The sequence below is a fragment of the Paramisgurnus dabryanus genome, chromosome 16 (genome assembly GCF_030506205.2).
Source record: "Paramisgurnus dabryanus chromosome 16, PD_genome_1.1, whole genome shotgun sequence".
NCBI classification, from domain to species: Eukaryota; Metazoa; Chordata; class Actinopteri; order Cypriniformes; family Cobitidae; genus Paramisgurnus; species Paramisgurnus dabryanus.
In genome coordinates, this window is record NC_133352.1 from 11,817,869 (window position 1) to 11,888,845 (window position 70,977).

General features: G+C 40.5%; 25 non-coding genes across 25 annotated transcripts; 24 read left to right on the forward strand and 1 right to left on the reverse strand.

Annotated features, from left to right (window-relative positions):
- The first annotated feature begins 28,146 nt into the window (after positions 1–28,146).
- Positions 28,147–28,220, forward strand: trnat-cgu (transfer RNA threonine (anticodon CGU)). The gene has a single exon. It is a non-coding gene; the product is annotated as a tRNA-Thr (tRNA).
- A 441-nt stretch (positions 28,221–28,661) lies between these two features.
- Positions 28,662–28,735, forward strand: trnat-agu (transfer RNA threonine (anticodon AGU)). Its single transcript has one exon. It is a non-coding gene; the product is annotated as a tRNA-Thr (tRNA).
- A 458-nt stretch (positions 28,736–29,193) lies between these two features.
- Positions 29,194–29,267, forward strand: trnat-cgu (transfer RNA threonine (anticodon CGU)). The gene has a single exon. It is a non-coding gene; the product is annotated as a tRNA-Thr (tRNA).
- Positions 29,268–29,732: 465 nt separating this feature from the next.
- trnat-agu (transfer RNA threonine (anticodon AGU)) lies at positions 29,733–29,806 on the forward strand. The gene has a single exon. It is a non-coding gene; the product is annotated as a tRNA-Thr (tRNA).
- A 439-nt stretch (positions 29,807–30,245) lies between these two features.
- Positions 30,246–30,319, forward strand: trnat-agu (transfer RNA threonine (anticodon AGU)). Its single transcript has one exon. It is a non-coding gene; the product is annotated as a tRNA-Thr (tRNA).
- Positions 30,320–30,774: 455 nt separating this feature from the next.
- On the forward strand, positions 30,775–30,848 carry trnat-cgu (transfer RNA threonine (anticodon CGU)). Its single transcript has one exon. It is a non-coding gene; the product is annotated as a tRNA-Thr (tRNA).
- A 1,236-nt stretch (positions 30,849–32,084) lies between these two features.
- On the forward strand, positions 32,085–32,158 carry trnat-cgu (transfer RNA threonine (anticodon CGU)). Its single transcript has one exon. It is a non-coding gene; the product is annotated as a tRNA-Thr (tRNA).
- A 441-nt stretch (positions 32,159–32,599) lies between these two features.
- On the forward strand, positions 32,600–32,673 carry trnat-agu (transfer RNA threonine (anticodon AGU)). The gene has a single exon. It is a non-coding gene; the product is annotated as a tRNA-Thr (tRNA).
- A 451-nt stretch (positions 32,674–33,124) lies between these two features.
- On the forward strand, positions 33,125–33,198 carry trnat-cgu (transfer RNA threonine (anticodon CGU)). Its single transcript has one exon. It is a non-coding gene; the product is annotated as a tRNA-Thr (tRNA).
- A 476-nt stretch (positions 33,199–33,674) lies between these two features.
- Positions 33,675–33,748, forward strand: trnat-agu (transfer RNA threonine (anticodon AGU)). Its single transcript has one exon. It is a non-coding gene; the product is annotated as a tRNA-Thr (tRNA).
- Positions 33,749–34,188: 440 nt separating this feature from the next.
- On the forward strand, positions 34,189–34,262 carry trnat-agu (transfer RNA threonine (anticodon AGU)). Its single transcript has one exon. It is a non-coding gene; the product is annotated as a tRNA-Thr (tRNA).
- A 455-nt stretch (positions 34,263–34,717) lies between these two features.
- trnat-cgu (transfer RNA threonine (anticodon CGU)) lies at positions 34,718–34,791 on the forward strand. The gene has a single exon. It is a non-coding gene; the product is annotated as a tRNA-Thr (tRNA).
- Positions 34,792–35,777: 986 nt separating this feature from the next.
- Positions 35,778–35,851, forward strand: trnat-cgu (transfer RNA threonine (anticodon CGU)). Its single transcript has one exon. It is a non-coding gene; the product is annotated as a tRNA-Thr (tRNA).
- Positions 35,852–36,292: 441 nt separating this feature from the next.
- On the forward strand, positions 36,293–36,366 carry trnat-agu (transfer RNA threonine (anticodon AGU)). Its single transcript has one exon. It is a non-coding gene; the product is annotated as a tRNA-Thr (tRNA).
- A 451-nt stretch (positions 36,367–36,817) lies between these two features.
- trnat-cgu (transfer RNA threonine (anticodon CGU)) lies at positions 36,818–36,891 on the forward strand. Its single transcript has one exon. It is a non-coding gene; the product is annotated as a tRNA-Thr (tRNA).
- Positions 36,892–37,177: 286 nt separating this feature from the next.
- Positions 37,178–37,251, forward strand: trnas-aga (transfer RNA serine (anticodon AGA)). Its single transcript has one exon. It is a non-coding gene; the product is annotated as a tRNA-Ser (tRNA).
- Positions 37,252–37,693: 442 nt separating this feature from the next.
- Positions 37,694–37,767, forward strand: trnap-agg (transfer RNA proline (anticodon AGG)). Its single transcript has one exon. It is a non-coding gene; the product is annotated as a tRNA-Pro (tRNA).
- A 456-nt stretch (positions 37,768–38,223) lies between these two features.
- trnat-agu (transfer RNA threonine (anticodon AGU)) lies at positions 38,224–38,297 on the forward strand. Its single transcript has one exon. It is a non-coding gene; the product is annotated as a tRNA-Thr (tRNA).
- Positions 38,298–38,741: 444 nt separating this feature from the next.
- On the forward strand, positions 38,742–38,815 carry trnat-agu (transfer RNA threonine (anticodon AGU)). The gene has a single exon. It is a non-coding gene; the product is annotated as a tRNA-Thr (tRNA).
- Positions 38,816–39,259: 444 nt separating this feature from the next.
- trnat-cgu (transfer RNA threonine (anticodon CGU)) lies at positions 39,260–39,333 on the forward strand. Its single transcript has one exon. It is a non-coding gene; the product is annotated as a tRNA-Thr (tRNA).
- Positions 39,334–39,619: 286 nt separating this feature from the next.
- Positions 39,620–39,693, forward strand: trnas-aga (transfer RNA serine (anticodon AGA)). The gene has a single exon. It is a non-coding gene; the product is annotated as a tRNA-Ser (tRNA).
- A 442-nt stretch (positions 39,694–40,135) lies between these two features.
- trnap-agg (transfer RNA proline (anticodon AGG)) lies at positions 40,136–40,209 on the forward strand. The gene has a single exon. It is a non-coding gene; the product is annotated as a tRNA-Pro (tRNA).
- Positions 40,210–40,665: 456 nt separating this feature from the next.
- On the forward strand, positions 40,666–40,739 carry trnat-agu (transfer RNA threonine (anticodon AGU)). The gene has a single exon. It is a non-coding gene; the product is annotated as a tRNA-Thr (tRNA).
- A 985-nt stretch (positions 40,740–41,724) lies between these two features.
- Positions 41,725–41,798, forward strand: trnat-agu (transfer RNA threonine (anticodon AGU)). Its single transcript has one exon. It is a non-coding gene; the product is annotated as a tRNA-Thr (tRNA).
- A 2,946-nt stretch (positions 41,799–44,744) lies between these two features.
- trnat-agu (transfer RNA threonine (anticodon AGU)) lies at positions 44,745–44,818 on the reverse strand. The gene has a single exon. It is a non-coding gene; the product is annotated as a tRNA-Thr (tRNA).
- Positions 44,819–70,977: the final 26,159 nt, after the last annotated feature.

Consider the following 70,977-nt stretch of genomic DNA (forward strand, 5'->3'; position numbering starts at 1 on the left):
CATGAATCTTAAACAGGGGGCTTCAAGATGACTGCATTAAAAAAAGGTTAAATCAACTTAAAATCAAGTTATTTAGTTTGTTTTTATAAAAAAAAATACATTATTCTAGTTATGCTAATCTCTAGAATATTTTATTGGTCCTTTAAATACTGTTGTGGGAAATGGGTGGGTTACTCAAACCTCTGTCACCAATAGGAGCACCATAGCTTAGCAAGTCTGTAGCACGTTTAACATTGCATCAGCTTATTTATCTCAGTAGTTCACAAACTGGTATGCAACATTACTTTAGAAATTTACAATAGTAATATTTTACATTTGACATTTTCATGTTTTATTTGAAGTTTTCCATTGGCTTACGTGCCATTTTTCCCGGACATAAGACATACAATCATAGTTTCATTCTTACCTTAAAATGTAACGTTTGCTTTTCTGAAATAAAACCTCTAATAATAAACCTCAATGACGTATGTGGTTGACCAATATGACGCACCCCAAATCCTGGCCAGGACGCGTCCGGGAAGCTATGACCACCCTAGCTTACAAATTCGCAAAGCACTTTACATTACCCAGCTGTAAATATCTAATTTCACCAGGCAAATGAAATATTAGATCAAGATATCTCATTGATCTGATATCTTGTGAAAGAAGCTTGTGGTTGTTTGCACTTTAGGTTTGTTTACACATCTAGAATATTGCCTGAGTTTGGTGAATTTAGACAGGGTCACATGGCTTTTTTTGCACTACTGCATTTGAAAAACATGTCTGGAGATGTTTTATTTGAAAGCAATGCATTAAAAGAAGGCAATGGCATGATGAAAAGTTTTATTGTGACTTCCATAAAAGTAATAGGATGAATAAATATCAGTATTAGGAACATACATTTGCACAGTTGAAGAAAGTACATTTTGGTTAGCAACCGTTTTCATTGTTTCAAAGACTGAAACAATATTAGAAATTCATTAGAATGAGAAACCAGTTGCACCACTTCCAATTTTCCCAGTAATCCCTTGTGTGACAGAAAACAAGAGAGTATGAAAACGGTCGTGAGCCCTGAGTTGAGTAAATACTCGGCGGTACTCGTGCATTAGAATTAGGGAGGATGAATTTGGCACTCACATGGGTGCAGGTGGAATTCTGGTGGTAGAAACAGGCTGCTGGCAGAAAACTGCAGGCGAGGGATCCAATTCGGCTCAGCTTTTACTCTCTGTGACTGAGAAGAGCTTTTCCTCAGCTTACTCATTGAACAGAGACTTTGGCTTCATGAGTTTTAAGTTCATTCAGCCTTAAGTTGCTCCAGGTCACGTGTCTTTGTTTACCGCTGTACACGGCGCTGAATCTTGCACGGCTTGAGGGCATGTGCACAAATCGGTTCAACAAATGAAAATGCCTTTATCAACTGCGAGGCCCTCGCTCGCAGTCTAGCTCAAATTGTTCTTTAAATCGATGGTATTTTTTATGAGACGTTCCAAATAGCACCACTTTATTGCAAATGCAGAGGAACAATGTCCTGAAGCACAATAACACTGCAATATGGAATCAAATGTTTGACAGATTCATATGTGTCCTATATAGAAAAGGTTAATAGTAAATGTCAGTGGAAACTACCACCTGACGTTTACTGTCGAGGGTTTTTCAGTTGAATATGTTCAAAGAATAGTTCACACAGAAATGAAAGTGTTTCTTTTTTCAAAAAATGACAAATATAAGTCATTATTCACTGTACATTTTGCCCAACCAATGACACTGATGTCCAATCTGAACAAAAGGTGCTTCATGTTTCAAAGCATAACACCTTTTTAATTTTCCTATATGCAAACCTATCACTTGTGGCCCTGTCTGTGAAAACACAACTTAAAGGTTAATGCATTGATACAATATGTAACATTGTTCTACATATAAGGTATGTGGCTTTATTAAGTGCCCAATGATCCAGAGATGGTTTTACATGTCCATTTACAACCCTAGGATTTGTCCCCAGAATGAAATGGTCTATTGTTACCTTATGTGAAAGGGTCACGAATAATAATGTATGCTTTGTAACAACATTGTAATTAAAGGTATAATGGAAGATTTTCCCGAATTTTAGAAAAGAACCTCCCTCTCCACTTTTTGAAAAAACAAAAACACTGTACCTGCTTCCAAGAGGGAATTATTAGGCCTATTAAACGTGTGCACGAGAAAGCATGCACGAGCCTAGTTATTCTCTGTTTTACAAATTGCTGTCGGCATGGCTCATACAATGCTACTTTCCAAAAGAAGATTTGCACTTTTTCCACTATGTCAGACTCGCCACCAGTAAGTGAAAATGTATTGACGACAAGCAACTCTATAGCTAACTTTAGCATGCTACAGTCTAATAAACAAGCTTACATCAACTTTTACTTGCAATGATTTTAAATGGATTTCTCCTAATAGCATGCCAAACTTGTCGAGTAGAATCTTTGCGACAGAAGTCAAAGGTATACTAGGGACGTCCGTGCATGCGCGCCGTCCGCATGATGTCATTTTCGTCATCACGAGGGTCCGCGGTCATCCGCGTGCTGCCCAAAATTTGAGACCACACGGTCAGTGTGCATACTGCGTACAAAAGCGCATGAAAATATTTAGACAGGACACCTCACTACAAACAATTATACACAGGGTGCGATTTGTGAAAAAAAACAGAGGGGGGGATGTTTTCATAAGCGTCGATCTCGGCGACGGTGGGTACCCACCATATTTCGTCATGAGCAGTGTTGGGAACGTTACTTTAAAAAAGTAATTAGTTATAGTTACTAATTACTTCTCACAAATAGTAACTGAGTTAGTAACTGCGTTACATTATTATAAAAGAAATTAATTACCAGGAAAAGTAATTACTGGGTTACTTAAAAAAAAAAAAATATTTCAAATAACTTGAATGCCCCTTACAAAATTAAATATGTTAAATGACTAAAATGGATACTAAAGAGAAATCACTAATTTTGTGGCAGCATGTGACGATGTGAGGTGCTTTATTAGATCAGAATTACTTGCCACAGACGTGGAGAGACTTTTTCTTCATGGGCATAAGTTGCACATTACACAAACATTCTTGCCTTTCACCTCAACAATGGAAAAGTAGTGCTTTATACTTCGTGTTTGCGACCGCTACCTTTGAGCTTGTTGTACTTGCCATCGCCCTGTCGCCGGTGTTTTCGGAGTGATTGATGCGCGATGACCGGGCTGCAAGTCAGTGCTTTGAGATGGGGCACAGTCAGCAGCAGCACCGCTGCTCGTTGAGAAGAGAAAACGACGTTTATTTTAATGTCAGTCTACAAAAGTCTCCAACCACGCCAGAAAAGATAGCTAGATTTGTCCTATAAAGTCGCTAAAGTGATAGAAAGTTGCTAAATAGCGACAAAGTGACCAAGTTGCTCAGACTTTTTAACACTGCTGCTCGCTCCTCGGACTTGGACTGCGCGTGTGGGCGGGCCTTTTTGTGAACTCTGCCTCTGGTTGGCTACCAATGGAAATCAAGCCAATCATCATCCGTTATGTTTCTCACAACACACACAAGAGAAAAACAGTGTTTGCCTGAGAGAGTGAGCATACGCGGCTGAAAATCACTACAGTAAGATCAATTTTAGTAACGCGCAGCATTTTAATGTCGATAACGGCGTTATAACGGGGGAAACAGTAATTTATTTGATTACTCGTTACTGAAAAAAATAACGCAGTTACTAACGCCAATTACTTATAACGCCGTTATTCCCATCACTGGTCATGAGTCATTTTGTACCCACCACTAGCTTTAACTTTTTTGACTGTTTTCAGTGGTTATGAAGAGCAATATGAGAGAGAAATTTGGTAATCATCGTCCGACCTAACAAAAATCCATTATAATATTATTATATATTTTTATATATTTCTAATTTAAATATTTCTAATATTCAGAAATGCGCTCTCCGCTTATGAGCTCTGATCGGAACAAACCCGAACCTCACTGTCTGCTGAACTTGCGCAGAAACATCAAAATATAACCAGCTTTTTAAAATGGTTTTAAAACTAAACATTTAGACTATTTTAGCACAAATTATGAGCTTATTGACATATTCTTGACATAATGCATCTCTGTCCACAGCACATTTCAAACCATTTTAATTAATAAAAATAAATCATGAGAAAATGAACTCATCACTGCATTTGCAGGAATTGTAAAATCTTTTTTCTTATTAACTCATGAAGCAGCCTAACGCAATATTTTTACTCTAATAGCTTATCTTTCCCCACACATATGAACTGTGATCATGCAGCACAACGAAAAAACACGCAAGAATTAAATCTTGAATGGCAAAACTATATGGCACAACGTAGTGTCAACTTAAACATAAATATGAACAATGTATTGATTGCAAAGTTAAACCATTACAGTAGAAACAGCTTTACTGCTGCTTGTAAAGTAATGACATTAACTTTACACCGCGATGCTGAGCTACAGTGAAATGATAGAAAAGACAGATGCATTATGTGTTAGTCAATTAGCCTCATTTGCGCAAACTGGACCCGCTCGCGCCTCGCTAAACGCCTCATCTGCGTGTTACTTCAGCCATTCTCAGTGGTGTGACTGGGACACTAACTCTGCTTGCCATCATAAACAGATAATCAGATTGTTATGTTTATTCCCGCTTTATTAATATGCGGCTGAATATGCTGCCTTCCATGGTTTCGACACAAAGCTCCATAACCATCTCGCATGTGTTGATAGGCTATTACTCGTGAGGTGCAATCGGGTCTGTAACCAATCAGATAGCGCCGTGGGCGGGACATTGAGCAAGTCTGCAGAGTGGTGAATACAGAGAGGCTGCGCGGCAGCTGTATCAGAGCCAGCAAAAGTAGCGCATTTTAAAAGTAAATTGACTTTAATCAAACCACGGATCCGTGATAAGTTTTGTGATCCGTCTCGCCACTAGTGTAGTAGCACTGATCACTTTGAGGGGGGATAAATTTATCCCCACCGGGGATAAAAATAATTAAGCAGAGGCAGGGATACATTGACCAGATCGGGGGAAATCCCACGCATTCCCCCCGGCAAATCGCACCCTGATTATACAAAGGAAATAGACAGCATTTTCACAAACACTATCGTTCTTCTTCTTTAATTTTTACTTCTTCCAAGAACCGAAAGCTGTGGAGAATGTTCGTTAGCATAATGTTTGATTCCTGTTCTTTGTTGTCTTGTTGTTTGTTCTAAACTGTGTTTGCAATGGTGGATCCGTTACTTTTCTTCATCTATCCAAATGTTTTAATATACTGTAAATGTTGCCGAATCAGTGCAGCCCTGACGGCCTGGAATAAGAAATCATTTGTATTGTGTATAGTGCTGGGGAGTATACTTGGAAAGCTGCGCGGACATGGAAAAAAGGTATACCCCGGCCTTAAGGCATCAGTGGAAAGCCCAACCTGTGCTTTAAGTGCACCCCAGCATGTGAAATATTCTCCCAAAAACACTCTGGTCTTGTTTCTTTCTTCAGAGGCCTTTCTCTTCTTGTCATACAATTCACAGACACTTTTTCTCAGACATTTTAAAAAAACACTGTGAGAACGGCAAGCTTAAATGAATGGCTGAAACCGTAGCTCACCACAAATATACACCTGAAAAGTGCACATCCGCAGAAAGCGAAAACCTCCAAGGGATGAGTATGTACGATGGCCTTAGGTAAACATATTACCAGAATGATTGACAACTAGGAGGACCAATAGTCTTGTTGATCCAACCGGAAAAAGAAAATCATCCATTATACCTTTAATGTAATGTGTACTTTAATGTTGGGGGCGTACATCTCGACTGTAACGTCAGAGTCGGTGTTATGTTGAGATTTATGTTGAGTTTTCCAGCGGTCTTTTGCATGCACAATGTTTACATAAGAAGGAGGAAACAATAGTGTTTGACACTCAGGATATGTCATTACCATATACAGAACTCTTATTATTCATCTATGCCTAGATAAATACAGTTTTACATTCTACGGCAAAGTAATTTTTTGTGATGTACTATGTTCTACATTAAATCAGCTTGCATAATGTAAAGAACGGTTTGTGAAACCTTGATATCTCTGAGTAAGGACATGCCAAAATACGAAAACAATGTCAAATCTTTAATGCTCCTAAGTGGGTTATGAGACTTAACCTGGACTCACAGACAGGTTCACTTATAATATTTTCAGAATACTGGATTCAAACCACACACAGGTTGAGAATGAAATGAAGGGTGAGTAAATATAAGATCATCTTCATTTTTGTGATGAATTACTTCTTTTATAAACAGAAAGCCAACGGAAACATCATGTTAATGCATCAAACTGTCACACCTGTCATGCCCGGCAGTGATAAGAAAATCGAAAACAGTTCGTTGTACATCATCCAGTCCTCATGTTTAAAACATGGCTTGCTAAAGTATCAGCAATCAGTGTTCTCTTTAATTGCCTCCTATTTATTATCAGCCAACAGAGTTATCTGAAGTATTTAACATTCAGAAGCGTTCTGCTTTGGAGACGCGTGTCGTAAAACACGCGAGGCAATTTCCTTCCTGCCCGCGACAAACTGGATACATCCAGCTCTACGGAGAAAAGATTTGATTTATGATATGTTGGGTGTACGGGTGTCATAAGCATATGGTCCTGCCGCGTGAAAGGCGAAAGGGATTTTCAGGGTGGTGACTTCCGAGACATCGCCGGTGGATGGGTTTCTGGCAGGCCAGCGGGAGTCCGTCCCTCAATGACACTGGCAGCAATCCACTGCACTTCAATAATTCACATTGCACTTCAGACAGCTCCATTTCATCTCTCTGAATGGAATTAATTATGTTTAAAAGCAAAAGAGGTTTGGAGTTGAGAGAAGAGCTTCTGGAGCTAAAGTTATGAAGAAAAGTTGAAGAATTAGAAATGCTTTGGGAATGATGGCAGAAAGTATTCGTGAAGGAGATTAGACAGATGGATTACCCTACAATGGGAGACATGTATTATCTGAAGGTTAAACCAGAATGGATCTTAATAATCCAACTGTTTTTTTCGTTGATAAAAATACTGTTGATATTTTGAAGACCGAATACTAGGTTTTGTTTAGAGTAAATAAACAGGTAGTTGTTTTATTTTACATCAAGCCAAACCTTTGCTTAGAGTTTTCATGCAATTATTCATATTACTCATTAAAAGTCACACTTTGGTGCTATGCATCCTTGAGTCTACTCAGAAAGCCAACAAAAACCTAACAATTGCATTTATGCCCCCTGGTTGCAAGCACCCGGCTACTGACCTTGCCAAAGCACTGCATTGCCAGACCTCTTTCAATATGACCAGAACAAACCATCCAACATGATGTTCCAGAACCAATATAAATCAGCCAGGGTTAAGCTATTGAAGTGATTTATCGGTCAACTGATGATTTAACGTTGTCTGTGGTAGGCGTGAAGGAAGACCGGTATGCAGAGCTGAAGTTGAAGTGGGTGCACACGATGATAGGGCTCATCGGGAACACATGGTAAATGCTAAAGGCTTGGATATAAATCATGCATGGATTAGTTAATCAATCTTTCAGCCAGCCGTATGGGCAGAGAAGCTGTGCAGAAAGGAAAATATCAAGATCTGATAAAACAAGATATATTGAAAGAAGAAATAGGGATGTTTTAGGGATTCGAGCGGGAAGAGAAAAAAAGCACCACTCATTTTCCAACAGCACATGCCATACCCTAACATGTGCACTAGGGCTGTAACGATAAATCGCGTGTCCATTTTAAAAAAAAGACCTGCCTAAAACCGATTCTGCATCGCAAGGCTGCGATTCTGTGTTTCATGTGCAGCTTGTGCATGTACTATGGCTTTTGTTCAGTTAGAAGTCCATATCAATCTAAAATCATTATGAGTCAAAGTCGTTTAAAAAAGCAACACTCGTTAAACAAAATCATTCGAAATATTCTTTATTATCATGAAAATACATAAAACAATTTGAAGAACAGCAATATAAATATTCTTCTACACATTTCCTGGAATAGCGTCTGTAATGCTACTTCTGTGGCACACTTGGAGTTTCTACACGAGAGCACCCTCTGGCTTTTGGATGTGGCGGCATTTCACCGTAATCCATTCAAATTCATTCATGGAGAAAACGCGTATTAGCACGATTAATCATTACAGCTTTAATGTGCACCAGACTGGAAATTTCAACATCTAATGAGGAGTTCATGCATTTGAGGAAATAGAAATTTATCCGGATTTATAAATGCACAATGCCCCTATGATAAAGGAACCCTGGTCATTTATCTTGGACAGATATGGATTACAGGTATGGCCGACAACTTGGCCACACTCGATATTTGGCAGAAATATCTCGCAGTCATGCATCAAATTCTTCACATACCTTACGCAGACATATTACACTTCAGATTTGATTTATGTGGAATAATTTTGTGGCAAAAATTTGATTAATGTTAAGGAATGCTACGGACTCGGTTAAGCATGATTTTTACAGAAGGACTAAAGTAAGAAAGAAAGTTTTTCTCAACTGAGACCAATATGAATGAAAATGAGAGAAGCCTGTGGATGAACAGGATCTGTATAATTATGTATCTAATCGCACATCTGGTGACCGTACAGGTTGCTGCAAATTACTGATAAATGATCAGGCAATCTTCCGAAATGAGCCATCAATCAAAAACGACAGCTAAAGTATAATCTAAATTATAAAAATATTTGGACTAATCGCTTTAGATGGGGAAACCACACGGTATCCTCCTCTCCTGCTTTAGTGGCTGGCCATATATAAGAGCAATCCTTCGTAACTGACGGTCCATTGGGAAGTGAAAAGGCCACTATTTTCCGCTCGATGACTTTGAAGGCAAAGGCTACATGATGAAGACCAAAAGTGAGGAAATGTTACTTGCCTGATGAACTGTAGCCTCAAAATGCTTTTTATAGTCTAGTATACTGATAGGGCCTGAAGGCCAGTTACTGTAGTCACCGAGTACTATGTCTCACCGCATGTAAAGCTACAGAGCAAACCGTGTTCTTATCAAACCGGCAATTATAAATCTAACGGCACTAAGTGATTGTGACTCCTACTGCTTCGGTGATGTAACACGCCTCAACATTTGACACTCATAAAACAAGCTCTTCTAAACAGGGCTTGGCCAAGTGCATTATGAGAGAGACTCTAAAAAGAGACACGCTGAAAGTGCAACAGAGCCCGCGGCTATCCCTGTTTTTACAGGGCGGCGGACGATAACTTTTAGGTCAGTTCACAATGATGAATAGACATTGCTTGAGTTGAGTAATTAGATTGTGCATCCCCGGTCGAGCATCTGTGTAACCTATTTTTCGCTTGTGTCTGATACTGTTCAACTGCTCAGCATGTTTGTTGAACTTGTTATAATTATATAATAATTGGGAATCTGAAAGCACACAGTGAGAGTTTATGGCTTAGTTCATTAATGTCACATAGATAAACTTTAAACGGATGAATTGGAAATAACAGATGTTACTGTATCAGAGGCTTTCAGCTGGTGGGCCCTGACCCAAAAATAGGTCACAGGTGTGTTTTGAAAGGTTTGCAAACAGGAAGAAAAAATATGATGCAAAATCCCAATGATGGATTTTAACTTGAAATAACAACCTATCCTCAACCCATACAATTGTTTTGGTCGTTTGTCCATTCCCCCAAATACGACCGACAGATGCATTTACTAAATAAGCGCCTCTACCAGCAGCAAGTGAAACTTAGGGTATGAAATTATATATATTGGGGTATAATTTTGCAATGATGATGACATGCATTGGAATATGATTTTCAATTTTAACCACCAGGATAATTTTATTTTATAACACAGACATTTAGGGAAAATAACGTACCCATTAACTCTTTCACCGCCAGCATTTTTCATTATTTTCACAAAAGTTTAATGCCCTCCAGATAATGCCCCTTTTTAAATATATAAACATATAATATATAAAATAAAATAACAGACCCTCTGCTTTCAAACAAAAAAATCAGTTTTATCTTACCTTCATGTTTTTATCACCTCTCAAATATGTGTTGGTTTCATCAAAAACAGCAAATTTTGAGCAAAAAGCTGAGATAATTCCATTTTGGTGAAGGACTTTTCATAGAGATCAGATGCAGAGCGATCTTTAAAACAGACACGGACATACAGCTGTTTGCCCTAGGGCAATACTTCCGTTTTAATAATTTGCCGAAGAGCACCTGGTGGATAATAGCAGTATTGCAGATTGACGAGATATCTCGTCAATGGCGGGGAAAGAGTTAATTTATTATATGATATAAAATCACTGCAAAAATCTTATTTAGTATTCCAGTTCAGTCATTTTTTTGCAGAACACAGCATACAAAACAGTCACATTTTTTTTTTTCAAAAAGTACTTAAAACATTCCAAATGTACAAAGGTGAAACAGTAATTTAAATGAAAAAAAGATGCAAAAGTGATGACAAACCGCTGTAAATTTCATAATCTGTGTACAATTGTTCATAAAATGATTGCATTGTTATGTTATGTGAAGCACTATTAGCTGTTTTGATCAATTGCGTCATACTCTAATGTGCTGGTTTGTGTTTGAATGAGATCTCACTGTGCGTTTTGATGATGGATTTCTTTATTTAAAGGAAAACACCACTGTTTTTTAATATTTTACTATGTTCTTACCTCAAATTAGACGAATTAATACATGAGTATGTTGTCACAAAAAAAAAATGTGGCGGTTTTGTAAGCGGATAAAAAATGTAAACTATATTGTATGGCGGAAGAGGACTTTGTTTGCAGCACTTCGACCTCGGCGCGCAGTAACATCATCACTCCTGACTACTCCCTCTCTCGCTCAAACTTCTGTCAATATTACTGCGCCCAAAGTCGAAGTGCTGCAAACTAAGTATACAAACTAAGTAAAAAATCACCACGTTTTATTTTGTGCAGGTATATCCAACTGGGTTCCTGGAGGGGCGCTGTTCTTAATAAAATAAAACAAACTCAAGCTAATCAGTTAGAATACTAAACTGAAACTAAACTCGAAAAACTCTACATATAATAAAAATATGATTTGGATATAACATTTAAAATGTTTATTGCAAAAACACAATACTAAATAAATGTAGTCCAAAAACACAAAATAAAAATAAATGTAGTGCAAAAACACAATACAAAATAAATGTGGTGCAAAAACACAATACAAAATAAATGTAGTGCAAATCAATAAAATTTTTGCATTAACTACACTAAATACTTTTTTTTAAATTAGCAGGTATATGTATGTTATATATTTATGATATTTCATTATTTTATATCTTATCTGGGTAACATCTAATGTTCAATTTATTGCCCAGCCTTGTAATGAAACAGACCAGTTCACTGCATGCTAACTCCATTGTACCAAAGTCCAAACATCCTTGGTTCCTTTAAAACATGTAAGATGCTCTCTGGAACATTTTCAATTCATGCCAGTGAAGCATATGAGCAGAGAGGAAGTCTACTGGAAGATATGAAATTGTAAGCAGCAGGTTTTGGGGAAGTTGGCGCACTTCTGTTTTCTTATGCTCCAGGGCCGCTCGGAGCATGTTTTTTCTCACTAGTGAGAAGAGGGAAATGGAAAACACGGATTGGAGGGAGGGGATATTCTATCATTCCATTTACATACGGTGTTCCAGTCTGGGCCTGCTTGGTGATTCATAACCACTTGCAAGCACAAGGACACAGGTAATCACTGCAGTGTCGACATTAAGTACAACACAATTGCGAGTATGACATTGGTAATAAACCAAGATGGAAATTTCACTTTCTCCCAGTTCCCATTTATAAAAAAGAGTTAACATAGTTTTGCATGTAATATTGCTCAAATTGCAAACTCGAGATTGCAAGTTGAGCACCGGTGCACTTGGAGGTATTATGTCACAAAGATGACACGCTTTATATCAATGGAATAAGAAAAGGCCATCAACACCTGCTACAGAAAAAACACCAATTGCAGAAAGAAACGTAAATTCTGAAAAAAAGAAAGGGTACTTTGGGGATTTGGTGAGTATCTGCGTTTACGTACAGAAATAGATTCGAGGAGGAACATTCGGGAGTTCTGCCGTGAGCTGTCGAGAAGCTATAAATAAACAGAGCTGAGCTGAGCAAGCCACACACACATTCAAATCTAGAGCGAGGGATTCAGATTCATCACAGCAGAAATGTCTCCCAGATGTCTAGTGCCCACAGTTTTTAATATTTTGCAGAGTGCCTGCCTAGGATCGCAAGGACTGATAATAAACACCAGCATGCGTATCAGAGCTCTCAGCGGTAACAAACAATCCTATCCGCTCACCTCGCCAACATTTCGCAGGTAAATCTGCTGGGAGTCTCAATATGTAGACAGTGACGGTTCACTAAGTACAGCACACCTGCGTCTGTCAGGCCTCGATATACTGAACCGCTGTATGAGTTTACTTCAAGCCTCGCAAAGCACGGCAAACAAATTCTGACCTACGTGATAAGAAATGTCATTTGGCAAAGATTGATTTATGCATGTGCACATGAAGCCATTTTGACATTTTAGCAGCTTATAGATCTGTAAATTGAATTAAGGGCCTCCCACGTAATCTACTTAAACATACTTTAATTTTGGAGTTATATTGGCTGACAGATGGAGCACTGTTCATTTTCCTTCTAGCGTTACACTTGTGGTATATCTTCGGTGGATGAGCTATAGGCAGCTGTTGATAAGCCCACATTACAATTACAGTTAGCAAACTTCAATGAAATGCACATCGTGCCCCAAATATGGTGATATTTTGATATTTATCGTGCACCTCATAATCTGACAAAGTGGCGCTCAAAACATCTTTTAAGTGATGCTAAATTATGCATAACATTCTAATGGCATTGTCTTTTGTAGTCATATTGCAAAGGGTTACATGAGGTCTTTTTATTTATGTTTGTCAAATGAATCCTTTCAAATGTGATCAGAATACAATTGTCTTTTTCAGTAATTTCACTTTAATGGCAATAATAAGGTTATTGGTCAGTAATTAAAATGCCTAATTTGTACAAATGTCACTTTGGTCATTTCATTGTTATATTACAAATATTTTGCGCTGCAAAACCTTCCAGGTGCATGCAAGCTTTTTTGGCAAAAACCTCCATACTAGGGTTGGGCGATGTCCCCTAAATTGGCAGATGACGATGGTTACGTTAAACCATCGCGATGGACGATGATATCGTTAGGCGGGGGAGGAGGGTATTTTAATTATTCGTTATTATATAATTATTATTCGTTATTTTACTTTATTACTTTCACTTTAGAAGAGTTGTGCAATTTTTATTTTAATATATATTTTTACATAAATACTATTTTGTATTTTTATTATTTTACTAACCCAACTAATGACTCTTTCATATAGGTTGCACATAAGGGGAAAAAGTAGCTTTATTCCACTTAAGAAGAGCTGTGCACTTTTAAGCACTTTACATAAATATTTATAATTCATAATTCATTAAATTCAATAATTCATTATTTTACTAAACCAACGACTCCCCCGCGCTTTCCAATAGGTTGCACGTAAAAATCTGTGCATATCTTACCCCTTTCCCTTTGTCTTCGTCTTCTCCTTGCCCCTTGAAACCAAGTGAAGGGGAAGGGGTAAGACAGATTGTTCGTCAAAAAATGAGACACCACTCGATTACCGTTTGCGTCACCTTCCCTTGCCGTTAACTGGCTGCTACGTAAACATACAAGAGTTGACATAAACAAAAAAGATGCCGTCGTCTCAGGATGTGGTATCGATTGCCTGAGCTGAGCTCAACAAATAGCGCATTACTTAGCTGCTAGCTAGCGCCTTAACTAGCGATAGAAAACAAAAACATTACAATTAAAACCGATTGAACATGTGGAAAAATGGCAGCCGGAGGGATTGACCAATGTATGTTCGGGCTGCATGAGGTATATGCACAAGAGATGATACACATAAATGACAATGGATGAAGTAGCAAACAACAAATCTTTAAATGTGACGGGCCTAGAAATGACTGTAAACAACACAGTAAGCGTGCATCAGAATTTCTAAAAATGAGAGGTTGCTCTTATGATCTTTATTATTCGTTCAACGTTTTTAGTAAATTGAAAAAGTTAGGCACATATGTTACACACAATCAAGACAATATTTAGAAGTCTTCAAAAACATATTTGTTGCTTTGGATCTGATTTGAAAGTGACGTATTTGCCAATGTATGGTAACCCATACTTGGAATGTGACCTCTGCATTTAACCCATCCAGTGAATAGTGAACACACACACACACGGATTTAACTCGCACCATTTGTTTTACTTTTCTATAGACTAGAAAAAATATGTATGTAGTGTCCGTGACATCACCCATAGGTTTGTGAAGAGCATTTTTGAAACCAACCATCTTGGCATTGTATCACCACACGTCATCTGCCTCTAGTGGCCATTTGATGAATTGCACTTCTGTCACTTCCGTATTGGCTTCACGCACCTTACTGCTGATTGGCTACAAGTGTGTTTTGGTAGTCTGCCCGACTCCCTTTTCAAAGTGTTTTTCAAAGTATTCTTCGCCTTTAAAATAGATTCCCTAATTCATTGCACCTTTGATGCCATTATCAATTTTTTTACGGAGGTGTCGTGTATCGGCATTTGCAAGTAAACTCTTAAATTTTTATACATTGGGAAGGTATAAAATGATAATTTACTTCTCTAAATCATGAAATTTAATGCAAATTGTCCACCATCCAAGCGAGGAAGCGCTTACTCCTTAAACAACCTGTTTAACGGAGGTTTTATGGTTAGGTGCATTATACTGTAGCACTTTTCACTGTTTACCACCAGCCCTACAGACACGTGGCACTTCTCTAGAATAGCTGCAATGGCTTTGGCAGGAAAGATACATGGCAGTCTTCATCATGTGAATAATGATCCATGCTAATTTAAGCAATTACGGTGACCTTTAAGTAAAGGCATATCCAACATTACAATAAGACACCAATTAGCATAATAGGCAATTATTCTAAATCAAAGATGACAAGGGAAATTAGAAATTTATCCAAATGTCAAGAAAGGTACATTAAAATAATTTGTTTTATCGCCAAAACTAGGCAGCAGTGAGTGAAATTATACTACGACGTGTCTTAACTTGACATATGATTTGCTGAGAAAGTGTTTGAGGTAAGTATAGAAGTCATGAATACAATATCTCAAAGGAAATAACAAAAACAGGAAAAACAACTGTGACTTCAGTTAAATGCACAACTCTCAGGGGAGATGGGAATGTGATTACATGATTACAACTCAATTGGTAAAGCATTGCGTTAGCACATCAAAGGTCATTCGATTCCCAAGATTCGATTCCCAGGGAACACACATACAATTCTTATAAAATGCATAGCTTAAGTGCAATGCTATGTTGCTTTGGAAACAAAAGCTTCTGTCAAATGCATCAATGCAAATATTAACATGAAAAGTTATATTTGGTTATGGAAAACTGATAAACTGGGTAATAGTGAAAATAATGACATTGGCTGAGCTTTCACATACTGGGTAACATTTTTTTTTTTCATTTTCCAATGTGAACATTTTAAGTGTCTGCCTTTTTCGAATTTCTTTAGATCAAATGATGGGTATCTGACACGGGTAATGCCATGGATCAGTGGTTTAATCCCTGATTACATTAATGCAATTACTGCACTAGGATAGAGATCGATCAATAGTGGATTTTGCTGATACAGGTAAGCTAAGTGGGAAATCACTGTAGGCCCGATAATCAATTAATCGGATGGTTGTTTCTCAAGCCCTCCCATACAATCTCTTGACCCCCCATGTACTGGCTACGTTTGACCACCAGATAAATTCCAAAGGGTTAAAATAATTCCAGCCTATATTTTATTTTTTCAGATTGTGAACATTAAAGGTGTTATGATCACTGCTTCATGTAGATTGTAAGTGTAAAATCCATTATTCCACCGCATGAAAACACCTGACTGACTCTTAAGAGGCCACTGGGCAGATGATGATGATGGATGAGGAAGGTCTTGTGTGTCAGATGTAATATACGAACTCATCCTCTACAGATCTGAACTGTAAAAGAAGACACTTCCCTGCCGTGACCTCATTAGCAACTTTTAGATGTGGTTATACTGCTTGTGCTCAGTTATGTATCTTTTTTGATATGTGTATTTATATTTTTGTAGATTAAATTATGCATGAGCTCAGAGATCTTTCTCTAGATTTCCACACATTCCATCAGCCTGCATACCTCTGGATTTAAACGTTGCCTCCTCCTACGCGGCTACCAGGCTGAAATTAAAGTTATATTTCAGCCAAAACATGAAAAATCTTGTAATGTTTACTAATCTTGTATCATATGCTGTTACTTTCTCACTTTAATTGGAAATAATATAATTTAAAGGATCTTGCAAATGATAAAGCAGTTGTGTGTTTAGTTTATCTAAAAATATTTTTATTTCATCATCATATTAACAAATATTTAACTCTTTCCCTGCCATTGATGAGTTAACTCCCCAATCAATAGAAAACGCTTCCCTGCCAATGACAAGTTTTTCTGGAAATCCGTATTTCCGATATTATCCACCACGTGGTGCTCTTACCCAACTTATAAAACCCGGCAGTATTCCCTAAGGGCAAACAGTTTAAACGTTGTGAATGTTTTGAGGATCACTCTGAATTTGATCTCTAACAAAAGTCCTTCACAAAAAAAAGTTGACTTTTTTAAGAAACCTACACATAGTTGAGAGGTGATAAAAAGTGAACAATTAAAGGTTGTTTGAAAGCAGAGGGTCTGTTCTTTCATTTGATATATTGTATGTTTATGTTTAAAGAAGAACATTTTCTGGAAGGCATTCAACTTTTGTTAAAATTAAAAAAATGCTGGTGTTGGCTGGCAACTTTGCCGTCCCATATACGGGCACCTAAGTTTACCTCAATATTGTTGGTGTAAATTTTTATCTATCACTACAAACTATATATAATTAGAAAGGTCTAAGCCTCTAGAATAGACATTTCATCAGTGTTTTATAAAATAAATTATGTAGGGAAAGTAATTGATTAATTTATGAAGAAAGTGTGCCTCAAAACATTTATATCCGGCGAAATGTCACTGTTCCGCCAGCAGGACGCCTACAATTACTTCAGTGTTTTCCATGTGAATTCTTATCCAATCCTGACAACCTACATATGGTTTGAAAGCTCTTAGAATGTAGTTTTAATTTATCATCAGGATTTTGTGAAAGGAATGACATAGTGAGGCATTTTCTAAAATGCCATGGGTCCACAGGTGGGCCCATGTTGGTATTATTTATTTGTAACACTAATACTCTATCTAAACCTAAAAAGAAAATTACAAACTATATATCATTGGAAAGCACTGAGAGTGTAGTTTTCATATTTTTTCACCATTTGGGGGAAATTATGAAGTAGTGAGAGTCAGTTTCCAAAATGTCACACAGCCACAGGTGTACCGAATTTGTTTTTACATATATATATATATAGCACTATTAAATGTTGGTGGGGGAAAAAAGCTGAGATAATTCCATTTCTGTGAAGAACATTTAAAAGAGATCAGATACAGAGTGATCCTCAAAACATACACAGAGTTTATACTGTTTGCCCTAAGGGGATACTTCGTCATTGGCAGGAAAGCGTTTTCTCCTAATTGACGATGGCGGGAAAGAGTTAAAGGTACGTATGGTTTTTAGTGACATTTAGCAGTGTGATTGCAAATTGCAACTAACATCAATTTCAGGTGTGTTTGATCAGGGCTGGAGCTAAACTCTGCAGGAAAGTGCCAGAGTTGAGAACCTCTGGTTTAGGGCATAAAAAAATGGCGGTGACTTCCATGTAAGGAAACTCACGCTGTATGTAGATAAAAACGGCTCAATCTAAGGTAATAAAAATAAAACAGTTAATTATGTAAGGTCTTTACACCAATTATAATATAGTTATGTATATTATATTGCATTTCGGTAAAAAAGTCCCACATTGCTCCTTTAAATAAAAAAAATGAGGTTTACACCAACAATGCAACAATGCATGGTTTGTATCATCACTAGCATCAATACCTAATGATTTCTTATATGTGGTTGACCTAATTCTTTAAATAAAATGCATTTACTTTGTCTAGTAATGTTAGTGGACAAACTAACCGCACTGTCATCCTCAAAACAGCACACACTGCGGCTTCCAACAGTTCACAGTCTGTTTTTGGAAAAGAACAAGTGTATTCCCTTGCTCTTCTCTGAACCCCAGGCTTTTGTAGAGAAAAGACAGAAGCTTTTTCATCTTGGACACGTAATGACTTTCAGCCAGGCGGAAGCAAATGAGAGAGGAAGAGAAAGAAAGAGGTGGGAAGAGAGAGATAATGCGAAAGGTTGAGGTGGACTGCCACAGGGATATGACGGGTCATTGATCATACACTGAGCTCAGAGAAGAAGCGGCTCTCTGGAGACAGAACTAAATAAACATTTTCCGGGACGAGAGTGGTTAAAATCTGCAGTCCCACAGCAGCTGGGTTTTGTGAATGGCACGGGAGGAGGATGAAGTTACCACACTAGTGATGAGAGACGAGAAGAAAGGGTGGGACATGTCTCATGTCATAAAGACTGTGGTGAGGTGAGCCAGAGAGTGTTGCAGGCTAAATATTTTAGTGTTTGCCTTAGGGATACAGTGGCATCGAGTCTCATACTTGTGTGTTTGCTATTCAGACCCGTTGCACAAACATAGCTGATAAAATAAGACTGTGGCTTAAGAACTAGTCTGATCAACTAGCAGTTAGTAAGGGTTTATCAGTCTTACCCTTCACATCCAAATTGGACCAATTTACTTTTTATTTAACTGGCTTAATAAAGCTTTGAAGAAAAATGAGATTACTAACTTTGTCCCTAGTATACCTTCGGCTTGAGAGTCCTTGAAGTACATTTTTTTTTTTTGCAAACTGGCTGCCATTGCAATAGCCAGAAAATACTTTGAGGAGATCCTACTGATCACTTGTAAATAATTGAAAACAAAATGTTTACATTTATAACCTCCCAATATATGATTGAGCAGTCTGTTATCAGTTATAGCAATTCCATTTGTGAAATATCAGACCTATGGATGGATGTCTCAACTGAAGAATCACAACCAAGTGCAATGGGAGAAAAAGCACCAAAAGCACATTGCTTGGTTAGCTACAGCTCCTTAAATTCTTGCTTGGCTCTGAACCCCTCTTCACTCAGTGATCGCTGTCTCCCCTCGTCTTAAGTAAACCAAAAAAAATAAAACATTTCGACAAGGTATTTGTTTCAAATGTTAGTTTATCCATTAGCCACACTGAACAAACATAGACCAACCCAGTATCACGAAATTGCGTGACTATTTCACGCATGGACCAGCGTGACAATGTCACGCTTTGCCGCGTTTGAGCGTGAGCATGTCACGCTTTCTGTTTGTGTCACTGTCACGTATTGGTTACTCAACTTTTTTGTCCTAATTTCTTACCATTGTCGCTTCGGTTTAGGGTTAGATTTACATAAAATGACACCCTTACCTAAACAAACTAACCCCAACGTCAGGTGACAATTGGTTAAAGTTTAGAAAATATAAAAGAATAAGTATTGTATCTTTTTTTTTTATAAACCAATACTTAAAGTGACAAATACTTAAAGTGACATATAACACAAGCACCAAATCTAACCCTAAACCGAAGCGACAATGGTTTGAAAATAGGACAAAAAAGTTGAGTAACCAATACGTGACAGTGACACAAACAGAAAAGCGTGACATGCTCACGCTCAAACGCGGCAAAGCGTGACATTGTCACGCTGGTCCATGCGTGAAATAGTCACGCATTTTCGTGATATAGGGTTGCATAGACAGGAAGTTAACTTCGGGCCAGGCATGTAATCATGAAAATGCACATGAAAACAAAATTTGGACATTTTTAATCTCGCAATATATGATTGAGTGGTCTGTTATCAGTTATAACAATTGTATTTGTGAGATATCAGACCGATGGATGGATGTCTCAACTGAAGAATCACAACCAAGTGCAATGGGAGAAAAAGCACCAAAAGCACATTGCTCGGTTAACTACAGCTCCTCGAATTCTTGCCGGGCTCCAAACCTCTCTTCGCAAGGTGATGCTCACTGTCTATCCACATCTTTAGGAAACAACAAAAAAATTTTGACAAGGTATTTGTTTCAGATATAAGTTTATCCATTAGCCAGCCTGAACAAAATAGACAGGAAGTTAACTTTGGGCCAGGTGTGTAATCAGGAAACGTACATGAAAACAAAATTATTACATTGTATAACCTCGTAATATATGATTGAGTGGTCTGTTATCAGTTATAGCAATTGTATTTGTGACATATCAAACCGATGGATGAATGTTTCAACTGAAGAATCAGAATCAAGTACAGTGAGAGAAAAAGCACCAAAAGCACATTGCTCGTTTAACTACAGCTCCTTGAATTCTTGCCTGGGTGCCAAACCTCTCTTTACACAGTGTTCCGTCTCCCCTCATCTTTAGGAAACCAAAATATTTTTATTTTTGGTGAGGTATTTGTGTCAGATCAAAGTTTACCTGTTAACCAGACTGAACAAACATAGACAGGAAGTTAACTTCGGGCCAGGTGTGTAATCGTGAAAACGCACATGAAAACAAAATTTTGACATTTTATAACCTCGTAGTATATGATTAAGCAGTCTGTTATCAGCTATAGCAATTGTATTTGTGAAATATCAGACCGATGGATGGATGTTTCAACTGAAGAATCAGAACCAAGTGCAGTGGGAGAAAAAGCACCAAAAGCACATTGCTTGGTTAGCTACAGCTCCTTGAATTCTTGCTTGGCTCTGAACCCCTCTTCACTCAGTGATTGCTGTCTCCCCTCATCTTAAGTAAACAAAAAACAAAAAAAAACATTTCGACAAGGTATTTGTTTCAAATGTAAGTTTATCCATTAGCCACACTGAACAAACATAGACAAGAAGTTAACTTCGGGCCAGGCATGTAATCATGAAAATTCACATGAAAACAAAATTTGGACATTTTTAATCTCGCAAAATATGATTGAGTGGTCTGTTATCAGTTATAACAATTGTATTTGTAAAATATATCAGACCGATGGATGGATGTCTCAACTGAAGAATCACAACCAAGTGCAGTGGGAGAAAAAGCACCAAAAGCACATTGCTCGTTTAACTACAGCTCCTCGAATTCTTGCCAGGCTCCGAACCTCTCTTTGCACGGTGATGCTCACTGTCTATCCATATCTTTAGGAAACAAAAAAATATATTTTTTGACAAGGTATTTGTTTCAGATATAAGTTTATCCATTAGCCAGCCTGAACAAAATAGACAGGAAGTTAACTTCGGGCCAGGTGTGTAATCGGGAAACGTACATGAAAACAACATTTTTACATTTTATAACCTCGTAATATATGATTCAGTGGTCTGTTATCAGTTATAGCAATTGTATTTGTGAGATATCAAACCGATGGATGGATGTCTTAACTAAAGAATCACAACCAAGTACAGTGGGAGAAAAAGCACCAAAGCACATCGCCGGGTGCTAACTACAGCTCCTTGAATTCTTGATGGGCTCCCATCCTCTCTTCACACAGTGATGCATGCTCGCTGTCTCCCCTTGTCCTTAAGAAACCAAAACATTTTTATTTTCGACAAGGTATTTTTTTCAAATGTAAGTTTATCCATTAGCCAGAACGAACAAACATAGACAGGAAGTTAACTTCGGGCCAGGCGTGTAATCGTAAAAACGCGCATGCGTCCAATAAAATCTGTTATGGGATTTGTGGTTACCATTATAAGCAACAAAAACAAAATATTGTTTGTTAGTGTTCGCCTCAACAGCTTGTGTAGATGACGCACGTCTTGAAATATAGGCAGACATACTGTATGATAAAAAGACACCGCACAGCTGTTTTGCAGCTCTCTGTCTCCCTCAAACAGAAAATACATAAATCCTATTTTGAATCTCATCAATGTCAAAACACAGAAAGAATAAAAATCTTACTTATTCCCAGGATTGTATGCTTGGCGCTGCTCGGCAAGTATGGACTTAAAAGGACTTTGACTCTGTCTGGATGCTGGGAAAACAGAGTTATGTTTATAGCAATGCACTCCATGCTGGACTTTTAATGAGAAATCAACCTGTACATATGGCTTTTAGTTGTCTTGGCAAATTAGATGGTAAAGTTTAATTTTATTACACTAAAAAGTGCAAAAACTTGCAGTATGCTAAAACTAATGTGCATTGTAAAGTATAAGCACACAGGATGCTAATGCTGCAGTAAATAAATTTTACCACTGTAAAATTCTGTAACTTATAAGTAAAATAAACCTCTAGGGTGATGTTTATGTTCTGCAATGAGGCAGTAATTCTTGGCACACATGGCAACCAAATTCTAAGCTCCGAACCAATTTATGCAAAACTGTTAAAATGCCGTTGCCCATGAGATCTGTTCTGCCAAGCTTTACGGTTTAACTGAGGCAAACATTTTGGTCTTGAAAATGGAGAACCCTTGTGCTAAGCTAAATGAATCCCAAATTGTTAATGGTTAGTTACAGAGAAAAGTTGCTTTAGCACTGCATGTACCGAAACATTTTTAATGATTACATTTTTCCTTTTGGTTAAGCAAATGTGCTTCAGTTAAATTTCAAGTATCTCTGTTAGTCCACTTTATCAGGAAAAAGAAAATATAATAGGTACACTTTAACTAGCCGATTAGGACCAATGTCTGCATTTTTGCATCATTGTATTATTCCCTAAACTCCACTTATAATGTTAGTCAGTGTTTCATGCACTGAAAAATACAGAATAGATATTGCAAAGTGGAATGTTCATACATTTTCTTTGTGATGTCCATGTTATGACCACATGCCATTTTTGCACAGGTGCACTGTTGAAAGTGGCTAAAATTAGTCTTACTGTGAATGAGAAGCAATCTATGGTGAACCTCAATGCATATAAAGCAACAGCTTTTTAAATAAGCCTGCTGTAGCAGTAAAACCAGTGCATTTAGCCGCCGGGCATGTTGGACTGCGGTGGTTAAAGCGATTAAAATGCAGATTTTTGCAGTGAAATACAGCACATTAAAATGATTCAGCTGGCAAATGAATTGGCCCCTGAACCTCACAAATCACATGTATAATACAAGTTACACCACCATGTTAAACGCAAAATAAGAATGTGGTAGGATACTACATCACAGTCTGTACTTCAAATTCACTACAGTACTTTTTTTGCTTCCTACCCTTCTCATCTTGCTCAATCTATCGTATCCTTTGTGAAGTGTGTGAAAAGATAGTGCTTTGGATGTAGAGAATAGCCCGACTGTCAGAGCACCTGTCTCTTCAATGATATCTCCTGCCAGCTGGCAATGCAACGGCCCGTTGAGTTTGTATGCCTAGAAGCCGGACTGATACGGCTTGCATCTGGAAATTAACTGCGCTCAACAGAAGTGTAACATTCACAACTTTTTTTGACACGTGGCTTTTTTATCACATTGCTTCGGGAAGTTAATTGGCTTTGTGTGTTCTTTCAGGCTTTGTAATTGTTTTTGAGTTCATTTTTAACTTAAAACAGTCTGATCCTGATGTGAGTTTGATATTTCTATTCATATGCTGAATTTCATGTGAACTATCAGACTAATTTACTGATCTTATAGTAGTGCTTTATAATAACTGTCCAGTTAAACATCTTACTTTGTTAAATTACTGCTCACAGCGTTGGGATCATTACATTGTTAAATCAAAATTCAATCATATCAGGCTTTTTCCACCCAAAGAGAGTGCAAGGAAACATTTGGTCCTGTCACTGAAAGTGCTGTACACCAGCTGGTCAATGGAGTATTGGATTAAATGTTGCCAGATTCTCCAATCACTTTACTGTAATTGTTCAGTTATAGGAAGAATAGTGTGATTTAATATGTCAGTTGTCTTCTAGTCTTACAAAAAATTATAAAAAGTATTATGAAGAGCTATTCAGCTTGAAATGCACCTTTGGTGACAACATAAAATATTTTTTTTTTTTTTTTTTTTAAGCTGTGGTGTTACAACTTTTCTTCTTGTCATTTATCATATAGTAAATTAAACACATAAATTAGAACCCATTAACACAGGGTCAGTGGCAGCTGGTACCTTGAAGTTGGCCAGAGAAGAAAGCTACTTTAACATGCTCCAAAAAGTTAAATATATAGTGCAAATTAGTACAAAATAAAATCATTTAGTTGTACTATTTCACTGTTAAGACATATTATAATTTATTTAAAAAAAATCTAAACTTTTTGTTGTGTGTTTGTCATGTGTGTGTTTGGGTCGCAACCCAAATGAGTGTCTATGTAGGTCAATAAACTTGCTGAAAGCATGTGACTTCAATTGTGAGCTCTAATTGGCTGGTTTTAGATCATCCTTGGGGCACATCACTGTTCCCCCTCAAACCCTCCCACTTATGTTGTAAGGTAATCAATGTTGGTTTTTATCTATTTGACCTCATGTGATTGGACCATTCTCAGAGTCTCAAACGCATTGCAGATTGTCATATAACTGCTTGTTACAGTACTGATCAGTGGAAGCAAGTAAAGTATCTCAAGAAAAAAATTAAATAGGATGTTATCCTTACAAAATCACCCTTTAAGACGTTCAGTTAAAGAATAAATAAAGGATTAAGGAGCTTGGAACCAGATCGACCAGCAGGAGTTAAGTGATAGCGGTCAATCTTACACTTTGTGCTTTTCCAGGTGGATGGAATTTCAATCCGGCTTTTTATTGTTTTCCCTGTTTGCGGTTTCAAAGTCTGCATGACTAAGTAAAATTTTGTGCCCCATTTGAGCTGGACTTCAAAAGAGCGAAAGCTTAGATAATAAATAAAAAGATTTATTCATATTGGCCTGTTCAGCACAAAGTTTGCGTGTTTTATCGCCTCCGATGACAGTGCGAGATCATTCATTCATATGCTTCATGTGATGTTAAACATGTAAAGTGGGTGGCAGTGGGTCAGTGGTTCATGTAGATTGTTTACAAATCAGTTTGTTGGTGGTTCAATCCCTGTATCCACCTAACCCCAGGTGCTCCCAACAAGCTGGATGGTGCCTTGCATGGCTGATACTGCTGTCACTGAGTAATTGGGTGAATGTGAGGCAAGCTGTAAAGTGCATTGAATGGTCATGCTTCTTTGAAAGTGCTATATAAATGCAATCCATTTAAAAAAGTGATAGATGCTCTGTGCATTTGTTCTCTTCACAAATAAATCAAACACTGGAACTTGAAAGCTTGTCTTGTAAGGTCATGATAAGAAATAAACATTAACGAAAACAATTATTATCATTAAAACCCCAAATTACGGATAAAAATTGACTATGACGGAATTTTTACAATGATGGTCATCAAAAAATGACAATGATTGAAAAGAGCATGTGTGTTTGAATGATTACCTTGATTAGTTCATTACTGATAATAAACCCACATTATACTCAAATTCACAGATTCATAGTACATTTATTTCATGCTTTAACAGTTGACTTAAACAGCAACATTTTCAGCAATTTACCTAAGCAGTAATGATACATCGTTTCCTAATAAATGTCTATTTATACAGTCCTCCATTACTACAGTAAAAGTTTGATTTTTAGTTTGTTTGTGCCCCCCAAACCAACATTTTTTTTTTTCGCACAAGCCAGCACTGCACAGTACTATAGAAATATGACTTTTCAAAAGGAAAAAGGGTTCAAGGACATAACTAGTCCCCACAATTACCCGTTTTAGTCCGCACAATTACCCATTTAATCCCACCGGTCACAATAGTGATTGTAAAGGTTTACGTTTATAAAGCTTTAAAACTGTTACTTAATGTTGTTTTAGTCAATGTTCTGCAAATATGGAAATAATAAAGGGTCTGAATTAAATATGTGCAGTGCCTTATGGATAGTGCAGATTGTCATCTGGCCAGAGCAGTTTACTTCCTGTTTGTACCATGAGAAGATTTTAGGTGTGTTTGACAGATCAGTGGCTGACTTGAAGCAGTACATGCCTGTTTGAAATTTAGTTTGAGCTACCATGAGAACATTTTAAGATCACATGCGTCTCCAGAGCAGCTGCACAGAGTTCTGATGACGACAGTAAACGTGCGTTTCATGTTTAATACCTTCAGTTCCAATAATAAACATTATAAATTCATGTTTTTATAAAAGGTAAAACTCATTAATATCTTTGAATGTGATATATTGTGTCATGATATAAAATAAAAATGAAGAAAAAGACCAAACTCTGTTGGTACTTAAAAAATCTAAGCTTATTTTTCCCATTATTTTTGGCCATCCAGTATAAATAGCTAAACTAAAAAAAATTATATAAAGGGGTTCTTGTTTCAACTTTTATTAAAATAATTGTTTTTGACAAATTCACCATCTAATTCACTTTATTTATGATTGAAAAAAGAAACGCAACGCACACATCACTACAGCAAGCAGCAGGTAGCAAGACTTCCCTCTACTGCAAGTGGCAAAACCTCGCTAACCAGTCTGTGCAGTGTTTAAAACACCGCTAGGATGTGTGCGCTAGGAACTCAATGGTTTTTACTTCAGATTGTTGTATCTCTTCACACTCTGACTCACCCTGCTACAAGAGGCCTATAGCCTCTTTCTCAGTTGATATGTGCTACATCCTGATAATTCAGGCTTATTACGACACCTCTATATTTTCAGAGAAAGGATCTAGACGATGGGCAGAACTTTCCTGTCCGTGGTTCCTGTTAACGGACCATTCCAGTTTTTGGACACACTTAAGCCCAAAGCCTTTACTGATAGGACAAGCAAGAAGAGGTGCCGTGGCTTAGTTGGATAAAGCGCCTGTCTAGTAAACAGGAGATCTTGGGTCGAATTCCAGCGGTGCCTTTTATCAATACTTGTGGTCTAATGGACACACTCAAGGCTTTGTCGATGGATATAGTTCCCTATTGCTGCGCCTGGCTTTCGGCTCAAGGGTGTCAATGGTTTTTTCCACATTGTTGTATCTGTTCATACTTTGACTCTTCCATTCACAATTAGAAGATGCAGGTTGGTGATGCGGCCTAATTGTTTAAAGTGCCTGTCTAGTAAACAGGAGATCCTGGGTTCGAATCCCAGCGGTGCCTTCCATCAATAGTTGTGGTCTAATGGACACACGCAAGGCTTTGTCGATGGATATAGTTCCCTATTGATGCGCCTGGCTTTAGGCTCAAGGGTGTCAATGGTTTTTTCCACATTGTTGTATCTGTTCATACTTTGACTCTTCCATTCACAATTAGAAGATGCAGGTTGGTGATGCGGCCTAATTGTTTAAAGTGCCTGTTTAGTAAACAGGTGATCCTGTGTTCAAAGCCCAGAGGTGCTTCCAGCCTGTGGCCAGATATGGTCTCTTTTATGTCTCTTTCTCAGTTGATATGTGCTACTTCCTGATAATTCAGGCTTATTATGACAGATCTATATTTTCAGGGAGAGGTACTAGACGATGGGCAGAACTTTCCTGTCCGTGTTTCCTGTTAACGGACCATTCCAGTTTTTGGACACACTTAAGCCCAAAGCCTTTACTTATACGACACACAAGAAGAGGTGCTGTGGCTTAGTTGGTTAAAGTGCTTGTCTAGGAAACAGGAGATCCTGTGTTCGAGTCCCAATGGTGCCTTCTATCAATAGTTGTGGTGTAATGGACACATTCAAGGCTTTGTTGATGGACATAATTCCCTATTGCTGCGCCTGGCTTTAGGCTCAAGGGTGTCAATGGTTTTTTCCACATTCTTGTATCTGTTCATACTTTGACTCTTCCTTTCACAATCAACAGATGCTGGTTGGTGCCGTGGCTTAATTGTTTTAAGTGCCTGTTTAGTAAACAGGTGATCCTGTGTTCAAAGCCCAGAGGTGCCTCCAGCCTGTGGCCAGATATGGTCTCTTGTATGCCTCTTTCTCAGTTGATATGTGCTACATCCTGATAATTCAGGCTTATTATGACAGATCAATATTTTCAGGGAGAGGTACTAGACGATGGGCAGAACTTTCCTGTCCGTGTTTCCTATTAATGGACCATTCCAGTTTTTGGACACACTTAAGCCCAATACCTTTACTTATAGGACAAGCCAAAAGAGGCACCGTGGCTTAGTTGGTTAAAGTGCCTGTCTCGTAAACAGGAGATCCTGGGTTCGAATCCCAGCGGTGCCTTCTATCAATAGTTGTGGTCCGATGTACACACTCAAGGCTTTGTCAATAGATCTAATTAACTACAGCTTGCTCAAGGGTGTCAATGGTTTTTTCCACATTGTTGTATTTGTTCATACTTTGACTCTTCCTTTCACAATTAGAAGATGCAGGTTGGTGCTGCGTCCTAATTGTTTAAAGTGCCTGTTTAGTAAACAGGTGATCCTGTGTTCAAAGCCCAGAGGTGCTTCCAGCCTGTGGCCAGATATGGTCTCTTTTATGCCTCTTTCTCAGTTGAAATGTGCTACATCCTGATAATTCAGGCTTATTATGACAGATCTATATTTTGATCGTAAAGACAAGATGATTAGCAGAAATTTCCTGTCTGTGGTTCCTGTTAACCGACCAGTCCAGTTTTGGACACACTTAAGCCCAAAGCCTTTACTGATAGAACAAGCAAGAAGAGGCGCCGTGGCTTAGTTGGTTAAAGCGCCTGTCTAGTAAACAGGAGATCCTGGGTTCAAATCCCAGCGGTGCCTTCTATCAATAGTTGTGTTATAGTGGACACACTCAAGGCTTTGTCGATGGATATAGTTCCCTATTGCTGCGCCTGGCTTTAGGCTAAAGGCTTCACTTATAGGACCTAATTCCTTACACGTTCCCTATTAGTGCTTTATTGCTTGGGCCTGGCTTTAGGCTCAAGGGGTCCAAGGCCAAAGCACCTGTCCTGTAAAGAGGAGATTCTGGTTCCAAATCCCATTGGTACCTTCTATTAATGGTTGTAGTATTTGAACTTTATAAAAGGCAGAATGTTAACAAGGATTTTTGGCCTTCTTGTACTTGTCTATATTCAAAGAAACCGTTGCAATTTTAGAATGTTTAATCAAGAAACCTGAATCACACACTTTCATCTCTGATGATCCTGCTCAATGTTTTTCTACATTGTTATATCTGTTCGTACTTTGACTCTTCCTTCCACAATCTGTGGATGCAGGATGGCGCTGTGGCTTAGTTGGTTAAAGCGCCTGTCTCGTAAACAGGAGATCCTGGGTTCAAATCCCAGCAGTGCCTTCTGACAAATGGTTGTGGTCTGTAGCACCCACTCAATGGTCTTTACTTCAGATTGTTGTATCTCTTCACACTCTGATTCACCCTCTTACAAGATATTTCTCAGTTGATATGTGCTACTTCCTGATAATTCAGGCTTATTATGACAGATCTATATTTTCAGGGAAAGGACTAGATGATGAGCAGAACTTTCCTGTCCATGTTTCCTGTTAATGGACCAGGTGATCCTGTGTTCAAAGCCCAGAGGTGCTTCCAGCCTGTGGCCAGATATGGTCTCATTTATGCCTCTTTCTCAGTTGATATGTGCTACATCCTGATAATTCAGGCTTATTATGACAGATCTATATTTTGATCGTAAAGACTAGATGATTAGCAGAACTTTCCTGTCCGTGGTTCCTTTTAACGGACCATTCCAGTTTTTGGACACACTTAAGCCCAATCCCTTTACTTATAGGACAAGCCAGAAGAGGCACCGTTGCTTGGTTGGTTAAAGTGCCTGTCTAGTAAACAGGAGATCCTGGGTTCGCATCCCAGCGGTGCCTTCTATCAATAGTTGTGGTATAGTGGACACACTTAAGGCTTTGTCGATGGATATAATTCCCTATTGCTGCGCCTGGCTTTAGGCTCAAGGTTGTCAATGGTTTTTTCCACATTGTTCTATCTGTTCATGCTTTGACTCTTCCTTTCACAATCAGTTGATGCAGGTTGGTGCTGTAGCTTAATTGTTTAAAGTGCCTTTTTAGTAAACAAAGCCCAGCACTACCTCCAGCCTGTGGCCAGATATGGCCTCTTTTATGCCTCTTTCTCAGTTGATATGTGCTACATCCTGATAATTCAGGCTTATTATGACAGATCTATATTTTGATCGTAAAGACTAGATGATTAGCAGAACTTTCCTGTCCGTGGTTCCTTTTAACGGACCATTCCAGTTTTTGGACACACTTAAGCCCAATCCCTTTACTTATAGGACAAGCCAGAAGAGGCACCGTTGCTTGGTTGGTTAAAGTGCCTGTCTAGTAAACAGGAGATCCTGGGTTCGCATCCCAGCGGTGCCTTCTATCAATAGTTGTGGTATAGTGGACACACTTAAGGCTTTGTCGATGGATCTAATTCCCTATTGCTGCGCCTGGCTTTAGGCTCAAGGGTCTCAATGTTTTTTTCACATTCTTGTATCTGTTCATACTTTGACTCTTCCTTTCACAATCAACAGATGCAGGTTGGTTCCGTGGCTTAATTGTTTAAAGTGCCTGTTTAATAAACAGGTGATCCTGTGTTCAAAGCCCAGAGGTGCCTCCAGCCTGTGGCCAGATATGGTCTCTTTTATGCCTCTTTCTCAGTTGATATGTGCTACATCCTGATAATTCAGGCTTATTATGACAGATCAATATTTTCAGGGAGAGGTACTAGACGATGGGCAGAACTTTCCTGTCCGTGTTTCCTATTAATGGACCATTCCAGTTTTTGGACACACTAAAGCCCAATACCTTTACTTATAGGACAAGCCAAAAGAGGCACCGTGGCTTAGTTGGTTAAAGTGCCTGTCTCGTAAACAGGAGATCCTGGGTTCGAATCCCAGCGGTGCCTTCCATCAATAGTTGTGGTCTAATGGACACACGCAAGGCTTTGTCGATGGATATAGTTCCCTATTGATGCGCCTGGCTTTAGGCTCAAGGGTGTCAATGGTTTTTTCCACATTGTTGTATCTGTTCATACTTTGACTCTTCCATTCACAATTACAAGATGCAGGTTGGTGATGCGGCCTAATTGTTTAAAGTGCCTGTTTAGTAAACAGGTGATCCTGTGTTCAAAGCCCAGAGGTGCCTCCAGCCTGTGGCCAGATATGGTCTCTTTTATGTCTCTTTCTCAGTTGATATGTGCTACATCCTGATAATTCAGGCTTATTATGACAGATCTATATTTTCAGGGAGAGGTACTAGACGATGGGCAGAACTTTCCTGTCCGTGTTTCCTGTTAACGGACCATTCCAGTTTTTGGACACACTTAAGCCCAAAGCCTTTACTTATACGACACACAAGAAGAGGTGCTGTGGCTTAGTTGGTTAAAGTGCTTGTCTAGGAAACAGGAGATCCTGTGTTCGAGTCCCAATGGTGCCTTCTATCAATAGTTGTGGTGTAATGGACACATTCAAGGCTTTGTTGATGGACATAATTCCCTATTGCTGCGCCTGGCTTTAGGCTCAAGGGTGTCAATGGTTTTTTCCACATTCTTGTATCTGTTCATACTTTGACTCTTCCTTTCACAATCAACAGATGCTGGTTGGTGCCGTGGCTTAATTGTTTAAAGTGCCTGTTTAGTAAACAGGTGATCCTGTGTTCAAAGCCCAGAGGTGCCTCCAGCCTGTGGCCAGATATGGTCTCTTTTATGCCTCTTTCTCAGTTGATATGTGCTACATCCTGATAATTCCAAGTATATATCGCTGCAGCCCGGAGACTGCAGGGGGGAGGATCTTATTCCGCAAGTGGGAGGAGATTATGCCGCAAGTAGGAGGGATTTCAGAAATGTGCAAGTAGGAGGAGTTACACTTTAAATGGGACGGTGGTGAATCCTCTGGAAGTTTGTACAGCCCACTTGCTGCTAAAGCTCCACCCACTTGCTGCTAACCCACCCATTTGCAGCTGGCTCCGACCTCCGTTTATACCCCTCTCGATAATTCAGGCTTATTATGACAGATCAATATTTTCAGGGAGAGGTACTAGACGATGGGCAGAACTTTCCTGTCCGTGTTTCCTATTAATGGACCATTCCAGTTTTTGGACACACTTAAGCCCAATACCTTTACTTATAGGACAAGCCAATAGAGGCACCGTGGCTTAGTTGGTTAAAGTGCCTGTCTCGTAAACAGGAGATCCTGGGTTCGAATCCCAGCGGTGCCTTCTATCAATAGTTGTGGTCCGATGTACACACTCAAGGCTTTGTCAATAGATCTAATTAACTACACCTTGCTCAAGGGTGTCAATGGTTTTTTCCACATTGTTGTATCTGTTCATACTTTGACTCTTCCTTTCACAATTAGAAGATGCAGGTTGGTGCTGCGGCCTAATTGTTTAAAGTGCCTGTTTAGTAAACAGGTGATCCTGTGTTCAAAGCCCAGAGGTGCTTCCAGCCTGTGGCCAGATATGGTCTCTTTTATGCCTCTTTCTCAGTTGATATGTGCTACATCCTGATAATTCAGGCTTATTATGACAGATCTATATTTTGATCGTAAAGACTAGATGATTAGCAGAAATTTCCTGTCTGTGGTTCCTGTTAACCGACCAGTCCAGTTTTGGACACACTTAAGCCCAAAGCCTTTACTGATAGAACAAGCAAGAAGAGGCGCCGTGGCTTAGTTGGTTAAAGCGCCTGTCTAGTAAACAGGAGATCCTGGGTTCAAATCCCAGCGGTGCCTTCTATCAATAGTTGTGTTATAGTGGACACACTCAAGGCTTTGTCGATGGATATAGTTCCCTATTGCTGCTTTAGGCTAAAGGCTTCACTTATAGGACCTAATTCTTTACACGTTCCCTATTAGTGCTTTATTGCTTGGGCCTGGCTTTAGGCTCAAGGGGTCCAAGGCCAAAGCACCTGTCCTGTAAAGAGGAGATTCTGGTTCCAAATCCCATTGGTACCTTCTATTAATGGTTGTAGTATTTGAACTTTATAAAAGGCAGAATGTTAACAAGGATTTTTGGCCTTCTTGTACTTGTCTATATTCAAAGAAACCGTTGCAATTTTAGAATGTTTAATCAAGAAACCTGAATCACACACTTTCATCTCTGATGATCCTGCTCAATGTTTTTCTACATTGTTATATCTGTTCGTACTTTGACTCTTCCTTCCACAATCTGTGGATGCAGGATGGCGCTGTGGCTTAGTTGGTTAAAGCGCCTGTCTCGTAAACAGGAGATCCTGGGTTCAAATCCCAGCAGTGCCTTCTGACAAATGGTTGTGGTCTGTAGCACCCACTCAATGGTCTTTACTTCAGATTGTTGTATCTCTTCACACTCTGATTCACCCTCTTACAAGAGGCCTATGGCCTCTTTCTCAGTTGATATGTGCTACTTCCTGATAATTCAGGCTTATTATGACAGATCTATATTTTCAGGGAAAGGACTAGACGATGAGCAGAACTTTCCTGTCCATGTTTCCTGTTAATGGACCAGGTGATCCTGTGTTCAAAGCCCAGAGGTGCTTCCAGCCTGTGGCCAGATATGGTCTCATTTATGCCTCTTTCTCAGTTGATATGTGCTACATCCTGATAATTCAGGCTTATTATGACAGATCTATATTTTGATCGTAAAGACTAGATGATTAGCAGAACTTTCCTGTCCGTGGTTCCTTTTAACGGACCATTCCAGTTTTTGGACACACTTAAGCCCAATCCCTTTACTTATAGGACAAGCCAGAAGAGGCACCGTTGCTTGGTTGGTTAAAGTGCCTGTCTAGTAAACAGGAGATCCTGGGTTCGCATCCCAGCGGTGCCTTCTATCAATAGTTGTGGTATAGTGGACACACTTAAGGCTTTGTCGATGGATATAATTCCCTATTGCTGCGCCTGGCTTTAGGCTCAAGGTTGTCAATGGTTTTTTCCACATTGTTCTATCTGTTCATGCTTTGACTCTTCCTTTCACAATCAGTTGATGCAGGTTGGTGCTGTAGCTTAATTGTTTAAAGTGCCTTTTTAGTAAACAAAGCCCAGCACTACCTCCAGCCTGTGGCCAGATATGGCCTCTTTTATGCCTCTTTCTCAGTTGATATGTGCTACTTCCTGATAATTCAGGCTTATTATGACAGATCTATATTTTCAGGGAGAGGTACTAGACGATGGGCAGAACTTTCCTGTCCTTGGCTCCTGTTAACCGACCATTCCAGTTTTTGGACACACTTAAGCCCAATCCCTTTACTTATAGGACAAGCCAGCAGAGGTGCCGTTGCTTAGTTGGTTAAAGTGCCTGTCTAGTAAACAGGAGATCCTGGGTTCAAATTCCAGTGGTGCCTTCTATCAATGGTTGTGGTCCGATGTACACACTCAAGGCTTTGTCGATGGATCTAATTCCCTATTGCTGCGCCTGGCTTTAGGCTCAAGGGTCTCAATGTTTTTTTCACATTCTTGTATCTGTTCATACTTTGACTCTTCCATTCACAATCAACAGATGCAGGTTGGTTCCGTGGCTTAATTGTTTAAAGTGCCTGTTTAATAAACAGGTGATCCTGTGTTCAAAGCCCAGAGGTGCCTCCAGCCTGTGGCCAGATATGGTCTCTTTTATGCCTCTTTCTCAGTTGATATGTGCTACATCCTGATAATTCAGGCTTATTATGACAGATCAATATTTTCAGGGAGAGGTACTAGACGATGGGCAGAACTTTCCTGTCCGTGTTTCCTATTAATGGACCATTCCAGTTTTTGGACACACTAAAGCCCAATACCTTTACTTATAGGACAAGCCAAAAGAGGCACCGTGGCTTAGTTGGTTAAAGTGCCTGTCTCGTAAACAGGAGATCCTGGGTTCGAATCCCAGCGGTGCCTTCCATCAATAGTTGTGGTCTAATGGACACACGCAAGGCTTTGTCGATGGATATAGTTCCCTATTGATGCGCCTGGCTTTAGGCTCAAGGGTGTCAATGGTTTTTTCCACATTGTTGTATCTGTTCATACTTTGACTCTTCCATTCACAATTACAAGATGCAGGTTGGTGATGCGGCCTAATTGTTTAAAGTGCCTGTTTAGTAAACAGGTGATCCTGTGTTCAAAGCCCAGAGGTGCCTCCAGCCTGTGGCCAGATATGGTCTCTTTTATGTCTCTTTCTCAGTTGATATGTGCTACATCCTGATAATTCAGGCTTATTATGACAGATCTATATTTTCAGGGAGAGGTACTAGACGATGGGCAGAACTTTCCTGTCCGTGTTTCCTGTTAACGGACCATTCCAGTTTTTGGACACACTTAAGCCCAAAGCCTTTACTTATACGACACACAAGAAGAGGTGCTGTGGCTTAGTTGGTTAAAGTGCTTGTCTAGGAAACAGGTGATCCTGTGTTCGAGTCCCAATGGTGCCTTCTATCAATAGTTGTGGTGTAATGGACACATTCAAGGCTTTGTTGATGGACATAATTCCCTATTGCTGCGCCTGGCTTTAGGCTCAAGGGTGTCAATGGTTTTTTCCACATTCTTGTATCTGTTCATACTTTGACTCTTCCTTTCACAATCAACAGATGCTGGTTGGTGCCGTGGCTTAATTGTTTAAAGTGCCTGTTTAGTAAACAGGTGATCCTGTGTTCAAAGCCCAGAGGTGCCTCCAGCCTGTGGCCAGATATGGTCTCTTGTATGCCTCTTTCTCAGTTGATATGTGCTACATCCTGATAATTCAGGCTTATTATGACAGATCAATATTTTCAGGGAGAGGTACTAGACGATGGGCAGAACTTTCCTGTCCGTGTTTCCTATTAATGGACCATTCCAGTTTTTGGACACACTTAAGCCCAATACCTTTACTTATAGGACAAGCCAAAAGAGGCACCGTGGCTTAGTTGGTTAAAGTGCCTGTCTCGTAAACAGGAGATCCTGGGTTCGAATCCCAGCGGTGCCTTCTATCAATAGTTGTGGTCCGATGTACACACTCAAGGCTTTGTCAATAGATCTAATTAACTACAGCTTGCTCAAGGGTGTCAATGGTTTTTTCCACATTGTTGTATCTGTTCATACTTTGACTCTTCCTTTCACAATTAGAAGATGCAGGTTGGTGCTGCGGCCTAATTGTTTAAAGTGCCTGTTTAGTAAACAGGTGATCCTGTGTTCAAAGCCCAGAGGTGCTTCCAGCCTGTGGCCAGATATGGTCTCTTTTATGCCTCTTTCTCAGTTGATATGTGCTACATCCTGATAATTCAGGCTTATTATGACAGATCTATATTTTGATCGTAAAGACTAGATGATTAGCAGAAATTTCCTGTCTGTGGTTCCTGTTAACCGACCAGTCCAGTTTTGGACACACTTAAGCCCAAAGCCTTTACTGATAGAACAAGCAAGAAGAGGCGCCGTGGCTTAGTTGGTTAAAGCGCCTGTCTAGTAAACAGGAGATCCTGGGTTCAAATCCCAGCGGTGCCTTCTATCAATAGTAGCGTTATAGTGGACACACTCAAGGCTTTGTCGATGGATATAGTTCCCTATTGCTGCTTTAGGCTAAAGGCTTCACTTATAGGACCTAATTCCTTACACGTTCCCTATTAGTGCTTTATTGCTTGGGCCTGGCTTTAGGCTCAAGGGGTCCAAGGCCAAAGCACCTGTCCTGTAAAGAGGAGATTCTGGTTCCAAATCCCATTGGTACCTTCTATTAATGGTTGTAGTATTTGAACTTTATAAAAGGCAGAATGTTAACAAGGATTTTTGGCCTTCTTGTACTTGTCTATATTCAAAGAAACCGTTGCAATTTTAGAATGTTTAATCAAGAAACCTGAATCACACACTTTCATCTCTGATGATCCTGCTCAATGTTTTTCTACATTGTTATATCTGTTCGTACTTTGACTCTTCCTTTCACAATCTGTGGATGCAGGATGGCGCCGTGGCTTAGTTGGTTAAAGCGCCTGTCTCGTAAACAGGAGATCCTGGGTTCAAATCCCAGCAGTGCCTTCTGACAAACGGTTGTGAACTGTAGCACCGAATCAATGGTTTTTACTTCAGATTGTTGTATCTCTTCACACTCTGACTCACACTCTTACAAGAGGCCTATGGCCTCTTTCTCAGTTGATATGTGCTACATCCTGATAATTCAGGCTTATTATGACAAATCTATATTTCCAGGGAAAGGACTAGACGATGAGCAGAACTTTCCTGTCCGTGGTTCCTGTTAACCGACCATTCCAGTTTTTGGACATACTTAAGCCCAAAGCCTTTACTTATAGGACAAGCAAGAAGAGGCACCGTGGCTTAGTTGGTTAAAGTGTCTGTCTAGAAAACAGGATATCCTGGGTTCGAATCCCAGCGGTGCCTTCCATCAATAGTTGTGGTCCAATGTACAAACTCAAGGCTTTGTCAATAGATCTAATTAACTACAGCTTGCTCAAGGTTGTCAATGTTTTTTTCCACATTGTTGTATCTGTTCATACTTTGACTCTTCCTTTCACAATTAGAAGATGCAGGTTGTTGCTGCGGCCTAATTGTTTAAAGTGCCTGTTTAGTAAACAGATGATCCTGTGTTCAAAGCCCAGAGGTGCATCCAGCCTGTGGCCAGATATGGTCTCTTTTATGCCTCTTTCTCAGTTGATATGTGCTACATCCTGATAATTCAGGCTTATTATGACAGATCTATATTTTGATCGAAAAGACTAAATGACTAGCAGAACTTTCCTGTCCGTGGTTCCTGTTAACGGACCATTCCAGTTTTTGGACACACTTAAGCCCAATCCCTTTACTTATAGGACAAGGTAGAAGAGGCGCCGTGGCTTAGTTGGTTAAAGTGCCTGTCTAGGAAACAGGAGATCATGGGTTCGCATCCCAGCGGTGCCTTTTATCAATAGTTGTGGTATAGTGGACACACTCAAGGCTTTGTCGATGGATATAATTCCCTATTGCTGCGTCTGGCTTTAGGCTCAAGGTTGTCAATGGTTTTTTCCACATTGTTGTATCTGTTCATGCTTTGACTCTTCCTTTCACAATCAGTTGATGCAGGTTGGTGCTGTAGCTTAATCGTTTAAAGTGCCTTTTTAGTAAACAGGTGATCCTGTGTTCAAAGCCCAGCGGTACCTCCAGCCTGTGGCCAGTTATGGCCTCTTTTATGCCTCTTTTTCAGTTGATATGTGCTACTTCCTGATAATTCAGGCTTATTATGACAGATCTATATTTTCAGGGAGAGGTACTAGACGATGGGCAGAACTTTCCTGTCCGTGTTTCCTGTTAATGGACCATTCCAGTTTTTGGACACACTTAAGCCCAATCCATTTACTTATAGAACAAGCCAAGGGAGGCACCGTGGCTTAGTTGGTTAAAGTGCCTGTCTAGTAAACAGGAGATCCTGGGTTCGAATCCCAGCGGTGCCTTCTATCAATAGTTGTGGTAAAATTGACACCCTCAAGGCTTTGTCGATGGATATAATTCCCTATTGCTGCGCCTGGCTTTAGGCTTAAGGTTGCCAATGGTTTTTTCCACATTGTTGTATCTGTTCATGCTTTGACTCTTCCTTTCACAATCAGTTGATGCAGGTTGGTGCTGTAGCTTAATTGTTTAAAGTGCCTTTTTAGTAAACAGGTGATCCTGTGTTCAAAGCCCAGCGGTACCTCCATCCTGTGGCCAGATATGGCCTCTTTCTCAGTTGATATGTGCTACTTCCTGATAATTCAGGCTTATTATGACAGATCTATATTTTGATCGTAAAGACTAGATGATTAGCAGAACTTTCCTGTCCTTGGCTCCTGTTAACCGACCATTCCAGTTTTTGGACACACTTAAGCCCAAAGCCTTTACTGATAGAACAAGCAAGAAGAGGCGCTGTAGCTTAGTTGGTTAAAGCGCCTGTCTAGTAAACAGGAGATCCTGAGTTCGAATCCCAGCGGTGCCTTCTATCTATAGTTGTGGTATAGTGGACACATTCAAGGCTTTGTCGATGATATAGTTCCCTATTGCTGCTAAAGGCTTCACTTATAGGACCTAATTCCTTACACGTTCCCTATTAGTGCTTTGTTGCTTGGGCCTGGCTTTAGGCTCAAGGGGTCCAAGGCCAAAGCACCTGTCCTGTAAAGAGGAGATTCTGGTTCCAAATCCCATTGGTACCTTCTATTAATGGTTGTAGTATTTGAACTTCATAAAAGGCAGAATGTTAACAAGGATTTTTGGCCTTCTTGTACTTGTCTATATTCAAAGAAACCGTTGCAATTTTAGAATGTTTAATCAAGAAACCTGAATCACACACTTTCATCTCTGATGATCCTGCTCAATGTTTTTTCTACATTGTTATATCTGTTCGTACTTTGACTCTTCCTTTCACAATCTGTGGATGCAGGATGGCGCCGTGGCTTAGTTGGTTAAAGCGCCTGTCTCGTAAACAGGAGATCCTGGGTTCAAATCCCAGCAGTGCCTTCTGACAAATGGTTGTGAACTGTAGCACCGAATCAATGGTTTTTACTTCAGATTGTTGTATCTCTTGACACTCTGACTCACACTCTTACAAGAGGCCTATGGCCTCTTTCTCAGTTGATATGTGCTACATCCTGATAATTCAGGCTTATTATGACAAATCTATATTTCCAGGGAAAGGACTAGACGATGAGCAGAACTTTCCTGTCCGTGGTTCCTGTTAACCGACCATTCCAGTTTTTGGACATACTTAAGCCCAAAGCCTTTACTTATAGGACAAGCAAGAAGAGGCACCGTGGCTTAGTTGGTTAAAGTGCCTGTCTAGAAAACAGGATATCCTGGGTTCGAATCCCAGCGGTGCCTTCCATCAATAGTTGTGGTCCAATGTACACACTCAAGGCTTTGTCAATAGATCTAATTAACTACAGCTTGCTCAAGGTTGTCAATGTTTTTTTCCACATTGTTGTATCTGTTCATACTTTGACTCTTCCTTTCACAATTAGAAGATGCAGGTTGTTGCTGCGGCCTAATTGTTTAAAGTGCCTGTTTAGTAAACAGGTGATCCTGTGTTCAAAGCCCAGAGGTGCATCCAGCCTGTGGCCAGATATGGTCTCTTTTATGCCTCTTTCTCAGTTGATATGTGCTACATCCTGATAATTCAGGCTTATTATGACAGATCTATATTTTGATCGAAAAGACTAAATGACTAGCAGAACTTTCCTGTCCGTGGTTCCTGTTAACGGACCATTTCAGTTTTTGGACACACTTAAGCCCAATCCCTTTACTTATAGGACAAGGTAGAAGAGGCGCCGTGGCTTAGTTGGTTAAAGTGCCTGTCTAGGAAACAGGAGATCATGGGTTCGCATCCCAGCGGTGCCTTTTATCAATAGTTGTGGTATAGTGGACACACTCAAGGCTTTGTCGATGGATATAATTCCCTATTGCTGCGTCTGGCTTTAGGCTCAAGGTTGTCAATGGTTTTTTCCACATTGTTGTATCTGTTCATGCTTTGACTCTTCCTTTCACAATCAGTTGATGCAGGTTGGTGCTGTAGCTTAATCGTTTAAAGTGCCTTTTTAGTAAACAGGTGATCCTGTGTTCAAAGCCCAGCGGTACCTCCAGCCTGTGGCCAGTTATGGCCTCTTTTATGCCTCTTTTTCAGTTGATATGTGCTACTTCCTGATAATTCAGGCTTATTATGACAGATCTATATTTTCAGGGAGAGGTACTAGACGATGGGCAGAACTTTCCTGTCCGTGTTTCCTGTTAATGGACCATTCCAGTTTTTGGACACACTTAAGCCGAATCCATTTACTTATAGAACAAGCCAAGAGAGGCACCGTGGCTTAGTTGGTTAAAGTGCCTGTCTAGTAAACAGGAGATCCTGGGTTCGAATCCCAGCGGTGCCTTCTATCAATAGTTGTGGTAAAATGGACACCCTCAAGGCTTTGTCGATGGATATAATTCCCTATTGCTGCGCCTGGCTTTAGGCTCAAGGTTGTCAATGGTTTTTTCCACATTGTTGTATCTGTTCATGCTTTGACTCTTCCTTTCACAATCAGTTGATGCAGGTTGGTGCTGTAGCTTAATTGTTTAAAGTGCCTTTTTAGTAAACAGGTGATCCTGTGTTCAAAGCCAAGCGGTACCTCCATCCTGTGGCCAGATATGGCCTCTTTTATGCCTCTTTCTCAGTTGATATGTGCTACTTCCTGATAATTCAGGCTTATTATGACAGATCTATATTTTCAGGGAGAGGTACTAGAAGATGGGCAGAACTTTCCTGTCCGTGTTTCCTGTTAACGGACCATTCCAGTTTTTGGACACACTTAAGCCCAAAGCCTTTACTTATAGGACACGCAAGAAGAGGCGCTTTGGCTTAGTTGGTTAAAGTGCTTGTCTAGGGAACAGTAGATCCTGGTTTCGAATCCCAATAGTGCCTTCTATCAATAGTTGTTGTGTAATGGACACATTCAAGGCTTTGTTGATGGATATAATTCCCTATTGCTGCGCCTGGCTTTAGGCTCAAGGGTGTCAATGGTTTTTTTCACATTCTTGTATCTGTTCATACTTTCACTCTTCCTTTCACAATCAACAGATGCAGGTTGGTTCCGTGGCTTAATTGTTTAAAGTGCCTAATTAATAAATAAGTGATCCTGTGTTCAAAGCCCAGAGGTGCCTCCAGCCTGTGGCCAGATATGGTCTCTTTTATGCCTCTTTCTCAGTTGATATGTGCTACATCCTGATAATTCAGGCTTATTATGACAGATCTATATTTTGATCGTAAACACTAGATGATTAGCAGAACTTTCCTGTCCGTGGTTCCTGTTAACCGACCATTCCAGTTTTTGGACACACTTAAGCCCAAAGCCTTCACTGATAGAACAAGCAAGAAGAGGCGCCGTGGCTTAGTTGGTTAAAGCGCCTGTCTAGTAAACAGGAGATCCTGGGTTCGAATCCCAGCGGTGCCTTCTATCAATAGTTGTGGTGTAATGGACACATTCAAGGCTTTGTTGATGGATATAATTCCCTATTGCTGCACCTGGCTTTAGGCTCAAGGGTGTCAATGTTTTTTTCCACATTCTTGTATCTGTTCATACTTTGACTCTTCCTTTCACAATTAGAAGATGCAGGTTGGTGCTGCGGCTTAATTGTTTAAAGTGCCTTTTTAGTAAACAGGTGATCCTGTGTTCAAAGCCCAGCGGTACCTCCAGCCTGTGGCCAGATATGGCCTCTTTTATGCCTCTTTTTCAGTTGATATGTGCTACTTCCTGATAATTCAGGCTTATTTTGACAGATCTATATTTTCAGGGAGAGGTACTAGACGATGGGCAGAACTTTCCAGTCCATGTTTCCTGTTAATGGACCAGGTGATCCTGTGTTCAAAGCCCAGAGGTGCTTCCAGCCTGTGGCCAGATATGGTCTCTTTTATGCCTCTTTCTCAGTTGATATGTGCTACATCCTGATAATTCAGGCTTATTATGACAGATCTATATTTTGATAGTAAAGACTAGATGATTAGCAGAACTTTCCTGTCCGTGGTTCCTGTTAACGGACCATTCCAGTTTTTGGACACACTTAAGCCCAATCCCTTTACTTATAGGACAAGCCAGAAGAGGCGCCGTTGCTTGGTTGGTTAAAGTGCCTGTTTAGTAAACAGGAGATCCTGGGTTCGCATCTCAGCGGTGCCTTCTATCAATAGTTGTGGTATAGTGGACACACTCAAGGCTTTGTCGATGGATATAATTCCCTATTGCTGCGCCTGGCTTTAGGCTCAAGGGTGTCAATGTTTTTTTCCACATTCTTGTATCTGTTCATACTTTGACTCTTCCTTTCACAATTAGAAGATGCAGGTTGGTGCTGCGGCTTAATTGTTTAAAGTGCCTTTTTAGTAAACAGGTGATCCTGTGTTCAAAGCCCAGCGGTACCTCCAGCCTGTGGCCAGATATGGCCTCTTTTATGCCTCTTTTTCAGTTGATATGTGCTACTTCCTGATAATTCAGGCTTATTTTGACAGATCTATATTTTCAGGGAGAGGTACTAGACGATGGGCAGAACTTTCCAGTCCATGTTTCCTGTTAATGGACCAGGTGATCCTGTGTTCAAAGCCCAGAGGTGCTTCCAGCCTGTGGCCAGATATGGTCTCTTTTATGCCTCTTTCTCAGTTGATATGTGCTACATCCTGATAATTCAGGCTTATTATGACAGATCTATATTTTGATAGTAAAGACTAGATGATTAGCAGAACTTTCCTGTCCGTGGTTCCTGTTAACGGACCATTCCAGTTTTTGGACACACTTAAGCCCAATCCCTTTACTTATAGGACAAGCCAGAAGAGGCACCGTTGCTTGGTTGGTTAAAGTGCCTGTTTAGTAAACAGGAGATCCTGGGTTCGCATCTCAGCGGTGCCTTCTATCAATAGTTGTGGTATAGTGGACACACTTAAGGCTTTGTTGATGGATATAATTCCCTATTGCTGTGCCTGGCTTTAGGCTCAAGGTTGTCAATGGTTTTTTCCACATTGTTGTATCTGTTCATGCTTTGACTCTTCCTTTCACAATCAGTTGATGCAGGTTGGTGCTGTAGCTTAATTGTTTAAAGTGCCTTTTTAGTAAACAGGTGATCCTGTGTTCAAAGCGCAGCGGTACCTCCAGCATGTGGCCAGATATGGCCTCTTTTATGCCTCTTTCTCAGTTGATATGTGCTACTTCCTGATAATTCAGGCTTATTATGACAGATCTATATTTTCAGGGAGAGGTACTAGACGATGGGCAGAACTTTCCTGTCCGTGTTTCCTGTTAATGGACCATTCCAGTTTTTGGACACACTTAAGCCCAATCCCTTTACTTATAGGACAAGCCAGCAGAGGCGCCGTTGCTTAGTTGGTTAAAGTGCTTGTCTAGGAAACAGGAGATCCTGGGTTCGAATCCCAATAGTGCCTTCTATCAATAGTTGTGGTGTAATGGACACATTCAAGGCTTTGTTGATGGATATAATTCCCTATTGCTGCGCCTGGCTTTAGGCTCAAGGGTGTCAATGTTTTTTTCACATTCTTGTATCTGTTCATACTTTGACTCTTCCTTTCACAATCAACAGATGCAGGTTGGTTCCGTGGCTTAATTGTTTAAAGTGCCTGTTTAATAAACAGGTGATCCTTTGTTCAAAGCCCAGAGGTGCCTCCAGCCTGTGGCCAGATATGGTCTCTTTTATGCCTCTTTCTCAGTTGATATGTGCTACATCCTGATAATTCAGGCTTATTATGACAGATCTATATTTTGATCGTAAAGACTAGATGATTAGCAGAACTTTCCTGTCCGTGGTTCCTGTTAACCGACCATTCCAGTTTTTGGACACACTTAAGACCAAAGCCTTTTCCCGGGTTCGATCCTAAGATCTACGCATGAGAGTCAAGAGCACTATCCACTCTCCCATTCTATCACTTGTGTGTCAATCAAACAACATGTGGGATACAATTTGTCAGCGCTCGTCTAAAATCTTGTCAAGGCTGCTTCATGTAAAGACATGCAAATGACAGCTAGGTGTCACTGTGGAGGCGGTTTCGGATTGATGTTTCAAAGCCTCAATTGATTCAACTGTTTCAGTGTTTCACAAAGCCTCGCTCTGCCCACCATTACTTATCGGCGAAGCCTTGAGTGTGTCCATAATTTGGATTGGTCCATTACCAAACACATCAGAAGGTTATGTAAGCTGTTATGACAACCCTGTATCATCAAGAGGTTGTATTTCATCTGCTAAACAGCCACAAAGAAAGCCCTTAGCTTTCCACAGAGTAATGGCTTTGAACCCAGAACCTCCTGTTTGCAAGACAGGTGCTTTAACCAACTAAGCCAATCATTTTAAGACAAGTGGAATTGAAATCCATTGAGTGGGGGCTAAAGACCACAACCATTGATAGAAGGCACCACTGGGATTCAAACCCAGGACCTCCTGTTTACTAGACAGGCGCTTTAACTAACTAAGCCACGGCACCTCCCATCACATGTGATTTGCGGGAGGATGAGTCAGAGTGTGAACAGACAAAACAATCTGAAAAGAAAACCATTGAGTGGGGGCTAAAGACAACATGGTGCCTCCCCTTGTCTGCTCTTTGTGAGTGTGAAGAGATACAACAATCAGAAGTGGAGACCATTGAGTGGGGGCTGAAGAACACAACCACTGATAGAAGGCACCACCAGGAATGAAACGCAGGATCTCCTGTTTACTAGACAGGCACTTTAACCAACTAAGCCAAGGCGCCAACCTGCATCTATGGATTGTGGAAGGAAGAGTGAAAGTATGAACAGATACAACAATGTGGAAAAAAACATTGAGCAGGATCAGCAGAGCTGAAAGTGTGTGATTCAGCTTTCTTGATTAAACATTTCAAAATTGCAAGGGTTTCTTTTAATATAGACAAATACAAGAAGGCCAAAAAACTTTTCATTCTGCCTTTTATGAAGCACAAAGACTATAACCATTAATAAGAGGTACCAATGGGATTTGGACCCAGAGTCTCCTCTTTACAGGACAGGTGCTTTGACCATGGACACCCTAATGCCAGCCACAAAACATTGCGCACCAATAGGGAATGCATAAGGAATTACGTCCTATCGGTGAAGGCTTCAATCCCAGCGGTGCCTTTAGTCTGTGTCAAGCTTAGGGCTGTCTTTGTGGTTGTTTATCAGATGAAATGCAACCTCCTGATAATTCAGGGTTGTTATGACAGCTCTCATAAACTTCTGAGGTTTTTGATAACAGACCAATCCAAATTATGGACACCCTGAAGCCTTCACAGATAGGACGTAATTCCTTACGCATTCCCTATTAGTGCGCTATGGGGGAATTACTTTAAGTGATATATATATATAGCACCTATTTAGAACCATAAGTGGTGTTTTAGCACAACTTATGGTTTTAAATTGCACAATATGGTTCTATATGGGTGCTGTAAAGCATTTAAAGTGGTTCCCCTACAATTACGAGCCAGTGAACCACTTTTACTGATATTTAGCACTATTATCTTTAAAAGCCTATGTCGTTGCTAACATATCTCCCAATTATAATATAATTTTATCCCTGACATGTAATAATTTTGACTACGTAATTAAATACAGTTAACATTGTTTTTATTGGTCTTTTTATAAGCTAATAGGGTTTGGCCTAAGCGAATTAGCCGTGACCTTAATACAGTGGCTGCAAAGTAGCCACATCGTCAAAAGTCATTAGTATGTCGAGCGTGACCAGAAAAATAAACATATCCCTTATTTAACCACCCAAGTACATTAAATACATGTTTGATACACTTGCGGGAATATTAAACCAGAATAGATTAGAAATAACTTGTCTCAACACATACACACAGCTTGAGTCTGGAATGCCAAACCAATTTCATAAAACACTTCAGATTGCCTCTAGTGTATTTCAGCAAAAGCAATCTCTTCAAATATATTAAATGACTGGCAATTTATGAATGATACAGATTATGGAGCCCAGTCAAAACAACATAAACCTATTATTTGTATGTCAATGTTCAACTAAAGAACCTTGACTAAATGTCAAATAAACAATTCTGGTTTATTGCCCTCTCTCATCTTATACAAATACATGTATTAGTAGTTTTAGAGAGACAATCATAAAGGTAAAGCAAGCGAGCGAGAGAGAGAGAGAGAGAGAGAGAGAGAGAGAGAGAGAGAGTGCACACCATCACTCAACATAATATATACCCGGAAGGATCAAAATTACTGAAGCCCGGAGAAACCGCCCGTACGAAATGTCTTGGATGTAGGATTCGCTTTGATAATTGTAATCGTTTAGCCAAGAGGAGTGCTCAACCATGAAAACATATTGCTGCTCTGATATCGATTTGCATATTGATTCCTTTCAATATCACACATTGCAAAATACACGCCTAAAGGGAGCTCTTAAAGGTCAATATTTGAGAATTCAAACAGGATTTGTGTCTGCATTGAATGAATGAAAACCAGACCACAGGTGAGACTGTGGCTGTGGGGGGTTTGTAATGTTATGAATGTGACTGTACATGGGAATGTAGAGAAAATGTACAAAGTTGTTTTGAACACAACTCCTACTTACTTTTCTTTATAATATTATTTTACCACATTTTACAATAGCATTTAGCAAATTATGAAAAAATGGCTAAAAACGTTAAATAAAACAGCTCTGCGCATTAAGCAAAGAGAGGGGTCTCCAACCTTTTTGTGAGTAAGGGCTACCACAATGGATAACAAAAACTATAAGGCTAAGATATAGGTCTGTAAGCTACTCAAAATCTACTTTCTTGTTTTACTTGTTGATTTTATTTTATTTCACTTGTTGATGGATTTTATCATTGTTTAAAATGTTACCATACATAAAAGAAACACACATAATATAAAAATATATAACACATAAATAAATATTTAAATTGAGCATATCAGTAAAATGTGCCATGGTGGGGAACTCACAGACCCCATGAGGGCAACATATTGGAGACCACTGCAAGGAAGTCCCTTGTATGCTGTACCAAGCAAACATTTTGTTCAAAATTTTTGTTTTGTAATAAATTATTTTTTATCTAAACTAAGTTCAGAGATCTACATTTAAGACTGCAACACTAATTTAGGTGGTCTACAACAATAATAATCACTTAAAGTAGTGTTGTAGACCACCTAAACCTGTACCTAGATGCCAGAGTGTGTTGAGACCAAGAAAGATTTTGTGGGGCTGAGACCAGAAAACTGCTCTTGTGATATTACTGAATTACATCAGATGTAAAAAACAGATCCTAGTAGATTCTAAGGATAGTATGTTGTCACATATTTATTTAAAGGAATGTTGTTGACATTTTTGACACAATCATCTGATAATTCCCTGTTTGTGCGAGACCAGGACAAGACAGATGCTGCGTCCAAAACCGCCCACTTCATACTATATAGTAGGGGAAAATAGGCGAGGCGAGTAGTATGTCCGAATACATAGTATTTCGAAAAACAGTATGCGAAAAGTACCCGGATGACCTACTACTTCCGGTAAGATTTTGCAGTGTGCATACGATGGACACTTCACTATCCTATGATCCCCCGGGAGAGGAGTTATCCAAAGAAGAAGAAGAGGCATGCGGCTGTTTTCGCGCTGGAATGACATGACATGATGACGATGTGTCACGTGATGTAGCAACATGGCGGATGTAGTACATCCAAATATCATTCATACTACTAGGATTCATACTATACCAGTGGTGTAGTCTAGATTTTTGTAGTGAGTATACTGTGATTTTTCCCTCTCACCCTTATGACACTCGTCCCAGCGCGACACCTCATAAGCACCACAACACTCACAGATGCATACAGTATAGATATTCATGTAACTAAGAGCATTCTGAAAGTGTACTCATAACACATAAACTGAACGTGTTATCAACATGTCAGTTTATTATAAGAAAAAAAAACTTTAACAGCCAATGGGTTTACAGCTGGGGAAACTGGACTGATTTTTAGACTGGTTTAGTGTTAATCAACATCTAACTCAGGGACAAAAGTTATTTAACTGTTAATTAAAATTAAATAAATCTTCAATCTGTGGCTAACACATGCATTAAAGGAGAAAAAAAATTCAATTCTTTCAATAGCTATTATCTGACAACTATTGATAACATTACCATGTGTAATTTAATGGTGTAAATGTTTTTAATTAATACACATTTAAGATGACCATGAATTAACTCTAATTTGCATAGTCATTGATATAAAAGCTTATTTTTGCATATAATATAAGCATTGTCTAAAAATGAAAATAGGCTTATACATAATTATTATTACAAGACCATCATGTAGCCTAATATTAGACACCCAAACCAAACAGAAGTTTAAGATCATATACATCTTGAACGTAGATATATAAATGAACACAGAGAAGGGAAGTTTAACACTGTGAAGCACAAGCAAACATGCAGAGGAACTGAAGCTAGGCAGCTAAAAACCATCAGGATATAATTACGGGCTTATTTTATTGCATTTTGAGCCTTACCTCCAGATAAAGTAATAAACTGGACTGATGATTTAAATGTTGTTTACTCACATGTGCGTTGTAAACTCTATGGAGTTTATGTTGCAGCACTCGTTCACTTCTCTGGACTGTTTGTTTACAGTGTCGCGTGAGCAGCTACACTGCAGGTTCGACTTCATTTGGCGCTAAGCAGACCTCTTGGTGATGTCAAAGTACCGGGAGAGCGAGTCAAAGCAGATTTCTCCATGTGATAACTGGAGTCTCTCTCGCGGTACTTTGCTGTCACTCGCCAGTCTGCTCCCCAGTTACTTTCGCGTCACTATAGTAATCTGATTTCATAGAAATTCATACGCCGATCGGATCGCGCAGTTTGGCATGAAGTATATAGCCTAATATGTATTTCAACCCGCTAAAGTAGCAAGTGTAGCATGCTAATGGTCAATGCTTCACATCTATATTATGACTAAACTTTAAAAATGTCACAAAACCATGCTGTTACGCATCCTCGCGCTATTTTTAGTGGGTATACGGAAATCCTTGACAATTTCTAGTGGGTATACGGCGTATACCTGCGTATCACGTAGACTACACCACTGTACTATACAGTACCTACTGTTTTAACGGCAAGTAAGTAGGTACTTCATCTTATTCAGTACCTACTGTACAGTATGCAGTTTCAGACGCAGCCTTAGTACACAAAAATGGTTTTAAGACTGGTCTTGGAGCCAAGATTGGTTTTGAGTAGTACAACAATAACATTTAGGGGTTTCAAAACTTTTACATTTTATTTATTACATTTGTTTTTTTTTAGCAAAGCTCTATACTGAAATATGTATTTTATGTACTCTGTTTACTCCATAACCAATTAGCAACATATTATTTTATGTCTTAAAACATTTAATTTATTGAAGATTATGTGATGTGTACAGTAATTCTACCTTGCAATGCTAGACAGTCTTTGGCCTGTTGTAATTTTATCTAAGCTTGATACACTCAGCTGAAGAACTGTGAAGAAGTTGTCTCAGTACACTCTTCTTGGCCTCTCCATTAATTTAAGATACCTTAAGATATCATGCAATCGTACAGGATACACACTGGCTTGACCTAAGTGACTCATGTTTCATCTGAACAATGTCTAAGCTGTGTAATCACTGTTTGATCCTCATCTCATCTCATCTCTGCACCCAGGCTGTTTGACACTCCAGGTAATTATGTTGGCTTGACAAAGTCAACATACTGTATTTGTGCAATCCTTGTATCTCTCAGACACCTTTCTGACTACAGCATACAATAACTGTATCTAGAGCTTTTTAAGTTACAGTAGATCAACCAAACTCTGCCCAGACTCTTCAGCCTGTTCTGACTCAAGGTGTAGTGTCTATTCTAACCGATCAGGCTAAAGACTTTTCATAAATCTTTTAAAACTTTCAGTGACATAAAATTGCACATTACATCTATTTTACTTTTTTAATTAATAACATTACAAGCAGCAAGGGTTAAAAACTTTGGGCCCTATTTTAATGATCTAAGTGCATTGTCTGAAGCGTAAGTGTCTGAATCCACTTTTGCTAATATAACGATGGGAAAAATGTAGGGATGCACCGATACCGATACTGGTATCGGGTATCGGCCTCGATACCACATTTTCTAAAGTACTCGTACTCGTTAAAAGTCCCCCGATACCTGGAGTCGATACCACGGTTTGAGCAATGTCTATGTTTGAGCGGCGTGTAAGGGGTTAATGCCTCTTGTGTTATCCAAAGAGGGAGAGTTTACAACAAACTGGAAAACTAGTCCTTTTGTTTTTTTGTTAAATTATATGACTAAAGCTGTTACCTGTAAATTTAAATCATGTTTTTTATTAAGTACTCGGTATCGGCAAGTACTGAAATGCAAGTACTCGTACTCGTATTCCAAAAAAGTGGTATCGGTGCATCCCTAGAAAAATGGTTTGTGCACCAAGCACACAGTCAAAAAGGGTTGTTCCTATTCTCGTAATGAGTAATGGGTGTGTTTTGGTTGTAACATGCAATAAATCAATGAGAGTCTCAGCTCTGATCCGCTTTAAAAGCAAAATTTGTAAACTGAAAAAAACTAAGTGGAGGATGAAGACCACCAGAAGACCAAAAGTCGTTTTCTTTCAGTCATTGAAGTAAAAATCTTTACGCCTTCAATCGTCTCATAATCGGACCTCATTTATTTCCAAGAGACTCAATAAAAATCTTTTCGCTTTGTGTCGTGCCTAACGTACCTTTGGTGTCCTCAGAGTACGTATGTGAAATTTTAGCTCAAAATACCATATAGATAATTCATAATAACATGTTATAGCCAGGGTCAACGATCTCTGAAAACCTTGACATTTGAAATCAGCTAAACATACATGTCCCTACCCCAATGTAATCTGGACTTTCTTTTGATAGACCTGCCCCACACATACGCAACCCAGGCAACGATGTAGTTTAGTAGACATGCCCCTTACTGGTGATTGTGTTGTGGTACTCGGCCCGACTCCCTTTTCAAAAGCGTTTTTCAGAAATCGCGCACTCCGCCTTTAAAATTGCCATTTGGGTGTGTGCTTTAAATTCAAATGAGCTGATTTGTGTTCAAGTAACAGAACTGAAGAAATAAATGAGCAGTGAATGAATAGATGGGGAAGAGGAAGGATGCGGGAAAAATAAAGACTGCCACTTATATGCTTTTATGATTGAAACAGGACTGAATGTTTAGGTTCCTCCCAAACCTACACTTAAAGTGTTCCCAGTCAAATTATGGTTGCTGCAGTAAATGTGTTTATTTTTTATCATGGTGCCGCTATCGTTGGATAATTCTGTATTTGTTTTCAGAAGCCTGCAGGGGTGATATTTTTCAGTCATTTGCAATGTCACAGAGTCTACAGTGACATGTATAATTTGCGGGGTACATTTGCAAATGATTCATGGAGCCATATGCAATTCTTTGATCATTTGTGTTTTAAGAATAGTCTATGCTCAAACTATAATGACAGCAATCCTATGTGATCACAGATGCGCTCGTTGGGAGAGAGAGAGAGAGAGAGAGAGAGAGAGAGAGAGAGAGAGAGAGAGAGAGAGAGAGAGAGAGAGAGAGAGACTGGCCCAGTACAAACGTGGAAATGGACCAGATTATCTGAACTCGGCTATTAAAGAGCAAATTAAACACCCCATAAAAAAAATTATGTACAATGTAAAAAAAATCTGTAGAAATTATAGTATTAAGCTGCCAGTAACTTACTGTATATTTTACATTTATGTTATTTACTGGCAACAGTTTGTTCAAAGTAAAATGAACATAAAACATTTTAAGTCTTTATCTTCTACAGTAAGTTACTGGCAACCAGCTGCATAATTAAAGTAATTTTTTACAGTGCTATACAGTACCAGTATCACCCGATGGTTGGGGACATCTGGTCTACTTTGTAAGAATAAAATGGGCCAAAAATGGTCCCAAGCCGTTGCAGTATCATGTAAAATTCTTATATGTACAGCACATGTGTGTATACACTTGGTGCTAAGAGCACCACTTCTGGCCAAATGGGTGCCCTAGCCAGACTTATAATGTGGTGCCCCCTTTAGTTAGCACCATCGAACACACATTTGATCGTCTACAGTCAGGTGGTGGGGGTGCAGCAAATGCGGGGATGGCGCATCTGGTCATCTGCTAACTCACAGCAAATTGCTTTATATAAGGTCATATAGGGCTCTATCTTACACCCGGCGCAATGCAGCGCAATGCACGACGCAAGTGTCTTTTGCTAGTTTCCACCCTGCGCAATTATTATTTTCACGTTTAGCGCCACGTTGTTTAAATAGCAAATGCATTTGCGCCCCCTTTTGCGCCCATGGGCATTCTGGTCTGAAAACGAGGTGTGTTCAGGCGCATTGTTGGCGCATTACTATTTTGAGGCAACTAAAATAGACTACGCCTTTGACCAACAAAAACCTGGTCTAAAGTCTAAAGTCAATGGCGCAGTATGTTTTTTTGTTATTTAAAGAGCGCATTAGTAATATACGCCTATAAACGGGACATACGGGACGACAACGCGAGTTTGCTTATCACATACATGAATGGCAGCAGCACAAAAACGCTTTTAAATATGAAAGATTAAAGGATTGAATGTTAAAAATTAAATATTGAGTCTCTTGGACATAAATGAGGACAAATTATGAGATGTTAGACGGCGCAAAGAGCTGCTTCACTTGCAGCCTGGTAAGTAAATAAATGCTTTGCTTTAAACAAATGCATCTGTTTTTAATTTTTTTTTAAATGCTACCTCACGGATTTATTGTATATGATGACTCTGTGGATATGATGAGATGAGAAACATTTTTAAGTAATGCTTAAAAAAAACTGACGCTGTCCAAGTGCTGAAACGTGCGGAGAGCCGTTTGTAAATTCTTTATCTCCTGTTTGTTACAAATAAAGTATTTTTAGAGTACAAACATTTTCTTACATACTTGTAAATTATTTTTGGATGATATTGGATAGCCATACATTTAAAGCAATTAAAAGCCTGCTTCTTTACTTACATGACTAAAAGAAAACGGGTTTTAAAGGTTTTTAATAAAAAAGAACAATTATTTAACATTAATCCTAAACTGGGGATCTTCTTCCTCCGCTTAGTTTACAAAGTCCGTCATCTAAATAGATATTAGACATAGCGCCAGCGCAACTTGCTTTTAAAGGGGGTGAGAGGTGAGACTCTCATTGGTTTATTGCACATTACGCCCAAAATACTCCCATTACTTATTAAAAAAGAAGGACCAACCCTTTTCGACCATGCGATTAGCGCACAAACCATTTTTCCCGTCATTAAATTAGCAAAAGTTGATTCGGACACGCCCATTTAGACGTTGCGCTGTGCGTTTAGACAATGCGCTTAGGTCGTTAAAATAGAGCCCTTAGACTGTATGCATTTTGTTGTGATTTATATTTATACAGAATGAAACATTTTTATTTTAAACAACCAAGATGGTGCCCCCCGGGGGAGTTGGTGCCTTATGCAAACTGCGTAGTGGGCGCTAATATGTACTAATATGCGATCTCTGGTACCAATATGTACCTCTGAGGTACTAATATGAAGTCTTAGGTGCAAAAGTGTGTTTTTTTTTAAAAGGTACGGCCCCAGTGACAGCAAGGGATGTTTTTAACCTAATGTAGTTAGTTGACTTAAATTTTTATGTTGAAAAATGCAACTTGCTTTGTTCTCTTTTTTGGTTTTTAAACTTATTTTAACTTTTACTTTACTGACAGCTAAAACCTGTTTTTATATAATTTAAAGATTGTGTCATCCAGATATAATTGTCCATTGATTTTAACTGAATAGGCTTTTTATTCTGTTGCTTATTTTCTGGCTATTATAACATAGCTGAATGTTGAGAGCTGTGAATTGCGACTGTAAATGATCAAAGAATTTGCTTGACTGCCTCTGTTCTGCTGAAATCAACAGCCTTATGCACCTCACTAATTGTAAAAGTGATCAGTTGGAAAATTTGAATCAAAAGTTCAGCTAGAGTAAAAAGTTAAGCACTATTAAACTTCTTCCTTTTGGCAGGTGAGTCTTTTGAATGTTCTAATTGTTAGGTTAGGATATTATTACATATGTTTCATTGACTTTAATGACAACAAGCTATTAAACTCTTAACCGTCTTGTATGAAGCCATTATTTGCTTGTAGTTTCCTTCACATATGGGTCAATAATAATGTATTTCTAAAGTAAAATAAATAATAAAATATGATACTGTAGTAAGTAAAGAGCATTGCTTATATTATTGGAAGGGGGGGGTATTCTTTGTCTAACATATTTTCAATTAGACAACAGGCATTAGATAACAGATAATTACATACAATTATTCCTCCCGTATTGTTCTAAAGTATGATAATCAAGATTAATACGGGCTGGTTGACTTGGTTTATTTGTAATGCACCGGGTGCTCCCATCTCTCTAAATATATAATAAATTACACATCGCCAGTAAACGTGCAATTGCAATATATCACAATTAACCAAATTCTTGTTTCGCATGACATAACTATTCATTACTGGGTGCAAGTGTGTGTGTCAGAGAAAAAATTACATTAAGCTATAACTAAAATCTACCATCTTCAAATTAAATATGATTGTGATCAATAGAGGTGATTTGCTTTGTTAATTTCCAAACCTTAGTCAGTAACTGCAGACAGTTTGTGAGCAGAGTATCACAGGGGCTCACAACTGGTATGACATGTGCCCACCTTGATTTTGGTACTTATTGTATACTCATTAACCCTTTATGGTACTGTGCTGTCCCCAGCCAACATAGCCTATTTTAGTATTTTTAAATAATTAGAGATGCCCGTTTAAATGGTCAAGGCCATTTCAAGGAAGTTAAACTCAAAAATATGCTATGAAAATGCAAAAAAAGTGGTTACATGCCCACATGGCTCTATCCCCTTGTTAAGTCATGACCAGGGGCGTCGCTAGACCCCTTTTACTGGGGCACGTGCCCCACTGTAAATCTTCTGTGCCCCAGTGTAAATCTGAAGTTTACATTTTAGCAGTTAACTTGTGTATTAATTTTCAAATATAATCGAGGCAAAACGGATCTATATGCAATGTAGTTACCCAATTCACGTTTGAAAAAGCGATGCAGCAGTCGCACTGACGCGTGCACGCACCAATTCATGTCCGTGCGTGTCTATTCAGACATGCGCAGCCGCAAACAAAAGTCCAGGTGAGGCTACGCGATTGAATTGACTTATGAAAACATGACGAGACTAAAAAAAAAACATGGCGAGACTAAAGTAAGTTTCTAAATAATAATAATAATCTTTTTTTGACTCGATCGTTATTGGCTCATGTCATGTGATGGGCATCAGAAATGTTTTGTGCAAAGCAGGGAAAGGGAAGCAGAAAGGAGAGATGATGAGTTTAAGGAGGTAAGACAAATTACATCTTGACCCACTCAGGTCTTAAACATTAGAGGAAAAATCTCAGGAAAACCTCATTCAAGTCTATGGAATTGCATTGTTGCTGAGCAAATCAACATATGTATGTGTTATACTGTTCTGTAATAACTTAGGGCCCTATCATATACCCGCTGCAATGCGGCGCAATGCAGCACAATGCGCAACTTCACAGCACAATGATCATTTTTGCGGTTAGTGCCACGTAACTTAAATAGCAAATACATTTGCACCCAATTTTGTCCCCATGGGCATTCTGGTCTGAAAACGAGGTGTGTTTAGGCGCATTGTTGGTGCGTTGCTATTTTGAGGCAACTAAAATATTCTACTCCATTGACCAACAAAAACCTGGTCTAAAGTCAATGGCGCAATATTGTTTTTGTTATTTAATGAGCGCGTTAGTAATATGCACCTATAAACGGGACGACAATGTGCATTTGCTTATCACACACGGATGCGCAGCAGCACACAAACTTTTTAAATATGAAAAATTAAAGTGTAAAAGATTATTATTGAGTCTCTTGGACATAATTGAGGATCGATTATGAGACATTTAAAGGTGTAAAGTGCTGCTGTACCCTGGTAAATAATTTAATGTTCTGCTTTAAACAAATGCAAATATTGCATATATCAGTTTTTTAATGCTACCCAACGGATTTATTGTATATAATGACTTTGTACCTGTTGGTGAGATGAGAACCGTTTTATAGGAATGCTTTTCAAAACACTCACGGCGCTGTCCGAGTGCTGAAACGTTTCGGCTTTGTAAATTCTTTATCTCCTGTTTGTTACAATTAAAGTATTTTTAGAGTACAAACATTGTCTTGCATATTTTTTTAATTAGTTTTTGATCATGTCAACTATCCATCTATGTACATCAATTAAAAGCCTGCTGATTTTACTTCCATGACTGAAAGAAAATGACTTTTAAAGGTTTTAATACAAAAAATAACAATTTCAATACAAATGAAAACAACGCAATTTTTTAACATTAATCTTAAACTGGTGGTCCTCTTCCTCCATTTAGTTTTTCAGTTTACAAATTCCACCATCTAATTAGAGAATCGGCATGGCACCAGCGAGACTCTCATTACACATTATGCCCAAAACACACCCATTACTCATTATGTGAATAAGAACAACCGTTTTAGGCCATGCGCTTGGCGCACAAACCATTTTTCCTGTCGTTAAATTAGCAAAAGTGGATTCCGATACGCCCGTTTAGACTTTGTGCTTTAGACAATGCATTTAGATTGTTTAAATAGGGCCCTTCGTTTTTTAGTTTAACCAAAAATTTTTTTTTATGTTGTAACAAAAAATCTTGCAATATAGCCTACTGATCAACATTCATGGTTTTTACACTTTCATACACAACAACCCTACAAACTGAAATGTAAATCACAGTTTGATTAAGTAGCTGACTTGATGGTCATAATGTTCTTGCTATTTGACAGTCATGTCTAAAAGAATGTGATTACAACAAAGTCTGCTACTATCTATCATGACTGTGATTTTGTGCCTAAAGCCTTTATCCACACAAAAAAAAACAAGTTCACATAATAGAAAGAGCATGTTTTCCTGCACTTTCTGTGAGCAATTTACTTGGATTGACAGACTCGGATTTTCAGTTTTTCTTAAGAGCAAGCAAGCGTTCGAATCTCAGTATGTGGCCGAGACACTTCTTATGGATGGGCTGTTATTTTTAAACACAGCAAGAGAAATCACAACCGCATTGTGAGGTAATGGGAAAGAGATTAGTCAGCCCACTTGGTTCAATGAAATCGACATGATTTGTAAACCGCTGTGATTATTCGTTGATTCCAGATGCAGAGAAGCAGAGAACACCAAGTGCCTGTAAGTCCATATCAATAAAACTGCATGATAAGATCAGATCATTAATGCCGGCACAAGACCTTGCACACCATTCATCATTTTACAATAAATCATTAAAGCTTGTTCTCGAATTAATATGCACTCATGTGCGCGTGATTTACGTGCGGTTTGGTTGAATTTCTAAACAAACCTATAATGTCAAATTATGATACATATGTAATGCACAGAAGATGGTAAAGGGTCCTGACACAAGGCAATAAAAACAAAATCAACACAGTTTGCTCTTGGTAAGCTGACAGACCATAATTTTGATTATGTGCTGATGAATGCTGTGGCGCTTTACATTTCCTCCCTGAGAATTGTTTTGCCAGCGGATAATGAGAGACTCAGAGGCAGCCTAGGACTGATAAAGTGATTTTCATGAAAACTATTTTGTTATTTTTTTACCAACATTGTTTTGAGTTTGAAAAGGTGCAAAAAGGCAAAAAGTATCTTGAATAAATGAACATTGGTGGTAAGGTAAATAAATAAATAGGAAGAGGAGGAGTTACATTTGATGATGCCCAAAGCTGTATTGTGCCATTTGGATCATAAAACACAATAAAGGGACTCAATAACCTCACTACAGAGAAAGTGATGTGATTGTTAAATGTGGTTGTCAATAGGCTACTTGGAATGTGACCTCTGCATTGAACCTATTGCAGTGAGTAGTGAACATATACACTGCAAGTCTTGATCAAACACATACCCAGAGCAGCTATCATTGCCTTGCTCAAGGGCACCTCATTTGGTTTTCTGCCGGCCTTAAGAAATGAACCGGTGACATTCGGTTTAAAAGCCCAACTCTTTAACCAGTCTTTTAAGAGTGCAGAACTTCCTTTATCTTTCAAAGAGACAAAATAAGTTTTTGGCAGAAGTTCAAAAAAATTTTCTTGTGGTAGTTTAAAGGACACATAGTATGCTCATTTTAACAAGTGTCAAGCATGTGTATGTAAAGTTTCAGCTCAGATCATTTATCATAGCATGTCCAAAATGCCCCTATTTGAGTGGAAGCAAAAAACCTGGCTTTGATGGGTGTACCTTTAAATGCAAATTTAACCAACCGACAGTAAATACAGTTTGAGACAATAGTATATTTAGCCGCATTAGCGCTACAACGTGCTAATAAACACATTTAGAAAAGCTTTGGGGTAAAATAAACCAGTCTATCAGTGGCTGTGGGCAGGGCCAGCCTGATCTCACAAGAAATCGTAGATATTTTACGAGTTGGCTAATTCGTATCAATTAATATGAAGTTAATCGTGCAAAATTGTATGAAAAACAACGTACAGATTAGCTGGCCAATCAGGGACACAGCGCTTTTCAGATCAATGAGTTTTGTACAAAACGTCTCGGTTACGTATGTAACCCTCGTTCCCTGAAGGAAGGGAACGGAGACGTCACGTCGTGACCGACGAATTGGGAACCGCTCCGCGGGTGACCTATCTACTTCGAGAAACTATAAAAACGCCAATGAACTTGGCATGCAGGTATTTGCATAATGCCGGCGCCGCCCCGCCAGGTGCGTATATAAGCCGCAGGTGCACAATACCAAATTAGCTATATTATTGCTGAGAAGCCGAGCAGCAGTGCCCGGCCTGAAAACAGCAATGGAACAGCAAACTGTGGCGACGGGACGTGACGTCTCCGTTCCCTTCCTTCAGGGAACGAGGGTTACATACGTAACCGAGACGTTCCCTTTCAGTCGGTCACTACGACGTCACGTCGTGACCGACGAATTGGGAATCCCTACCAAAACGCCACTGCAGCTGAACCCTTCCAGTGTCTGTAAAAGCCCTCCGCCCTCCACATAGGGGGCGGAACCTAAGGCGAAATGCAGAAGGCCGGTCACTACCTGTTCCTTAACCCACGATAGTGAAGCAGCGAACTGGGGAAGCGTCTAAACTGAGCGGAGCTAGAACACTGCGGAAGCCATCCCCTAAGAAGGTTGAATGGATGACATAAAAATATGAAACAACCGATAGGTTGCTCATAAAAGTCTCTGAACAAAACATAGTATGCAGAGAGATGCAGAGCAGGCTCTGCTAAGGAAAACGTGGAGGATTAGTACCCCACGGAGTATACACACAAATGAACCCCACGTAGGGGACAAATGTGGACGCCTAGCCTACACAGGTTTACAGAAAATACATCAGTGATAGGTTGACAGCGGATGCTCCGCAACACCAGCTATCAGGGCGGTGGAGGAGAGGCAAAAACAGTTTTTTAGACGTTTTTGCCCCGATGGCCTTCCATATTGGTGCAGATGTGCAGCACCAAAATAGAGGCTCCAAGCCGACACACGAGCCGACCCCCGGCATTCTTAACTAGTTAGTAGAAAGAACCCGAGTGGAAACCGGTTCGACACGAACACTATAGAATCTTGTGAACGTATTAGGTGTCGCCCAGCCTGCAGCTCTACAAATATCTGTTAGCGAGGAACCGCGAGCCAGTGCCCAAGATGATGCCACACTGCGTGTAGAGTGAGCACGTAAATTAAATGGACAAGGCACATTCTGCTTTTGATATGCAAGGGCTATAGTATCCACAATCCAATGGGACATCCTCTGCTTGGTGACAGCTTTTCCTTTCTGCTGACCACCGTAACAAACAAAGAGCTGATCTGAGGTCCTAAAACTTTGCGTCCTGTCTATATACACACGTAGTGCACGAACAGGGCATAACAAAGCCATGGCTGGGTCTGCCTCCTCCAAAGGCAGCGCTTGGAGGTTCACCACTTGATCTCTGAAAGGAGTGGTGGGAACTTTGGGCACAAAGCCGGGCCGGGGTCTCAGTGTTACGCTGGATGCAGCCGGCCCGAACTGGAGGCACGAATCGTCGACCGAAAATGCATGAATATCCCCTATCCTCTTAACAGAAGCCAAAGCAAGGAGAGTTAATGTTTTCATAGTAAGAAATTTAACACTCACACTATGCAGAGGCTCAAATGGGGCTTCCTGGAGTGATTTCAGCACCAAGGACAGGTCCCAAGGAGGAATAGAGGGAGGACGCGAAGGATTCAGTCTTCGAGCGCCTCTGAGAAATCTAATGACCAGGTCGTGCTGACCCACTGTTCTACCGTTTACGGGTGAATGGTGAGCTGATATCGCAGCGATATCGACTTTAATAGTGGATGGTGACAGCCTATTCTCCAAACGGCGCTGGAGATATAAAAGCACAACACTAATCGGGCATTCTCGGGGGTTTTCACTTTGGGAAGAACACCAGTCGACAAACAGGTTCCATTTAAGCGCGTAAGCCTGTCTCGTAGACGGCGCTCGCGCTGCAGCAATAGTGTTAGATACCTCTTGCGGTAAATCACTCAAATCCTCCGTGCCCCGTCCAGAGACCACACATGGAGGTTCCACAGGTCGGGGCGCGGGTGCCATAATGTGCCCTCTTGTTGAGAAAGAAGGTCCTTCCTCAGGGGAATCTTCCAAGGAGGGGCTGTCGCGAGGAGAGAGAGTTCTGGAAACCAACTCCTGGTTGTCCAATACGGTGCCACCAACAGCACGCTCTCCTCGTCCTCCCGGATTTTGCATAGGGTTTGCGCAATGAGGCTCACCGGAGGGAACGCGTATTTGCGCATGTTTCGCGGCCAGCTGTGTGCCAATGCATCCACGCCGAGCGAGTCGTCGGCTAGTGAATAGAACAGGCGACAATGGGTCGTCTCTGGGGAAGCAAACAGATCTATCTGCGCTTTGCCGAAACGTCTCCAAATCTGCTGAACCGCAATGGGGTGGAGTCGCCATTCGCCGGGACGCGCAGCCCGAGAGAGCGCATCCGCCTCTACATTGAGCGTGCCCGGGATGTAAATGGCACGAAGAGACCTCAAATTCTTCTGACTCCAAGTGAGGAGATGACGGGCGAGATGCGACAGGTGACGCGAGCGTAAACCGCCTTGACGATTGATGTACGCCACGGTCGCAGTGTTGTCTGTGCGAACTAATACATCTTTGCCCTGTAACTCGTTGCTGAAACGGACGAGCGCAAGATATACAGCCCACATTTCTCGGCAATTTATGTGCCAATGCAGCTGGGGTGCCGTCCAGACCCCCGAAGCCGCAAGCCCATCGTACGTGGCCCCCCACCCCGTGTCCGAAGCATCTGTGCATACTATTGCATGCCTGGAGACCTGTCTCAGAGGCACACCGGCTCGGAGAAACGCACGGTCTGACCACGGAGTGAAAGTGCGACGACACGCAGGTGTAATGATAACACGGTGAATGCCGCGCAGCCACGCTCTCCTCGGGACTCGATCGTGAAGCCAATGCTGAAGCGGTCGCATATGGAGCAGTCCGAGCGGAGTTACAGCTGCGGCTGCTGCCATATGCCCCAAAAGCTTCTGAAATTGTTTCAGCGGGACCGCGCTCTTGCTCTTGAATGTATTCAGGCAAGTCAGAATCGACTGTACACGCGCTTCTGTTAGACGAGCTGTCAAATCGATCGAGTCCAGTTCCATACCGAGAAAAGAGATTCTCTGCACGGGGCAAAGCTTGCTCTTTTCCCAGTTGACCCGAAGACCCAAACGAGCGAGGTGTTTTAAAGTTAAATCTCTGTGATCGCACAGCGTCTGACGTGTTTGAGCTATTATTAGCCAATCGTCCAGATACGCGAGAATGCGCACACCTCTCTCTCTCAGGGGTTTTAAAGCCCCCTCCACTACTTTGGTGAATACACGGGGCGACAGAGAGAGCCCGAATGGGAGGACTTTGTACTGGTATGCTCGCCCCTCGAACGCAAAGCGGGAAACGGCCTGTGCCGGGGGAGAATCGATACGTGGAAGTACGCGTCCTTCAGGTCGATAGATGCGAACCAATCGTTTGGACGAATGCATGGAAATATGCGTTTGGGCGTCAGCATCTTGAACGGCATTCTGTGAAGTGCACGGTTCAGCGAACGCAGGTCCAGGATCGGTCGCAAGCCGCCGCTTTTCTTGGGTACAATAAAGTAAGGGCTGTAAAACCCCGACCTCATCTCGGCTGGAGGGACCGGCTGGATCGCGTCTTTCGCCAATAAGACAGCGATCTCCGCACGGAGGACGTGCGCATCGGCAGCTCTCACCGTAGTGAAACGAACGCCGGAGAATTTGGGGGGACGCCGGGCAAATTGGATCGCATAGCCGAGACGAATCGTGCGTAAAAGCCAACGCGACGGGCTGGGAAGCTGTTTCCACGCCCCCAGACACCGTGCGAGGGGGACTAAAGGCACGATCGGTGTACCCGCGGCGGGCGCAACGGAGGTGATCGCCGGTGTGTGCGTAACGGCCGCACCGACAGCAGTGTTGTGTGTGATAACACTCACCTGAGTCCGTTGCTGGGTGGTTGAGTAAGGGAGGCTCTGCTGAAGACACCTCTCGCCACTCGATGCACCCTCTGGCGAAGGAGGAGGGAGACGATGGGTTATGAGCCCGTAGCTGTCTCCTACCGCCTGAGAAGTTGGAGAGCGCGGAGGGGTTATGAGCCCGAGCGCCGCTCTCGTTCTCCTCTGATGAGTCGGAGAACGAGGGGGGGTTATGAGCCCGCTCGTATCTCCGGCGCTCATCTGAAGACCTAGAGATGGAAGTGGAATTCGCTCTTTTTGTGAATTTGTGGGTGCCGACTGAAAAGTCGGCGGAACAGAAAAATGAAACAAAAGATTCCCCAACCGGCCCTCCTCCGGTGGGGGGAGTGGTGCCTTCACCATCTCCCGAAGAGCGATCCCCTCCATCTCTAGGTCGCCCGTCTCAGGGCCGCTTCGATCTCCTCTTTCCACCCTTCGGAGCGGGCTGAGCGGGCGGGGCGGGCTGCTGACGACCGGTTCCTCGCTTCTTAGAAGAGCCCCGGGGAGGAACGGAGGCGGCCGCCGCAGGACGCCCTCGGCGAGGAGCAGGCTGAGGCGCCGACGTGGATGGGGCAGGCGCAGGACGCTTCCGACGTGGCATGATTTGAGCTATGGCCTCAGTCTGCTTCTTGGCCGCGGAGAATTGCTGCGCAAACTCCTCGACCGTCTCGCCGAACAGGCCGGTCTGGGAAACCGGAGCATTCAGGAGCCGGGTTTTATCAGCATCCTTCATGTCCGCCAGACACAGCCAGAGATGGCGTTCCTGGACTACCAGGGTAGACATCGCACGCCCGACGGCGCGTGCGGTGACCTTGGTCGCACGAAGCGCCAGATCAGTGGCCGCACGCAGTTCAGAGAACTCCGCCGAGTCGTGACCTCCCGCGTGCAGGTCCCTCAGAGCCTTAGCCTGATGAACCTGCAGCAATGCCATGGCATGCAGGGCAGAGGCTGCCTCCCCACAAGCTTTGTAAGCAGCACCGGTCAGCGCCGAAGACTGCTTACAAGCCCGTGAGGGGAGAGTAGGCTGGTCCCGCCAGGAGGAAGCGACACCGGCCGGACACAACTGCATCGCGACCAGCCGCTCCACTGACGGGATACCAGTATACCCCCTGGCATCTCCACCCTCGAGAGAGGTGAGGGGTGAAGGCTGAAACGGCCGGTTCCGGGCGGAAAACGGGGTTTTCCACGACCGCGTCAGCTCTTCATGTACCTCGGGGAAGAAGGGCACCGGGGGCGAGGACTGAGAAGCCCTGGCACCCCCGAAGTACCAATCATCGAGGCGGGACGGTTCAGGTGGGGGAGGTTCAGTCCACTCCAAGCCGACCGCCGCCGCCGCCCGAGCGAGCATGGCTGCCATCTCGGGGTCGAACGCAGGACCCGCAACCCGACCCGAAGGCGGGAGCGGATCTGGATCGACGTCCGAGGCTGACAACCCCCCCTCCGACGTTACGGTGGACATCGCGTCCGGTGGAGGCTCGACAGAGCGCGAGGACACCGTAGAACACGGGCCGCTCGTCTCCATCGGGACCTCCGCTGGCAACGGATCAGGGCGCTGGGAGCTGCTGGACGAACCAGCAGACCGACCCAGCACCGTTATACGGAGGTCATCCTTCGCAAGTTTGGTAGCTGCGCCCTTAGCAGCACCAGACTTGGAAGGCGGGTGCCGTTCCCGGAGAAACGACACCCGTCTCCGCAAATCCGCCATAGTCATGCCCTCACAAGTGGAGCATGAACTATCACGCAACGCTGCCTCTGCGTGCTGGAGCCCCAGACACGAAACACAGCGCTCGTGGCCATCCCGGGGAGCGATGAACACACCGCATCCAGAAACGGAACACGGGCGGAATGCCATCTTTAAAAAGACGCACCCGACCGTGACACGAATGAGTGACTGTCTTTAAAAAGACACAAAGCTCAAACGTGCTGCTCTTTTAGGGAAATCACTCTTTTTGTGCGAGCTGGTGAAACACACAGGGAGAGGCAAACGCACTCACTCAACTCAAGTCCTAAAAGAGACAGAGAGAGAGAGAGAGAGAAAAGGGTGGAGAAAACACTGCGAGCCTCCGCTGAGGTGTCTTTGCCCAACCAACTTCAGCAAGCTGAGATCTTTTTCCTCCAAGAACAGGGATCTACGAAGATCAGTATACGCTTCTCGAGAGCAGATGTCTGCCGGCTTCGAAGCAAAAAGCTAATTTGGTATTGTGCACCTGCGGCTTATATACGCACCTGGCGGGGCGGCGCCGGCATTATGCAAATACCTGCATGCCAAGTTCATTGGCGTTTTTATAGTTTCTCGAAGTAGATAGGTCACCCGCGGAGCGGTTCCCAATTCGTCGGTCACGACGTGACGTCGTAGTGACCGACTGAAAGGGAACCAGAGCGTTTGAGGAAAGCAGTATATGTGCGGTATGTGGAAAATAATGTGTTTTTTAGCCATATATCACACAAACACATTGTATTACACCAAATACACAAAATAACATTGTTTTTCAGCAATGACATTAGATAATATATGAATCAAAGTTTATTGACATTAGTAAGCATCCAAACGTACATTAACAAATAAGTTGGTATTTATTTTAAATTGCATTACCATGTCAATTGAAAAGGTAATAATAACATTCGTAAGCATTTTAATATACATTAACTAATGATCTGCTAGTCCTATCTTGCACCCAGCGCAATTGACTTTGTCAGTGACGCATGTATCATTCGTATTTTGCACCGGCGCACAGCGGGTTTTTGCCTCCACAGACGAACGTCGGCAAACTAGGGAATGAACTTGCGCTCCCTGGGCGGTTCAGCACAAAAACGGAGGTGTGTTGTGGTGCAAACCATACCTGATGCTATTTTGCAGTTTCAAAAAACAATTACCAAAAAAAAAACTAGTCAAGTCAGTGGCGCGTTGCGCGTTGTTCATTATGCTATTTTAAGGGCGCATGCTTGACCATAATGTATAGTGTGCACAACGCGCCCACACTTTGCTTATCTAATCTACACAGATGCAACAGTTATTTTTGCAAATCATAAATTGTTACAATAAAAAATATTAACACATGAGATAAGGGAAATCATTGTGGTGAGCATTGTGGTGATAGTTTTTATTTATTGTGTGTGGCTGCGTTAAAAAATTCTCATGCAAATAACGATTAAAATATTTTCATAATTTTGTTGTATGGCTGTATTATGTTTATTTTATGTAAATAATAATTAAAATGTTTTCATAAGAAACCTTAATGTATGTAAACTTGATTTGTAAGAGTATTTTGGGGTTGGACTGCTTGCGTTTCTTGGCTTTCAGCGGTGAGGGTGGACGCAGCGATGTCCTCTGCTGGCGTCAGGTCATGTGTAGAGGCAGATCCACCTCCCGTTACACGGCGTGCCCAATTTATGCTGGCAAGCTTGAGATTCCCCCGTCTCCTGACATCATTGTAGCCCTTGGCGCAACGATGGGGATGCCAGCTGATGAGACAATTGTGGCTATTTGGGCGGGTTTCTCCCATCCCCATACAAAACAACTTCTCTGTCTTTGACTGCTCTTACAAGAACGTGGGTCTCCTCGGCTGTGAACCACTACCTATCGTGCGCCTGGTAAATCCGTCATAATAATAGCAACCCGCCATGGAACTTGCGCCCTTGCGTTTAAAGGGAATGTTGGATAGCGTTCTGATTGGTTTATTTGACGTTACGCCCAAACCACACCTATGAATAATGAACCTACTTCAGACCAACCCCTTATTGATTTGGCCTGGCGCAAGAGTTATTTCTCCCGCCGGGAAAATAGCAACAGTGCCCAAGATCCGCCCACAAAGTCACTTGCGCTTTGCGCTTCGCACTTGCATTTCAGATCGTTAAATAAGGGCCCATTATGTTATAATGTTAAATTGAACAATTAGTAAACATTAACAAGCACAGTATCTTATATTTCTAGCTATGTAAATATATTGTAATGATTCTAATGATAAGTTAAGCATTAACTAATGTTTATTAATGAATTACTTATTAAATTTATTATAAAGTGTTACCATTTTTTTAAATATAGGGTTGTTGTTTTTACTCACTGCCAACACATATTTATGTACAAACACATTGCTAAAGGGAATTTTTTGCATAATATGTTCCCTTTCAGTATCAATAACTCTTCAGAAACACTTAATATAATTAAGACAGAACCTTCTTCCAAATGTATATCCAATGTGTTTGACAAAAATAAATAAGTAAACAGAAATGTTTAATTTGTATTTTTAGACGCGTAACATAGCAGTGATAGTGAAATCTAAAAATTGACATTTATTGCATATTTGAGACACTTTGAATTTACGTACAGGCTGTTTGGAACTCCAATTGGTGAAATCTTTATTGTCATTTTAATTTTGTTTTAGTAAATGAAAAAATTAAATACTGTATACTGGTTGTGGTTATGTTATTAATGTCTCTGTCACCTAGTAAATTGAAGATGACGTCGTTTTGAAATGTACTACTTTTAAAACCTCATTTTATACCAAAAATGCATATTGAATAATTTAATTTCAATTAATATAAAAACATGCAATTTTTTACTAATTCCATGAGTGTCCTTTATTTGCCAGCTCCTCAGTGCAGTAAATTAGTTTCTTACAGAATCAGTTCGTATGGAAAGAGCAATCTCTATACCTCACGCTGAGTGTGTTCATAGGTTCATTCTCACCTAGCACACACTCGGAGGGCTTATCGAATGTGGCGACTGCACGGATGAGTGCCGTTAACAAGTGCAGACTTCCCACCCTAACATATTACACAGAATAGAAAACAGTGACCACTGCGCATCCAATTAGTTTACAGCTGGATGTCTGTCACCTGTTAGGATGGGAAAACATGAGTTAGTCTTTTCAGTATGTTGTGAGACGGGATGCTTGAAGTAAAATGACTGAACTGAGAGTTGAATTTGATCAGATATTATGAATCAGATAGAATGAAAGCTGAAATGAATGAATAATTTATGATTTACACTGGGAATACATTAAACTGTTTAACTCTCTGAATCCTTCTTGCTGATTTTTGGATATTGGATTATACGTGATTATTTTATCATTGGTTACATGATTAACTAGTAACATGGGAGCCAGATTTATATAAAACCAAGATTGACATGAAAAATAGAAGAATATAAGTTGATTCATTTACAAGAGTTACACCAAAAGCACATCTCTCCAAGCCAATAACGTTTTCTTAGTTTTTCGTAGCTGCACTTACCTTGAAAAATAAAAGCAATAAAAGGTGTGACAACTACCCCCCCCCCCAACAACAATAAAGGTCATGTTTCAATCTACAAAACGCACTTGCAGTCGCCCGGTGTAGTCATCTGAATCATGACTTATGTATAAGTCAAAGTCATTCAGAAAATGTGTTGTGTGAACAAATTACAATAGTATGCTTTGCTCAAAATCAAGCATGCCATTTCGATGCTGAAATATAAATACATATTTAAGAGTCAATGAACCAAACTTAAAGTGAACTGTAAATATGAATACTGAGAAGTCAGGCATTAAATGTATTTTACAGTCGATACATTTCAGGCGGTTGAGTAGATATCTGATTCAGTCTCATAAAAAGCCAAGATTTGCTTTTGTTATAAAAACATATCAAAATACTTCCTCCAACCTGCACAAAGAAAAAGAGAAAAATATAAGTTTAATAACTTGCACTCCACTGTATATATCCACCGTAACATGTAGTGATCTAGTTGGAAATTGTATCAGCTTATACCAAATCTGTAGTGTGCTGACATAAGCACTGATACAGTATGTGATTAAACTTTGAAGCGACTAATGAAGAAAGATGTAGCCCGCATAAACTAGCTGATGGTATTACTGAGAGCATGGGTCTGCAGATATTGTCATTAGCATATTGGATACATTTTGCAGACAGTGAGGCTGTTAACATCATGTTTATTCATTTCAAAACTTTGTAGAAGTTCTGTTTGAACAGCAGAGTCAGAATTAGACGGCTGGCATCATGACAGATGGCAAGACGGCTTTTAGGTGTGGAGAGTACTGCATCAAGAAGACCTCCATAAAAACATGCTTACATACATTTACATCTGCCGATTGCTTTCACTCAACTTCCAGTGCATTTCAGTTATAGGCCTACAGTTCAACCACTGTTAGAGAAACAATCTTTAACAATGTTTCAAACTTTAACCGTCAAAGTTTTCATGTGGTTTGGCTGTTCATTTACAACTTTTGAAGATGGGTTTTAAACTAAAGTGCATGTTTATGCTAACAACGGCTTGTCTTTGTTTAAGCTACGTAAACGTGAATCTCTGATAAGGGTGACATCATACACGTCACATCACCCTTATGAAAAGTAACCATGGTTTTACTCCAGTAAAAAAAAACATGGTTATTGTAGTAAAACCATTGTTAGCACAAAATAACCATGGTTTTGACAACCATATATCGGCCTGGCAAGCACAATACAGCATATGTCGTCGTCTTTATGGAATTGTGTCGACGGTAATGTTTTTGACAGCAATAGTGTATAAGAATGGTCCTTAACAACTGACAATAACATGATCAAATAATTTGTTTGTTCACTAGGTCGTAGTTAAAGTAGCATTGCGATATATCACTATTGTTTGTTCCCTGAAGAAGAAGAGGAGGAAAGGGGTGGAAGAGTGAAGCTGTCTGGATATTTAAATATCCACTTAGCGTATTCTCTTGGTTTTAAAATGATAAATGACTATACACAATTAAAATGACATTAATTTCTTTCATTTTCCCTATAGCTTCATTAAGTTTGATCCCAGAAGATGACACAATGGAGGAAAATGTATTACTGTAATTTGTGAGGAAAACGCTTATGGTGCTAAAACATTACTTGTTGAGTGTCTAAGTGGATTTATAGGCATGAAAATATTGTTTAGTTTCAGTAATAAACGTTTGAGTTAATAACTTAGTAAAGCGCAGAAAGAAAGTCATTGGTCCCCACATGTTGATGTATTGATGTAAACTAAAGAAACTAATTAAATCATTGAACAAATCTTTTTGGTGAACAGATTCAAGAGTCATGAATCAAATTCCCCACTTCTAGGGCCCTGTTTTAAAGATTTGAAACGCAAGTGCTAAGCGCAAATGACTTTGTGGGTGGATCTTGGGCGCTGTTGCTATTTTCCCGGCGTGAGAATTAACTCTCGTGCCAGGCACAAATCTATAAGGGGTTGGTCTAAAGTAGGTTTATTATTCATAGGTGTGGTTTGGGCATAACGTCAAAAAAACCAATCAGAACGTCATCCAACATTACCTTTAAACGCAAGTGCGCAAGTTCAATGGCGGGTTGCTATTATTATGACGGATTTACCAGGCGCACGCCAGGAGCGGTTAACAGCCGAGGAGACCGACGTTCTTGTAAGAGCAGTCAAAGACAGCGAAGTTGTTTTGTATGGGGATGGGATGAAACCCGCACAAATCAGCGTCAGTTAAACAGGCGTGGGAGGAAAGAGCCACAATTGTCTGATCAGCTGGCATCCCCAGGACGTTGCGCCGCAAGCGCTACAATATCAGGAGACGGGGGAATCACAAACTTGCCAGGTGGATCTGCCTCTACATAGGACCTGACGCCAGCAGAGGACATCGCTGCGTCCACCCTCACTGCTGAAAGCCAAGAAACGCAAGCAAGCAATTTATGATTTGCAAAAATAACTGTTGCATCTGTGTAGATTAGATAAGCAAAGTGTGTGCGCGTTGTGCACGCTATACATTATGGTCAAGCATATGCGCCCTTAAAATAGAATAATGAACAACGCGCAACGCACCACTGACTTTAGACTAGTTTTTTCTGGTCAGTGGCGCAATTGTTTTTTGAAACTGCAAAATAGCATCAGGGATGGTTTGCGCCGGAACACGCCTCCTTTTTTGCGCTGAACCGCCCAGGGAGCCTAAGTTCATTCCCTAGTTTGCCGACGTGCGTCTGTGGAGGGAAAAACCCGCTGTGCGCCTGTGCAAAATACGAATGA